The sequence below is a fragment of the Anomalospiza imberbis genome, chromosome 1 (genome assembly GCF_031753505.1).
Source record: "Anomalospiza imberbis isolate Cuckoo-Finch-1a 21T00152 chromosome 1, ASM3175350v1, whole genome shotgun sequence".
Classification (NCBI taxonomy): domain Eukaryota; kingdom Metazoa; phylum Chordata; class Aves; order Passeriformes; family Viduidae; genus Anomalospiza; species Anomalospiza imberbis.
This window is the reverse complement of record NC_089681.1, coordinates 134544885-134616973: the sequence shown is the minus strand read 5'-3', so window position 1 is coordinate 134616973 and position 72089 is coordinate 134544885. Positions and strand designations below refer to the sequence as shown.

General features: G+C 39.8%; 1 long non-coding RNA gene across 2 annotated transcripts; it reads right to left on the bottom strand.

Moving 5' to 3' along the window:
* Positions 1-38184: 38184 nt before the first annotated feature.
* Positions 38185-46437, bottom strand: LOC137484039 (uncharacterized). Of its 2 annotated transcripts, none has more exons than XR_011004746.1 (3): positions 46215-46437; positions 45916-46021; positions 38185-38832 (listed from the first exon to the last, which is right to left on the bottom strand). It is a non-coding gene; the product is annotated as an uncharacterized lncRNA (long non-coding RNA). The 2 variants fall into 2 exon arrangements; XR_011004731.1 differs by lacking the exon at positions 38185-38832 and adding an exon at positions 41888-42676 and having other exon boundaries at positions 46215-46428.
* Between the last annotated feature and the right edge of the window lie 25652 nt (positions 46438-72089).

The following is a 72089-nucleotide window of genomic DNA, read 5'->3' as shown; positions in this document are numbered from 1 at the left end:
AGAAAAAGTGTTTTAAACCATTGTTAACTACCAAATTTAAGTTCTGTTTGACAGTAAGCAACAGAACCTAAACCTGAATTTTTGTAGCAACTGGGGAAATAGTGGTGGTTTTTACATGGAAATTATTAGAAGAGTGGTTTGGAGCTCCTACCAGACATTTAGAACACAGAATACATTATCACCTAGTGATTATGAGAGAAGGATCCTCCTAACACTCAGCCTCACTTCATACAGGTTTTGTTTTGAAGCAAGTTTCTCTGTACTGTACTTTGAAGGACATTGCAATGAACCTGCATGTCATTAATGTCACTAATGTCAAATTTAGCAAACTATTGTGATGTTTCAGATATACAAGTCATTAATCCTTTTATGTGATAGTTTTATAGTAAAATAGCAGCAAGTAGTCACTAATAACTTCTGACATTTGATCGAAGTAAAACAGGTAACCCTCCAAAATACTTTAAAATATGTAAGCATACAGTAAAAGCAAATAATCTCATCAAAAATGAAAACTGATGTAGAGTTCTGACAGCATAAATCTTCAAGTTATAATTGCATAAGAAAAAGATGTGGGGGTCACATTGTATTTCAGGAATCCCCTGGCAACCTTTCAGCAGCTACAACGAAAGGACAAGGCACATTTTATTCTACCTTCTTTAGCAATCTGTGAATACCACTGAAGGCCTCTAATGATTTGTGCAACTGGGAGTTATTCCATCTTGCTAGTTAGCCTGGAAAATGCTTCCAAAGTGGGCCATACCCTTCTGCAGGGCACTGTGCTAAATCAGTCCTCAAAGTCAAGCCCTCAGCAAAACAGATCTACTGTTTCATGGAGGGTAAGGTCAGGAAGGACTATTCAACCACCTAGTCTGAACTCCTGCATTGCATGAAATATTACATTTCTCCCTCAATCCCACTTCAAGCCCTATGGCTCTTTAAGACATGCCAGAGAATGTTTGTCCCACAGGTGGAATGCCTGTGTTACGTGAACAGCACTGATGGTGTGACGTGATGGAGAAGTGACAACCTGTGATCAGTCCCAGCACATGGATGGGTACCAGCATACCTGATTTGGAGAAGAGAATATTCCTTCTAAAGTCCCAGCCTTATGACCACATGGGTAAGAAATGTCACATCTTCACAAAAAACAGTGCTCTGTACAACCTCTGAGCTTTTACTGTCCCACGAAGCATCTCTGCTGCTGAGAACTTCTGTAGCTTCTGAGAACGGCAAGACAACCCAGATAGAAACCCAAATATATTAGGCCAGCAACACATCAGTTGCACTAAATCCTGGCTTAGGCACCTGAATCCAGGTGCACATGGCACTCACAGACACCAAGCTTAGAGCCAAGGGGATGTAAGCACATTTGTGGAAACACAAGCAGTTCTGTTTTCTCTGTAACCCACCAGAAGATGTGCAGAGGCTCAGATTCCAGCCCACAGGGCAACTCACTGCTCCTGAAAGGAGTGCCACAACTCAGCAAGCTTAGCAGTGCTTGCAAGAAAAAGTCCCAAATGGTGAGTTCAGAATTAAGCAGATAAAAATGTCAATAAAAAGGTTTATTCTAAGAGAGTGCATCTCTAATATTTTTGTGCTATTTATGTTGAAACCCAGTGGAAAACTGCAAAAGAAAGTCTGTATTAGGAAAAACTTAACTACATAAATAGTAAAATCACGGCTATCTCTACAAGTACTTTTATGGACTCACCTGAGAATTCATCGCAATTTAAACCAGATTAAATCTATAGAGTTAAACAACTCTAAAGAGTGTGATTCTTCAATAATTATATAACTATTATTTACTGATATTTAATAATCCTGTTAAAAAAAAGTGAAAAAAGAGAAAGAAAAAAAAAAGGTGGGGGAAGGGGGAAGCAAAAGAAGGAAAGAAAGAAAATACTAAGTAAATAAGGAGTGCATGCAGCTTTGCATCATGAAGTTTGAATGGCAATCCATCCACTGCTTTTCTTAATCAGAATAAACTTATTTTTTCCTTCAGACTGTTCTCGCATTACTCTCATGCTTCACGCAGTATTACAGTGACCATTACTGTAACCATCACTTTTGCTAGATGAAAGAGCAATACAGGATTCTACCACTCTAATACAATAGACTAAAAAAAACCAACTGCAGCAAAATGAAACCAACAAAACGACCCCAACACTCTTTCAATTGCTAAGCATTTTTCTTTGTTTCCTGCCTTAGGTGCTGCTCAAATCCCTCTGAACCTCCTGCCATCTCCATTCACCTTCTTTCAATTGACAAGGCAATTTTGCACAATTTGACTATACAGGATCTTCTTGCTTCTGTTTATTCACTCTCCTCATTTTCCAAGGCTCCTGGACAGAAACTAATCATGTCAAAGTATTGTTTTCTCTTAATGCTGTTGCTTCTCTCAGTGTTTGCCTATTTCCCCAGCATAGCAAACATGTAGCATTATGACTACTGAGCACTTTATTATTTGATATATTACAGCAAAGAATAGTACCATGAAACTTTCTTGCCCTCATCTTTGTATTTGGCTCCTGTGCCTGTGTCCATCCCTCATTCTTCTTTCTGAATTGCAGCTAGACAAAGGAAGGAAGGTAACAGCTTTGTATTTCTAAGAGAAATTAATGTACCCAGGAGGCTCCTAGGATCTAAATCGTAAATTTGCTGGGAAAGGACAAGCAGACGGTAGCATGAACTTGCATTTCTTATGTGACTTTAGCTTGGGACAGGCAGGGCAGCCCTTATTGTGCCAGGATGCTTACTTGCTGTAATAGGAGAACTAAGTAAACCTCCTTTCTCCATTCCCACTTCTCTGAACAGTGTTAGAAGTGCTTTGTGGTTCCTGACAATAAAAAGATATTCAGAAACACCAGCTATGTCTGCCCTGCAGCCGAAAGCTGAGTTTTGTTGAAGTCTGATGGGTCACCACAATCACTGCTGGTGGCAGCTGCTGGCTGGTACCACACCAGTGCCTCTGCCATGCAGCAGGGCTGGTGCTCACCAGCAGGTGCCACAGGGGAACCTCCACACCAGGAAAGCCCCAGCACCTCCCTCCATTCCAAACACAGCTGAACAGTGCCCCAGCTCCCCTCTTAAACAGAAGGGCTTCGTTCTCCCAAGTGTTTCCACACAGAGCACACACACAATTCCCTCTGCTGCCCATTTCTGTACATGATACCTTATTGCCCCCATCTCGTGGGCTTGACCTGTTCTAACAGTATTTTAGTGTCAATGGGGTAGGGTAGCAAATGAAAAAACAACAGCCTCTGCCTTTTGAGAAGAAAGACGATATCCCACCCATCACTGTGGGGATGCAAAGGGACAATCTATTGTCAGCTTTTGGAGGATAGGTCCTTTTTGGATAGAAGGAATTTCTGACTCTACAATGTCTTGGAAAGGAAAAATAAATATTTCCTAAAATATTTTTAAAACACTTCAACAATTAAAAAAGTTCTTCATATTGTATTCCGGAACTTTTCTTGTACTTTTAAATCAGTTTTATAAAGAACTGTTTTATACCATAGTTAATCAACAGTATTTCTGAGGTTAACAAAAATTCCCTTTGCTGGCAATGCACAAAAAATTCTAAATGCTTGTTCTCAGAATAAAACTGGTACAAGCTATGTGTGCAACAACTAGACTATAAAAAACCCACCATACACTCTCACCCTGTCATTCCCAACCAAGAGTAGCCAATTTGTGGCAATTAGCACATTGTGCATAGCACAATTCATCTGGCCCTTCCCGGGGCTGCCAGGCAGATTCTGGGTGGTGTTTGCATGAGCGCTTATCAAGAGCGCTGACAAGGGATGCCGGGCGTCAGCAAACACCTCCTAAAACATGCGGGAGTTTGGCTGCTGTTTCTACCTGTCAGCCACTTCTCAGTGAGCCCTTATCAGGGGGAAGAGCACTTAATCACAGCTCTCCAACAGCTAATATTAAAGGAGAAGACAGGATGACTTCTGGCAAATTAAAGTCAGCTGAATTTATCACCCTCTCCCTCATGGCCACACTGTTTCCCAGACCAGTGTGGGACAGTTTTAATCCTTTGCTGTAAGATAACCACAGGGGTTTTTTTCTCCCTTTTCAATTGCCTTTTCCAGGAAAGGCTGGGGCTTAACAAAGAATGAGCCTGCAGAATTTTCGCTCGCTAATGCAGGATCTTGTTCCTCAATCCATAATTTAACTTACACTGAATACTTACTGCAAAGGTATCCCAACACAACATACTAAAGGTATAAAATTTCTAAGCAGCACCACATTCTGAAAAATATTCACCTTATTATTTACTTAGTAGCTAAAACTTGCTCTTGGATGCATCAGAGATGCCTTAACACAGAAATAACTTAAATATAAATGTGTACATATAAATAATGCATAATAAGATCTCAAGAAAATAGAATTTATAGATATAAGATTATAACACAATATCTTATGGAGAAATTAAATGAGAGATGAGGTCCTTCAGGGGCTATAGTCCTCAGACATGATGCCTTAACAGATTTTCAACAGGTTTAAATTTTCTCCTTTTAAGAAAAGAAAAAAAAAAAGTGCACATCTATATGTGACCTAAAACTTATTTTCCTTCAAAAACTTCACAGAAACTAATGACAGCAAAAATACCTAGGAATTTCTACTTCTCCCTTCCTTTACTAGTTCTATCTCAAAACTAAAAGCAATTTTTCCACTAATATTTTCAAGAAATTACTGCATCAACAGCCTGACAAATGCACTCTTGAGAAGTGTGAATGAAAACAGCCAGGGAGCTGGATTCAAACTCTGATAAATCAGTCTGACAAAGAAGATTCTGGGACATGCATAGAATTGCAAAATCAATTTTCCTCTTGAGTCCATTAGCAGACCTGAATAAAATAGTTCTGACAAATACAGCACATTCTGACTGACCACAGAAAATTTCAACACTGCAATGCTATCTGAAGGCACTCCCAGAGCTGTATGGAAAATAAACACCTTACAGCAAGGTTTGCACTGGATTGACAGAAAACCAGAGGTAAACTTTCAAATCACAGCATCCACATGCTCTGCATTCTGTAGCTTCGCTTCTCAGCATAAGCACTGCCACAGCATACCAGAGATGTGGCAGAAGGATCAGGGTGCACATCTGGAAAGTGGGGCTGTGCCAGCTCTACCCATCCTCCCTGGGGCTCTCTGCATCCCACAGCAGCACTGTGGGTTCAGCTGCCCTCATACCCTGCAGTCCCCTCCCACTGCCAGCAGCAATTTGCTGTGATTTGTTAGCAGAGAAGTCAAAGGAGAGAGAGGAAGCTGTTCTATTCTGGCAGAAATCACGCTTTTCTGATTATCTTGTTCTCAGAAACCCAACACATCTGAGGCTAGTGCTGCAGCAGTGATGACTAACCTGGACAGCTGCAACATTTCTGCTTACTCAAAAAGAAACAAGAAATTGACATGAAAAAGAACAAGAAGATCAACATATACAAGCATCCCAAAGAGAAGCAGGATTAATTTTGAATAGTGCTAAATACTTAAACAAAAGCAAATATGAAACAATAAAATATACAATAAGGAAAACCAAGTACATGTTAACATACTCATGCCACACCGTAGCTCAACACTACACCCAAAGCTCTTCAATTTTTATTGATTTTATTTGGTAGCTGTGTCACACAGAAAGCAGTGCACACAAGCTTCAAGTTGGCATTTCACCAAAATAAAAAGAAAACCTTAAGTTTAAACTTTCCCTTTGACACAAAACAAGGTGTATCACTGTAGGACATGCTGCAGCAGGAACTGGTGTGAGTTTCAGCTGGAAAACGAAACCCCTGAAATTCAGGTCTGTGCATGCAGTCCCAATACAGGCAGAAGAGAGTGGACAGCTGGGCCTTACTCCAGCCAGAGGAGGTGACTGTGCTCCAGGTGGTTGCATGTCCTGTACAAAACTCCTGTACAAGACTGTAGCTAACAGGAGCTGGAGAAAAATGGGGCATTGTCTTGTTCTTTTGTTCTTTTAGCTATCAAACTTAAGAGCTATGCAGAACATCACAGAATGGTTTGGACTGGGAGGGACCTTAAAGATTATTTCATTCCAAATCCCCTTCCATGAGCAGGGACATCTTCCACTAGGGCAGGCTACTGGTCCATGGATACAGTTCCTTCATTAGGGGATCCTAAGCACATATCCTGATCCTTGTGGAGTATGCTTTGGAGTACCAAGTGCCCCAGGACAGGGACTTCCCTTTCCCCTTACCTTTCTTTGGGGCTCTGCATCACAATATACACCCCTGCTAAACAAGGTGTGCGACAGGGGTGTCTCCTGTTCCAGGCAGTACTGAGTGGTCACAACAAACAAAACCCAACAGTACCACCTGTCCACAAAACTGTTACTGATGCCAAAGGATGCACCTTCAGTACAGCATTGAGGGAGCCCCTCTACCCACAACTCCACAAACTTTTCCAAGGTGAGATGGCACAGTTCCAATTCTGCTGTAAGGCAGAGATTAGATTTGAAATTTGATTTCTTCCTTCTAATATTTTACTTATCAAGGCAAAGACATTTCAGTCTGTGGGTCACTGAAATGTAATGACATGCATTATAAGGAATTGTTTTTAAATGCTTTAAAAATTGATACAATAGCCACGGAACTGTATCAGCAGTGCAAGAAAAGCCAACACACCAATATTCACATATTTTATTAATATATTTTAATGAGACTAAAAGCTCACATACTTTCAGGTTCCCATAAATATAATGTGGGATACGTATGAGGATGAAGATTGCAGGAACTATGAGTGTTCTCAGGTCCCTGGGTATAATAATACTGATGGCTCTGAAAGAAGCCTTCCTATGTACACAGCACTATTTCAAGGTTTTTCACATCTTCTGATGTAGCTCATTTGGTTAAATAGCCAGAAGATAGAGTTATCACTTGGGCAGTTGTACTGTTTTCCTTGGGATAGTTTGAAAACTATTTGCTGTGCCCATTTTTTTAAACTCACGCTGCATGCAGGCAAAAGACAGAACACTAAAAGGAAGTACTACCACAAGAGATGTGGAGAAGGAGGATGGCTCTCTTCAACCAAACACTATATTCATCAATCATGCAAAAGATTTTTGTTTGACCTTTCTCCTTTTTGCACAGCAAGTGCTGCCTCTCTGGCACAAAACTCATCCCAAGGGACTACACAGAGCTTCCCCAGCTTTCTGCTTCAGTCAGCAGCACAAACCAGCACTGCACTGCATAAAGCAGACTCCTACCCAAAGACTCCACATGATGCTACTGACTTTGCTGTTCATGATCATCTTCCTGCTTTTTGGGACATAAAGAGATAGCAATTGTACAGTTATCAAAATCTTGACTTCAGATTTCTAATCTGTCTTTGGATGGACCAAAGAGTAGGCCTAAAATAGTTAATGATTTGCCTACAATAAATGAGGATGTGTTGAACTACTACTATATTTTTCAACTGAGAAAATTTCCCACTATGTACTGTTGAAAAAAACCACTAGCTGTCAATGAAAAGGCTACAATAACTCCAGAGAGCATTTCTGTTGCCTGAAAGCAGGCTCAAGGTGATTTTGAGTGGACAGTCACTACAAAAATTATTTTAATAGTGTGCTGGGCTACTGAACTCCAAATCATGCAAAAGGCACAGATAGCCCCTAGGAATTTCAATTACCTGTGGCACACATGCAAGCAACACTGCGTTTACTTATGCATTGCAGCCAGTGAATCTGATGAAGCTGATTAAATAACTCCTGGATTCCTAGAGAATGAATCCTGAATGAAGTTATACAGCTACAACTTCACCTAGGTAAAGCACAAAGCAGAGTAATAGATAGAAATAAGCCTCTAGCAAGTTTGAGGATGATTTTTTTGTTGTTGTCATTCAAAGTACCATTAAATGATGGAGAGCTGGCATTATTTATTAATTGGGTTGTTAATTTAAGAATCTTGCTAGAGAGCACCTCTAAGACCAAATGCTTGTACATAAACATAGCTCTGTAAATACAGAGTTTTATTTTGAAGGAGGTTCTTGCAATCCTAATCCATGACTTCCACTTAGAATTAAAAATCTTTTCTATGCAGAAGCCCTTGTTATTAACATGCAGAAAGTGCATTTAAGTTGCTTATAAAATACCTATTAGGAAATGACATCGTTCAGAAAAAGAGCATACAAGCTGTGCTGGAAGGGAAGTTACTGATTTTGCCCATTATTGCGCAAGGCAGAATTAGCAAAAGTATTCATGGCTGGAGCATTCCACCAAGATGAACAGTTCCCAGTGCAGTTTTTCCCCTGTTCTCACAAGGCATATTTCTCACCCTGTCTGCCAGAATTCAGATCTGTTTTAGTTACAAGACCATCTGCTTTTTGAAAGGCTTTTTTTTTTTTTTTGATGACAGATGGACGAGGTTCAAATTCTTGTTGTAAACCAGCAATGAAATTTTACAATTCACTGTCTCTACTGCTTACTGTCTTGCATTAATTACTTGAAAGAAGGAACTCTCATGGCAAGAGATAGTTTTCCAAATGCATACAATTTTAAAACCAAAATAAGCATATAAAATAAATTTCTGATGCTTTAACTACAAATAGTTCAGGTTTGTAACCTAGTTCTGTAATCCTGTATTGGCCCAGGTTTCTCTTTCATGTCCCAGAATAAAGGGATGTGGAAGCAGAGGGAGTACTTTAAGGAGGTATCTACAGTGTTAGATAAAGCATCATATTTTTCCCTCCAGAGTCTCACAATATCATCTGGCTCTTTCAAAGTCTTAGTTCTTCAATTCTGATGTTTGCAGAAGAGACTCATATTTTAAAAGTTCCCAAAAAACCCCAAAACAATAGACTTCTAGCCCTTAATATTAAAGGAATAAAAACATTAGAAGTTGGTAGCCAAATATATGGGTTTTGCTTAAATTTTTTCATGTTTAAAAAACCTCTCCATTTTTGTTTCCCATTTAATACCATTTTGCAGTGACAAGCTTGGAACAACAATCAAACCTCCAGGATACAACTAAAATGTGGTAAAAGGGTACTCACTAATACCACGCTGGCAAGTCTGGCAAGCCTTGATCTGCAAGCCATAAATCCGCTAGCCACCAGCTCCCTGGAACATACCTCAGGAGAAGGGAAATGTCAGGAAGTGCATCAGTCACACGGGATTTGGGTGTCCCGTTGCTGAGCAAAGCTGTATCGGCTCTGTGCCCTGGTACCAAATAATACCATGATGTTGCCCTCAGACTCAGCAATGCTTTACTCACTGCCCCACGGCCAGGGACTGGGATTAACCGCCAGCCCCTGCCAGGCATGCACATAGCCCCAAAGAGGATGCATTCCTGCATTAGGGAGAGTTTCAGGCAGAGCCCCATGTCAGCTACTCTGCTGTGACAGGAGCTGAAATCTGTGTGCGGACAGGGTATGGACCGGAGGGGAGGCAAAGAACAAATAATCGAGCAAAATGCCAAACAAACCTCCAGTTCACCTCCCTAGGTTATGCCACAGACCCATTCCACTTGTGAAAACGGTGAACCATGTGCCACGTTTACATTAATTTCTCAACAGTAAATGAGTGGTGCCCATAGGGCTGCAGGCCCCGGCCTCGCCGCGCTCCAGCCTCGCAAACGCGCTGCCGGGAAGGGTCACGGCCAGATCCCAAACCAGGCACAAACGCTACAGAAAAATCCTGCCCAGATCAACAACATTTGGAATCTCTGTTCTTTATTATTCGTTCACTATGGTTCCTTTGTAGGCTTCAGTCTTGGTTTCAATGAAGCAACTGTTTTGAGAAAAAGAGAAACTCTAAGAGGCAAGGGAAGCATGACAGCAGATATAGAAGTGAAAAAATATCTAACAAGTGTTTTGCTCCAGTTACTTTTTGATTTCACAGAAAAATCAAAAGCAGATGCTTTATTTACTGTTCCCATAGTACTGTTTACTGTGCCTTCATCTATTTCCTGAAGTTATTCCCATTTTTCCCCTCTCATTTACTAATCAAAGAAATGAAAGACTCAAATAGTATAGACATGGAAAAGAAACAGACAGATGAGACATTTTACGTCATGTTAAAAATAATTTTCAAGACAAAGGCCCTACTAACCATGTTCTTCTCTGAAAAGTAAATACTATAATTACTCATCACAACGAGTACAGTCTAGATGCTTTCAAGCTTTCTAGAACTCCCAGGTTTGTGGGTTTGGGGTTTTTTCAGTCTTTTTTTAAATCCCACCCTAAACCCAATAAAGTACATTTTATTTACACAAGTATTTTCCAGCATTGCCATGGTGACTGCTTAACATTCACATCCACTCTGGAGCTATGACCAGACTCCATGCATTCTTTTTAAACCTTGAGTATTTTAACAGAAAAAGAATATACCAGAAGGAATCTCTGTATGGAAGATATCTATCCTGAAATCATATCAGATCCAAAGTAGTCAGGACTATATATTACAGAAGTAGTTAATTTAAAATTAAGATAGCAATAAAAATGGTACACAGGAAAGCATTTGAACATCACTGACAAACCTGACTGCTGTATCATTTTCCCTACATTATGTCCCATCATCAAAATTCCACCCCTGATTTTTTTTTCCAAATGCTGGGATATGCCAAAGGGTAATTTTAAAATGACCCAGAACAAGATGTTACTGATTGATACCTGCTGCATTTTACAGCATTTGCTTGTGCATCACACTGCTCCACAACATGTTACCCTGAACCTGGGTGGCACTGACAGCCCTGCTCCTTGCACCTCACCAGATATTTCCAATAAAAAAGTTGATAAATCATTTCTGCCTCCCTCAATACTCAAAGACCAAATAATCTCTTGATACTTCAGCAATGCCTCAGTTCATGGCAGAAACTGGATGGGAGACTCCCAGTGTTCAGCAGAAGATAAGTGATCCTACTGACCTCTCCTAGGCTGTGGCCAGTAATCAAACAAACATCAGGAGCTTCATGGCATGCCCCTAGACTCTCCTGAAAACTAAAAAAGCTGTGGTAATACTTCAACCCCAGAGTTAGGTGGAAGGTTAGCAGTAGAAAACCAACCAAACAGAAAATCCATAGACAAAGTGGTGTGTTGACACAAAACCATAAGGGAGCTTTGAGGGAGAATGTGTAAAGCCTTTCCAACAATAAGCACTCTGCTGAGGAGCACTGGCTGTGCGGGTTGGGATGCTTCCTGCAAATGGTGATAGATAAGAGAGGGACAAAACACCTTCAGGAGAAAATGCAGTAATTAGGGGTTGGTCCCAGGTTCAAGCTACTGACACAAAATATCAGACCTCATCCTGATTTGGGCAGGACACCCGGTACATCACAACAGACTCACACCAATGTCAGCTCTGCAGGAATAACAAACACCAGCTGATCATTAACTGGTGGAAGTTGAGCAAATAAAACTTCCTCACAGAAGCAATGGGAAACCTCTCTATCCTGACACCCCTGTGTTTGGCCCTCATGTCTTACATTAATGGAAGGCACTTCAGTTTCAGACTAGGATCCAGTGTGTTTCCCTAATCACACTCCTCACTGCCAAAAAGTACATATTCTTCTATAGTGCTCATGCAAAACTACCTACCCTCCTCAAGTTCACGAGGTCAAAAATCCACCCTCCCCATTCAAGAGGAAAGTAAACATCCTTCTTGGAAGGAGTAATCAGATGTTCAGAGTCCAAGACACTTTTACAGTTTATGAGGAACAAAGATGAAGAAATCAAGATACCAGTTCCTCAAGATACCACTTCAGGGGAGGGCTATGTTAAAAGACAACACTTTTCTCCTCCTCAGAAGGTTCTATAAATTCTCTTGAATAGAACAAGGCAAAGAAAGAAAATAAAACCTCCTCAGTTCTTGATGGTGGGAATCAACACCCAGCTGGGTGAGGACTCTGCTTCTCAGGCTACAAGCTGGGGTCTATTTTCATCTTCATGTGCAGGTGCATCTGCCTTGAAAATGGGAAAAGACTCATTGCCTAAGGAGAAGCATGGTGTCCTGGGGCTCACACATTTACTGTGCTAACACTGCCCAAGTCCTGCCCATGGCAAAGACATGCCCGGCCTCTGAGGTCACTATGATGGTAGGTAGTCTCTTTATTGACATTTCAGTAGAAGACACAGCATTTCTACAGCCTGGGGAGAAAAGGGTAGAACTATGATCTCAAAGAGCAGATAAATTTAAGTCTCTAATTAAAATAGACAGCTTTATGATTACACCAAAAATATACTAGGGCAGTGCTGAGGGCTACAGAACTGAGGCTACAGGGAGTGGTAAATTAATCTGCTTCAACATGAAAAAATAAGGAGGAACAGAGGACCTCTTTATCATGGCTCTCTTCAGTGTGTCAGGATCCAGCACCTACTAAAAACTACATCTTGGAGCACAGAAGAAAGTAAAAAGAGTCTTACAGTTCTCCTTTTTCAGGCCATTTGCGTCTCTCAGGATGTTGTACTCCTCAGAAGAATATTTTGCAAAATTTACTACATATATATATATATATATATATATATATATATATATATATATGCAAAAGATTGCAGAGATAAGGAATTGCTCTCAGGGCCAAGTCTCTTGACTTACCAGGTGTGAGAATGAATCCAAACTGATGAAGTAAAGGTGTTCACACATATATGTACTTTGTAAAATATTTTTTTAAAAAACAAGGTAGAGCTTAAAAGATCAGCAAATTGGGCATTTGTTCAGGATGCAGTTTCCCCCTATACAATTCAAGCACCTTAAAAGAACATCTGTGACACAAGTATCCCATCACAGGATGGGCAAAGGTTGCAGTTATCCCAGAAAGAAAGAAAGGAAATTAATAAAAAGGAGGAAAGGGCTGATAAAGAAGTACCATAAACTTAGATGTTTCCTTTGATTTCCAAAGAAAGGTGAAAGCAGAAGAGAAATACAGGAACCATACAAGCCAGAGACACACAAAAGAACAAGGAGAGAAAACAGTCCTGAGAACAACACACTGGCAAAGGCAAAATCTGTAAAGAAAAATAATTCTGACTCATTTAAATGACTGCGAGAAAGTCAAAATTGTTTATAAGATACATCTGTTTTCTTATGCACACAGGCACAGGAAAGACACAGTGCAAATACCTTAGGCACACTATCAAGGAAAGTCAATTTCCAACTTGGGCACTTAAAATACAAACACCAAACATAAATACATATGCAAAGATAAGGACTCAGAAGGAAAATTTGAAGCAAAAGGTACCAGGAGCATACACACACAATCCCCACCACACTCAGAAAAAAAAATAATTTGAAAAGCAGAAGTGAAAAGAAAATCACCCTCTGAACATGCAAGTTTGGTAAGTGATGAGCATGTAATGCAACTAGCCAAATATATGTACTGAATATTCATAGCAGCAGGAAAATAGCAATAAATAGCCATAAAGAATCACAAGATTCCCTTTAACCCCATTATTTTCATAGGGTTGTTCAAGAGCAAGCCAAGGAGTGGTGCTAGGGAGGGACAGGTTGATGACTAGCGGCAGGTTGATGAAGCTCAAGGTGCTCAACAGCTTTCAACTCCAGCTAACCCAGCCACTGGAGCTGCTGCCTTTCAGCTCCTAAAATCACTGTACTGTGCTTCAGCAAAACTCCAGCTCACTGCTGAGAATCCACACCAGTTCAGCCAAGGCTGGGAAACTTCCATGTGCTGCAACTCTGCCCCACTACATAGCCATTCCCATTTTGAGATGAGGTTGCCCAAAACAAACCTTTTTTATCTGGTATAACCAAACTGATCAAAATCAGTTATTTTCAAGAACAAGAATCAACTCACAGTGAATGCCAGTCATAGCTGGCATCTGTGAATCAACTGACTCCCAAAAAATCTACTACTGGAAAGTGCAGCATTAAAAACAGCCATAAAACAAATTTCGACTGAACTACATCCCTCTTCCAAATAAAATTAATGAAGTGAATAATCAACTGTGGAAGGGGTTTTAGAAAAAAAAAACTGAAAATATATTTCCTTAGAGCAAATACAAAAGGTTGTAGTGTCACCAACCAAAGACAGAGGGAAAGACTGAGACACCACCTTCCCAGACCTCACTTCAAAGCCTTGCTATCTCCCAGCTTTGGATGGAAGCAAAATCCCAAAGGAGACATAATTTTCAAGTACTAAACCTACTTTTAAAAAGTGCTTCAGATTCAAAGAAAATGTCTTCCTTCTTTGACTCAGTCTGTCCCTTAGAACTACAAACATAGCAGCAAGGTGAATTTAAACTCAGCCTGTCTCAAGACAGCCAGTAGTAAATGCAAAGCATGGTGAACAGAAACAACTTCAAAGATTTGAGCTAATAGCATCACAAAATCTGATGATAAGGTAACTCTACTGGTCAGATCTCAAGATGAGAGGAGCAGGTTGCTGACAACATCCACCCAGGACGCAAATAAGAGTACAATCCCTCCAGGGAGCACAGATTGCAACCACTAACCTAAAGAGGTTTATTACTTGAACAGGACCTGGTCTGCAGTTCAAGTGATCATTGCCAATGTACTGATACTGCTCTACTGACAATGATTTCACACACAGCTTCACATCAGCTTGGATGACACAACAATTCACATTTCTTCTCAGCAACAGAAATCACCCACCACTGCTGCAAATCCTCCCAGTGCCCCAGCCCTCAAACACCAGAACAGCCCACAAACAGTGCTTTCAAGATCACAAAGTGGTCCAGTTTAACAGAATAACTTATTAGCCCTGACCATGCAGACAGATCTCTCACCATGTAGTTTCCACCCCAGGGTAAGGCAGGACAAAAGGCTCAGACTTCCTCAGAGTTTGTGGGCCTCTAGATAGAAAAGCCTCTTCTTTGCAATCATCTTCTCCCAAACAAGATAATGGGACAAGACAGAAAATAATCAGTTAGCAACATAGCTTTGAAGGATCACTTCCTGGGAATCAGACTATTTTTCAAAATCAGCAGCATCTCTACCCATTAATTCAGACACTAACTACTCATCTACCACTGGATGAGTAAGCTAGCACTTGCTAAAGCAACTACAGTAGTAGATAAAAAATGTAAGTATTTGGCCTTGGGGAATTCAGAGAATCAAAACCCATTCTTGTCAGAACCTAAATGAAATCCAAAAGGCAACAGTCCATCAGTAATTTACAAGTTTCTTAAACCAAAGGTCTGAGGAACTGTCCCAGTGTCAGATTGCATTATCTATATAAAACAGGATAATTTCTTCTTAGCTCTGCTTGACACATTCAGGCTTCATACTGTGCAACACAGTTCTTTGTAGAAAATCCAAGAGATAATACTTCTTCATTTCAAGTACATCTTCTTTCCATATATATAGTTAAAGCAAATGATCAGATATCAATGAGTACTTTAATTGCCCTTCCTCTTGAACAGCTGGATCAATTCCTAGAGCCATTCCCTTAGACCCATAGGACTTGTTCCCAGGGCTATTAGAAGGATCAAGGTCCAGAAGTCCACAGTTCTGTCTAACAGCTGACAACCAGCTATAAAGCCACAAACTTTAACATTAAAATATCTAGATTTATTCCCAAATATAACAATTGTAAGCAGAGTTTTCTGTGTCTCAGCAAGACTCCCTAGCACACATAGTGATCACTGATAAAATCATAAAGAAAGGCCCAAGTCCAATTCAGGCACAGAAAACAGGCAAATGCCTTCCTTAGAGAGTCAAACAGGGGGTTCCAGCCACCCACACACCTTACTTTTGCAAGAGGGAAATGACACAATTGGAGTACGACACAGAGAGCAATTATTCCATAACAGGTAGCCACATCTAACAAATTTTAGCAGTACACAGAAGACGTGATGGGTCTAATAGCGCATGAGGGAAATCAACAGTGTTCATGGCAGAAGAAAAAAATTTTCCAGAAATTAATTTTTTTAAAGAGAGGAGCAAAAGGACATTTCAGATGTACCTCCTCTAACCCACCTTCCTCACCCCAATGCTTATCTTCTGTATATATAGATATATAAAGTCAAAGAAGCTATAATTCACAACTTAGTGAGCATCTCCAACTCCTATTAGTTCTGCCTTTATATGCTCCCTCTCCATCTAACAAATAATCACCTCTCAGCATTTTTCACACCGAGGATGAGGTTTCACTTACCCAGCTCTCTACAGGGGAGTGCCACACTCCAGCGGGGTGGCCGGGTGGCTCTGCCATGAGGCATTCCGGGGCATCACAGCTCAGGAACTTCAGGAAACCTAAAACAGGAGAGGAGTGAGTCAAGACTGAGTGTGCTGAAGCCCCTTTGGAAACCAGCACCGGCGGCCTCCCACAGACAGCCACAGCGGAAAACCCTGCAAAGAAAAATTCATTGAGGCTGACTAACCAAAACATTGTTTGTTAAAATGCAATTAAAGCTGGAAGTATGCACAATTTAAAAGCTATTCACTTCAGAAAAATATTGCAATGATTTCAAAACCAAATATTTTTAACCCAGCAGAAATGCCCTGCAGCAGCTAGGTGACAGCAAGGAAAGACAGTCAGGTCTTTGAGTCCTATTCCCCACACACATGCACCCACTCCCTTGCCATTGTCTCTGATTGGCAATGTGATTTTTCCTAAGATTAGAATGCCAGGTGGGAATTGCAGGAGGAGCTGTCTGTATGTCCACATAATGAATGCATTCCAGAGACGAGGAAGTCGTGATGACTGTGATTGACTTTGGTACAGATCAGCCTGCAAAAGGGTATAAAATGCTGGAGTCTGGACCAACTGGTCCCCTAAAGTTGCAGGTAGATTCCAGGTGGATTGCATCCTCACCCTTTGCCCAGGCAGAGATGCCTGCAGGGTACATCCAGTCTGAAGACAGGGAACACACACTTTTGGACAGGTGAGTACCAGCACTAAGATCTAGTCATGTGCAGAAATAAAATCCAAAAGTAGCCACGGAGGTGCTTTGTAGCCTTGTACTTGTGCATTCTGCAAGCCAAAGACTGCAAACCTGCACATTTCTAATTGAACCTGCTTATGGTACAACTCTTTAGACCTGATTAAATTATACACTGCATTGGCAATATTTAGATACTGTATTAGCAACAGATCTAACCACAACCATCCACATAATCGGTGTCATATTTCTCATACCTGAGTCTTGTCTTTACTAATCTGCCACAAGTTAGCAAACAAATGATCCAACAACTTCTTAAAGCATCAGCTACCTTTTCATCACAAGGCAGAGCTGATATATGCCCAAAGAAATTCTGAGCTCTCAGCATTTCTAAAACTTTATTTTGGCTTTATTTGACCGATACCCATTTCCAAGCTTCATCCATTTGTTGGTTCTAGTCATTTCAAATAAAATATTATATCTAGAAGCAAGAAAATAGAAAAGAGCAACAACATTATTTTCATCACTCAAGAACAATACAAGTTTAAAAATTATCAATACCAATTATGAGATTTAGGTTCAAGGTGACAATATCTTGAAATAATGACCGTTACTAAAAGTATACCAATGTGGATCTACTGAAAGGCTGAAATATAATTATACAATTTTCCCTTTAACTTGCATCTAAGTGGTTCAACAGATATTTCCCAAACTTAAAGACAACATTTCATATTCACAAAGTCTTGTAGGCTGATAAACACAGCCTATGATCTCAAAATTTCAAAACAAAAGTAGTTTAAGAACACTGCTTGACAGTAAAGAATCATTGGTCACACCTGCAAAAGGTTGGCCACATTAGTGAGCTTCCAACTACCCTAAGAGAAAGCAAAAGGCAGAATCCCTTTGTCTCTCCTTGCCCCAGTTTCCCATCAAAAGAGCATAGCACTGCCAAAATGGTCCAGTATTGCCTCCACATCATTTTTCAGAACAAGCCCAGGCAATCTGTTAGCAAGAACCACAGATTCACATCTAGGATTTAAAGGGTCAAAGTACTTGAAAAAGTACAAATAAGTGAGCCAGGAGAATGAAAAGAAAGTAGAGAGAATAGCTGGGTTTATGTCTTCAGAACTGAGAATAGCAACACTGCTTATTTAAACCAGAATGCAGTCTACACAATCACAACTGGCAAAATCAAAATCTTTTGTAGAGGCTATACTTGATTAAATTAGTTTAATTTTCACTATAAAATTAAAAAATAATTACTGGTTAAAAAATAACATAAAATATCCTTTATCTAAGGATTGCTGTAGTTGGAGGAGAACACAGTTCATTCTTCATACAAAAAAAGAAGAGACTAAATTGCTTGAACACAAAAGATAACTCAAATTCATCTATCAAGTTGTACCCAGCAACTCTGTAATAATTGCATACAAAACACAAACATGCTTTGTTGAGAACTCACAATATCTAATCAACTATAATTCCAAATTTTATTTTCCATTTGTAAATTGCCAAGGGAGAAAACTACACAACAGGGATGTAAAATAATATTTTAGCTGGAGATATTTTGCTAACACATAAGCTGCCACCCAGCCCTTCCCTAATGCCTGCAAGGCTCTTCTGCTTCAAAACTTACTTCAATTGTTAGTTTCTCTTTGAAGGTATTTCAACTATAATGCAAGCAATGCTCTAATGAATTCTCAGTGCTGTGCTATCTTTCCCAAACAGTTCTTTTACGTCATCTACAAATTTGGATGCTGAGATGTACTTGCTATACTCATGTGCATCTCTGTTTCTGGGGAATGTCAATATAACAATCAAGTGAGATGTTTGAAAGTTTCTATACTTAAAAATTAAAAAAAAAAAACAACAACAAAAAAAAAAAAAAAAACACCAAAAAAGCCCCAAATATGCACCTTCTATGGGTTGATTGCTTACTCACATTAACCTGTTTTGGCACTTAACCCTTCTGCCCCTACTCCACCTGCCCAGTTGCTGACTGGTCCTGCACAGGTCTGGAGCCAGGGGAGGAGTTTGCAGGGTCCTGCGAGTGGCACAGCCCAGGCAGCACCACACCAATGAACTTTACCCTTCTCCCTTACAAGGTTCATCCTCTGAGTAAGCAGATTTGGTAGCTTGCACTCCTCCCCAAACTTGCCTCTGGCAACAATCATTTTTCGGATTCAGGAGTAGTTGCTGCTATCCTGAGCTCCCCAGACACCAAGAGCTGCCCTAAAGACATGTACTGGATACCTCAGCAGAAAGCAGATGGCAGTTGCCTCATGCTTGGAGCATCCAGAGACCACAGCTCTTAGTGTTAAGGGACACTTCTGACATTGTCCCATGTCATGCCTTCCCTATGATGGCATCTGAATACATTTTGCCACCAGTTAAGGTCCCACTGTGACAAGGACCATTCTGGAAGGGCAGAGGCAGTGGCAGCATAGCTAAGGCCTTTGTCTCCTGCTGCAGCAGTGACAGGCAGGCTTTTCAGTGAAGGAACAGTGTTGTCAGCTGCATCTCTACACTGAACTATCCAAAAGTAATTTAAGTAAGTTAAAAGGAGAATATTATAAGAGGAAAACAAAAGGCTAATGGTCTGCCTTACGAAACAGATTTTTTTTTTCAATAAGCTAAAATATGCTTCTTTGAGGCCAGCAGTCCAGGGAGCAAATACCTCACTCTTACCACCCCAACTGCAAGAGCCATGCCAAGCTCACTAAAAATGTAAAGGCAAAAAAAACCCAGAAATTCCCTCTATTCCAGAGCATTCAAGTAATTTATCAATGAATGAAAGAATTAAGCCAAAATTAGAAGTCTTTTTGACACAGATAATCATCCTGTGTTCTTTAAAGAAAAGCAAACATTTCCAGGTTGTAAAAGAGCAATGACAAAAATGTCTCTTCTTGTGTAACCAGCAGCTGACAATTTTATACAATAAATAATGCTATTTTATAGTAATAAGTACAACATCAGCAACACAGTAAAGTTAACATATTAACACTGACAGAAATTATCTCTGTTCTCTATTAATCTGCATTCTTTACAGATGGTTATTTATAAAAATTAAACATGAAACTGAAAGGTTATCTATAGCCATATTAGCAAACATCTGCTTATGATTCTGATTTCATGCTTGCATGCTATTCTTGGAGAAGCAACCCTTTTTAAGATGTACCAGATGTGACCAAGTGTTCTTAATGGTAAAATATTTGTTTCAGCAAGATAAAAGTTCAGGGCCAGGAAAGAAATCACATATTCTGAAAAGAGCAACTGCCTTATACTGCTGCTGCTGAATTCTCCAGAGGAAAAGGGTTTCTGAAGAGGGAAAAATGCAGTTTATTTAGTGTGTCATTACAGATAATGACTCTTATTTTTAAATATGAAACATTCAAATGTATAAACACGGACTCAGTTTCGACTTTCAAGCAGAGAAGTTATGCATTACAAGAACTGCATCACCTATTCGCTCTCCGGCATGGGACTGATACAGTAACTTTCAATCTTCAGTGGCAGCAGCTAAAGCAGCCTTCCACAAACTGACTTTAGAGATCTTGACTTTCCACAAATGGCCTCACCAAGATTTCTCCTGCTCACAACATGAAAGAAACAGTTAACTGTGGGAAGGGAAGGGAAGGGAAGGTGTTGCAGGCAGCAGATGAGAGCTATAGCAAGCAACATCAGGGAGTTAGACCAAACCAAGGAGAGATGGCTTGTTCAGTTCTTACTGTCTCCTTCTAACCTAGTAACTGCTTAACCTATTTCCTAAAATTAATAATTTTTAAAAATTGTTCTGGACCATCAAATTATTTGTTAATTAAGTTTGATAGATACCCTTTGAATGAATAATACTGTTAAACCATAGGAAGTAGATAGAAAAGAAATGAAATGAACAACACAAAATAGACTACCTGAAGGTTAATTTAATGGCAAATAAAAGAGACTAACAATTAAATTAGGAGTGTGAAAACCTTTTTATACATCTCAGAAAACTGAGCTACTCCGGTCTTTCAAGACTTGTATTTTGCTTTTCACTCTCTTGCCCCACTAGTTCACATGCATCTTCAGACTCAGATTAAACCTCCAAGAAGGGAACACACCATCTTCAAAGAAAACCCTGGAAGATACAAGAGTTTGACCCTGGTGGCCAGGCAGAGAGGCTGGCAGGTCCTGCCCCAGAGCTGCAGGGCCAGGGTGCTCACCAAGCCTCCTCATCTCTCAGCCATGCTCTTCCTGGCACTGAAACAGGTTTTTCATTTGGGCCTGTTGCCCAGATAATATTTGGGACCTGCAGGAGATTCCTCTCCACCATCACACTAGGGTAAAAAAACCCCAAAATTTGTAAAAGAGTGTTTTTCCCTCTTTGCTTCCCCTTCCATGAAGCACAAGAATTCAAACAGGTTGCAAATGACACAAAAATCTGTCACCACACACACAAGAGGCAGGTCGGAGAGCTGCCCTGTGGGAAGGGGCTCTGTTGAAGGGAAAGTTATGCCTCAATGAGTGATATAAAATGTAGCTAATTGAACTGCATAGCTCAGTGTAAACAGGGAAGAGCCTGCTTCCACTTCCCAGCCATGGACCAAGCAGAGATGGTGCCTGCAGACACAGAACAGAACACAGAGCACACCTGAAGCCACCCATGCAGGAAGGCAATGGCTCAGGGACTCTTCCTGGGCAATGCGGTGGAAAAATGCAAAAAAAGGCACAGTCACAATGGGGCAAGGGCAGAGAAATAGAAACACCAGAAATCATGCTAAAGCACAAGCAGATCTGAAATCCTTCCAAGCCTCTTCAGTGATGATGTGTGCTTTTGTAAGCAGAAGTAGCTCTTAACATACTTTCTGCTTGAAATGAATTCCTCCTAATGGAATTAATTTCAATCTAGAACTGAACAGCTTCCATTTTGGATATATGAGAGCATCCAAATGGTGTTTCTCACACACCTCTGCACCTTTGACATAATTTCATATGCACCCCAGACAGATGAGCAAGTCATATACACACACAAGTGGTACATTAGCTACAGTGAATAGGAACATCTGCATTTAGCTGTGGTACCTTGAAATCAGGAATGTAGCCAAGAAAAGAACTATTTTCAGCAATCAGATAAGTCATAAAGCTATTATTAATTCATATGATTTCAGTCTCTGTTATTTCTTAAAATTCTTCAGAATAGAATAATTTAGGTTGGAAAATACCTTTGTAGTCATTGAGTCCAACCATAAACCTAACTCTGCCAAGTCACATTTAACCGTAGAAATTTAACCATAACTGCATGGCAAAAGCCAAAGAGCAAGAAAAACCTACCCTTGCTGAAAGTGAGTAAAAGGGCACCGTACACTATATAAGTCTTGATGGACACACCTTAAAACTTTGTAGAAAGTTGACTACCCCTAGAAGCTGAGTCATAGGAAGAATGCCTAGACTCCTCAGCCAGCCATCAGCAGGGCACAATTGAATTCGTCTTACCTTGTGTTCAATCCGCTGGGAAAGACTTACTAAAACAATGGTTTTATTTAATGTCTTCAAGGATACATCTCAAAATAATGTGATTAATTGACAAATACACAAAGGCTTCTTCCCTCTGTTCCTATTGACATTAACTTATTCAGAATAAGTTTCCCAGCTCTATCTGGACCGCTAATTTTCACACAGCTCTCAAATGAAAGTATGTCAGCAAGACAACTGGTATTCTTCCTAACATTCATCACGTGTTTTCATTTGAGTAGCACCACTAAAGACAGGACAGTGGAAGCAAAGTATAGAGTGCTATACCCTCCCTCTATCTGTCACACTGAATTCAGAGTACCTGTAGATGGTAAAGCAGTAAAAGACTGGAAGCAAGTCTTCCCACCAGTGCTCCTGCTATTACCAGCAGCAGAGCTGCATTGATGCTACAGCAGCAGTGGCAGGTTTTCAAAGAAGCTGCAGCATGTACAAAAATGCCTTACACAGCCAAACAGAAAATCTTCCTTCCAGTTTCCTCTGGCTTCAGACTAAAGAAGCAAACTCTAAATCAAGACAATTCATGAGCATATAGGGAAAGGCAAATGCCTTGTTTCTACCTGTGCTAGAAAAAGTCATGGTTAAAAAGTTCATGTTGGCATAGCTTCACTGAAGAATCAGCAGAGGATCTGAGCACTCTGTAGATGATGCAGCACTGGACAATGTAAGATCCAAATCTTACCTGCAAATGCAGCTACTCCAACTCTGAAATGCACTCTAGTGTGTTAGTGAAGATAGAAGAATTTGCTGAAAGACAGCCGCTTCTATTTTAAAGAATGATGACCAGTGATATATTATTAATCACCAAAGCCATTAAAATTTTATCACAACTGTAATATCATTATTTCTTGTAGTTGAAAATAAAAATGAGAAGTCAAATTTGTTTCTTGCATTTTTTAAAACACAAGTCTTAGTACCAAACCTTCTACTATTAAAGAGCAATTCATAGCTGAACAAAAACCAGTTAATGCAGTGTTCCACTAACCTTCAGAAAAGCTGTTAATATTCGGGATTCTACACAGCAGGGTAGGGTTGAGAAATTAATCCTTTTAAAGTTGAATTTCAACAACAGACAAAGGCATGTGTTAGCTGAATTCTATTTATGGCAATCATCCAAATATCAAATAAAGTTTTCCTGGCTGTGCTTCAATCATCCCCATTTACAGCTAAAGAGTACTTTTATAAATGTAGACAGACAGTATAAAACCTGTGTCTTGTTTGCATCCAGATCCACACATCTCAGAAAGAGAAAACATTACTTAGTAATTGTCACTTCAAGAAACACACCAGGAGTGACTTATTGAATAGTCCATCCTGTACAGTTGTAAACTCCAGACAAAAACCCATGAACTAAGAAAAGACTACTAAAATACTGCAGTGGACAAGGCAGAGCAACTAAGGAATGTCAGAACTGCACATATGTGAATATAATAGGGTACCACTCTGTTAAAGAGTTAAACACTTCAGCAATGTATTTGAAAGGCTTTAGCACATATAAGGAATAGAATTTAAAGATGCATATTTCTCTCATAAACAACACAAAATAGGAAGTGGTGGTGGTGTGGAAATCAATCTGTGCACAACATCTTAAAAATTAAAAGTGTAAAAAAATCTCTGATGTTGCCATGTTTTAATCTTACAGCATGCAGGAAAATGAACTAAGCCTGTGTGTGGAAAGAATCCAAATATGCTATGTAAGAAAATTCAATTAAGAAATTCAAACAGCTTCATTTTGCCATACAACACTGTTGGATACAGTAGTTATAACAGTGGCACTTCTTTATTCATGATTCTATACTAAACTGGATTCTAAGGGTTCTTGGTTTTCTCCCCATCTTCACATTCTGTCACTACAAGGATTTCATTTCTCAAATGCTCAAAGAAACCCAAACACAATATGACCAAGTTATATCAATAACAGCTACTTATCAACTGTTTTAAAACTTTACTATGGTTTCAAAGTCAAAGTTCACCAGAAACAGAGAGGTGATGAGGTGCTCCAGCCAGTCATGCTGGTTCCTTAAGTGCAGTGCTCCACTGAAATTCAGACGCACACAAGTCCACATGACCCTCCATTTGTTTTTGTTATCTCTTATACTTGCACTAGAAAGGCAACAGCAGTAATGTATGAATAGAGGCATTTTTTCCTTTTGAGGCTACACCACTATTTTTGACATGAAGAATTAAAGCATAGAGGTATTCAGACAGATTGTCCCTCCATTGCAGCCATCTCTCAGGTTCAGTATTTTATTATGAATATGGATGTAGAGGCGATGTTTGTAAGATTTGATGTGTCCTAGTAGTTCCTAGCAGGATGTTTAGCATCTTGAGCCCACAAACCATCTTCACGTTTCATCTTTACTCATTTTAGAAAAGCACTGTTATTCGAAGATATTTTCTTTCATCATCCCCAAAGGTAAGAAATATTTATGCTTCATGCAACCATTTCAGTTTCTACTTATAACTCAACTACTGTGTTTGATAATAAACATAATTTTTGAAAAGAAACATGAAGCACTGTTTGTTAAACACTACTTCCTGACACAGTTAAAATAAATCTAGGCTGAAAGACTGACAACTCTAACACCACTGCTAATAAACTGAGTGATCAAGTATATGAAACAGATGTGTTATATGAAAGCAATGGAGCTCAAGACTCTTGTATCACACTGGCTTCTCTCTCTGGTATCACAAGATCCCAGAGTATGAGATAAAACTGTACAAACACTCAGAAGGGAGCTCAAAGCATGGCATATGAGTCCCAGACTTCCTGCTTGGCTTTCTGTCACATTCAGCACCACCAACAACTACTTTGAACATACTCATGATAGATACTGAGGGGAAAAAAATAAAAAGAGGAAAGTGAAAAAGAAGATTATAAAAAACACCCCTTTATAGTAAGAACCTGAATGATATAGCAGAAGCATATCTTATGGACAGCATTTGTTCAAAGTAAACTTTCATCAAGCACAAGGTGATACAATTCCATCTCAGGCTTTGCATCTACAGGCCCTTTGTTCTTCCTAAAAGCAGCACTGCCAATGCACACTAAGCGTCTCTTACAGTGCAGATAAAGATGGGTGCAACTAAGGATGTGCATACTCGGCCACGGGCAAACCTGTGTGATAAACATTGCACCTGAAAGGAATTCCTCAAGGAAATAAAGGTGCAGGTTGTTGTAAAAATGGGTTATGAAACTATTAAGCAAGTTCTGCAAAACACTCACACATAGACAAGACACTCCTCCTTGTCGCAGGAGACAAGGAAGAACCTAAGCTGATGACAAAATATGAATGAAAGATTCTTTTCTCTACTACAGAGCTAAAACACCAACAGAATTGGAGGAAGACAACAATAGAAGTCAGGAGTGTAACTGCTCTGGAACTTTGTGTAAAACTCAAGGCAGGCTGCAACATTTCAAACTGTGCTATTTATTAGCCCTCTTCTCTGATAGCAGAGCAAACTATAGGAAAAGAAATAATAAAGTTCAGGAGAGTACTTCTATTGTGACACCCTCCAATTTCTGACAATTAGCTATGGATTTGTCACTTTCACCTTCTTCCCCCGCTTCACAATGCAATTTGCATGACCCTTTCAGTTAATGGTCACATTAGTAGGTCCTATGCACAAGAGAAGAAAACACTCAGAGTTCACAGAAGCTACTGAATTCTGCAGCCTCCTGTTCTCCAATCATTCTGTAGTGCTACTATCAAAACTTCCTGATTCTTCTACTGGAAGAGCAGCAAGAGGCAGATGTGTGCAGTACATCCCTCATCCAGCACTGCTTGTCCAGCATGGCATCTCCTATGAGCTACAGAAAGCAGGCAAGTATTATTACAGAAAGAAGGTGTTAATTCTGTTCCTGAGAACTGCTAGCATTAGTTCCAAAGTTCAAAACTAAAAGCACCCATAAAGCATCAGTTCCATCAGTCACTGTCTTGCTAGAGTTATCCTTATAGAAACAAAAAAGTTCTTTTGGATAATATATCAATAAATAAGTAAATCACCAAACCACAAATGAAGTATCAACAATTCTCAACAAGCAAATTGCTGTCATTTAATATTTAACCATGCAGGAAAATTGTGGTTTGACTATATGACATCTTTAGGACAAAAAAGCTATTTAGGAGACTACAAACATTTTTCTTGTTGCTTCCACATGACAGAAAATCTCAGTTTTACAGTTATTCAGCTGTGTAAAACAAAATTGGGGGCCAAAATGGTGAATAGAAAGTTCTGCTCATGCTCACTGCAATGCAAAAATGCACTTTATTAGTACACACATATTAGTTTGAAATTCTTCAAAATCAATGCATCAACTAAACCAATTACACATTTAACCAGTTCAGATTTGGTACCTGACATTTAGTGAACTGTTATAGTCACAGTAATTCAGCTGTGCCTGGTTACAATGAATAGCTAACTTTGCTATATTTGAATGTTTCATGTGATATTCAACCACAGAATAACTAGCCTTAAGGTTTTAGGTTTTATGCCTCAGTGGTTTTTTTTTGTCCTACATTACTAATTTGTTTGTACATCTGGGTTGGTTTATTTCAAAAAGGACGGTATGTGTAATGTCTGTATCTTTCTAAAGTAAGGGGACAAAGGTGTGAAGATGGGGTTTGGGCTCAGGTTGCTGTACATCATGCTAGAAGTTACTAGACATATCAAATCTCACAAACATAGCCTTTACATGTAGGTCTGTAATAAAATACTGAATGTGTGAGGTGGCTACAATATAGTGACATTTTGTCTGAATACCTCTGTGCTTGAATTCTATATGTCAAATACCATTGCATAGCCTCAAAAGGAAAAAGTGACTATATTTTTCATCACTACCATTGCATTTCTTCTTGTAGAGCAAGTGTAAGACATGGAAAAAATAACCCCATCAGGAAAAAAATTGTGCAATTCCTAAAAGGCTAAGTAACATTGTTCTGAACATCAGTAAATGGAGGGTCAGGAGGACTACTCTGTGTCTGAATTCAAAGAGTGCTTTGCACCTAAGGAACTAGCTGGAGCGCTGGATTTGCTCTGTGTTTCTGGTGAACTTTGATTTTAAAACAATAGTTATGTTTTAAAGGAGTTGATAAATAACTATTATTGATATTATTTGGTCATACTCTGTTTGTATTTCTTTGAGCACTAGAGAAATGAAATCCCTGTAGTGACAGAATGTGAAGATGGGGAGAAAACCTAGTATCCTTAAAATTCAGCTTAGTACAGAATCACAACTAAAGAAATGCCATTGTTATAGCAACTGTGTCCAGCAGTGCTGCATGGCAAAATGATGTTCTCTTTGAGGGGGTGGGCAACGGAACTTGAGACAGATTTTCACTGACTAGCTTAATCCACCAAAGAAAGAATAAACAAAAATTGTGATTTAAATATTTACATCACTGTACTTCATATTTTTGAATCTTAATAATTTTCAGCTTATTTGGTGCCCTTTGCAGATATTTGTTCAGAATTTTTTAAATGTCAGCCATAAACATAAAAGGAGTAGGAAAAAGTACAACTTTATCTCTCGTAAAAGTTGCCAGCAGCTCTCAAAACCGGCAGCCTGCAGAAGAAAGACACCCTTGTTCTCGCCCTGCACACAACGCCCCACGTAACCTTTAAAACTCCTCTGGACACATAAAATGGCATTGTTGCTCCAGCCCGGCCAACAGAAGGGCTGAGCCGCAGATGTCCCGCCAGGGACAGGAGCAGGCGTGCGCGCTCCGCAGGTGCGGGCAGAGCCGCGGAGCCACCGCGCTCCCTCCTGCGGCCGCGAGAGCTGCGGCAGCGCCCGGCGCTCCCCTCGCGCCTCAGCACACCAGCGCCGAGTTTAGGGGGCAGAGGATGCTGAACGCCACAGATCTCCTTCCATTTAACCGCAGAGTGCCCCGTTTCTCTTATCGGTCCTCCCGCAACAGCGAGGGGGATTTTCTCCTTGATAGGCAAAAAAAAAAAAAAAAAAAAAAAAAAAAAAAAAAAAAAAAAAAATTAAAACCATTAATTGCTGGGCTGGATGCTAGTGAATGGGCTAATTTTTGTGAATGATATAAAGCATTCAGAGGTCTGGTCCTTATTGAGCAACCCAGAGACCAAGCTCTGTGCCCGAGGACATAAAGAGAACCCCATAAAAGAATTCTTTAAAGACTAGCATTATGAAATAACAGAAATAACAGACGTAAAGTAATAGGATATTAATAGCTACCCATGGACACACTTGGTTTACAAAGAAAATTTGTAACATTTAACATAAACAAGACAACACCTTGAAAACATTAAAAGGTTAACCTACCAGTAAATCTGCATCTATGAGTAGCCAAGGAAGGCAGAGCAGCCTCACTGCATCAATTGGAAACTTTTAGATGTTAGTGCAATTACAGTAATAACATCAGAAACTAATAAATGGTCATGGGTCGTTAGACATCAAAACAGTAACTCTAGTCAAACAATTCCAGTGCATGCTGGTGCTCTGTTAACGTTAAAGCAACCATCAAAAGGAAGAATCTCTCACAGACTCACCCACCTCCAAGCTTTTGCCCTCAGGTTTTCCCTGAGTGAGCTCCATCCATTAGGGCCTAAAGAGGAGCTCAGACAGGAGGCTAGAGTGCAGCTCCTGCCTTTTCAACAGCTGTATCATTTAGCTGCTTTGAGGATAGTTAATGATGCTTATTAGCTCTCTGACAGACGATGTATCTATCATTAATACCTTTAGTGAATACACCAGCAGCTACACACTTCACTGTAACACAGATAAAGCCTGAGAAACTGCATCTGCAGTGAGCTCTAGCTCAGTGGCACAGCACACATAGGTCCATTTTTCTCAGCATTGCCATCTCTTGAAAAGAAAGGAAATAGCTTTATGCTTTCTTGCCCCAAGGATGTTGGGTTGTTCATCCAGCTGCAGAGTTTTAATAGGAGACACATAAACAGACCTCAGCAAGTTACAATGCTAGGGTACAGAAGTGGGTTTAAACTTACTTAGGCTGAGGATTTGCTGAATGTTTTTCTCATTTTCCTGCCAAGTGATGCTGAAAGTGCTAACTAGGGGCTGAAGTAATTTGAATTCCTCAAATTACCACTCACAGAATTACCTAGTACACCTTAGAAAAGCCTGCTATGGAAGAACTACTAATTTGAAGGTACAAGGTACCTTGAAACACTGCTGAAAGTGCTTGAAACTAACCTTTTCTATTAACCAAAGAGCCCCAAAGTATTCATAATCAGGCCTTATGTTTCAGAGGAGCAGAGATAAGTCAATTAAACAACTTTTCTAGCTGCACAACACACAGACAAAGCTTTGGGAGCTAGGTCCTGGTCACATAATCCTTTGCAAATTATAGACTTTGGACTTCTTGCACACCCAATACTTGGCACTGCCTCATATACCTAAGCTCCATGGAGAGAGGATATCAAATATAACACATGCAATATTCCCTCCTGCCCCAAGAAGTTCATTTTAGCTTGGATTCCAAGGCACCCAACTTCTCTGTGTGCAAAACAGCACAAGCACCTAGGTGAAACACTTAAATCAGGAAACTGATCCTCTTCTTCTAAAAATCAAACCACAAAACCACCTGATAGGCAGCACAAAGAACAGAGTCAAAATCTAACACAGATGCACACACTAAGCCTACAGGCTGGAGAAACCTGTAATCCCTAAATGCATTTTCACTGTGAGGAGGGTCAAGCAGTAGCACAGGCTGTCCTGAGAGATTTGAAAATGGATGGAGCCTGCACAGACATGACTGAATCAAGCCCTAGGCAACCTGTTCTGACACCACAGCTGACCCTGCTGTTTGCTGGAGGTCACTCTAGAGACTTCATCAAGTCCCTTCCAGCCTGATTTATCCCATGAGTTTTTTTCCGTACATGCCACAACATGTCATGCCATTGGACTTTGGTGTTATTCTAGCCTCTGGAAGGTACTATTATGGAGTCACATACAGATTAGTTAAAACTGATTCCATGAATAAGCCATTTTCAAAGTTCCAATCTGGCACAAATTTTCTTATTATTGGGAAGAGGCAACACAAATAATTTTGAAAATACTATTAACTAGATACTGCACTTCTTCAACACAATTTCTGAAGCAAGATGTTTGAAATGCAATTTATGTATAAAATGTGCTATGTTCTTCCAAATTTTACCTCACCCCAAGATAAAATAATGAACTCTTCCTACTGGAAACCAACCAGACAGTAGACCATAACTCTTTTCAAAAACAGAAAAAGATTTTTGTTTGGAAAGAGTCACTAAACTATGAACTAGATATTATGATTTTGTGATTAACATTACCTTTGCTAAATAAAAAAAAATAAAAATACTGCATTCTTTTTAAAGCCCTAATTAGGGAAACAATGTTGCCTTTTTATGGCTATTTATTAACACTATCTGAATTTCAATAATGAATTGTAATTCAGCACCATATCATCTATTTATATCCACCCTTCTGAGCCAACTGCAGCTTACTGCATGGTTTTGAAGATTTTGGCCAGAATTTCAGCATAGTTGGCAAATGCAAGCTGGCAAGCTCTTAGGCAATTAAAGTCCTTATAATTATTATACCATCACATACAAGAATGATAGAAATGGGACTGGATGAAATACAGAAATCTTGTAGTCATGCTTATAGCACATGAATCCTTCAATATTTCTTCGATGATTTTACAGTAGCATACTACAACTATCCCATTGGTCTTTAAACTGAAAATGTTTAAGTATTAGCTCCATGTTTCAATTATGTTAAAAGAGGATTATCCATACTAAAAAGTGGTTTATTCAAACAAATGTTACAATGGAAAGCATTTGCTCACTAATGTTCAGCCAAAGTACTAATTACATACTCCATGACTGAGTAACAAATACGTATAATCCGTCCTTATGGATTTCAACATGAAGACAAATAACTTCAAGAAACTTCTTCCAGAAAACCTTTCCAAATAATCTCTGTACAAAGTCACAGCAAAAAAGGATAGAATAAATTTCCTAATCACAGAATTTACACTCTTGCCAGACAGAATGCTGTTTCCAAGGTAGGACTTGTCATTACTAAAGCAATATTCAGTCCCAACTATCTTGACAGTCCATGTTCTCTTTTACAGGATCCCAAGAGAACCTTCTTGCTTTTCTCCATTGGCTTCCTATTAGCCAAAAACACAATGCTGGCATGCTTGTAGAGAGCCTTCTATTACTTTATTTCATGTAATATGACAAGAAAAAAAATTGGTTTAAGCAGAATATAGTGAGTTCATTAAGATGAAAGAAAAGTATTGCTATGTTTTACTGATAAAATCCTTCCTAGGTCAAAAAGCTATAATTAATTAGTTTCTAAAATGAAAAATTAGTAAATGCTTAACTATAGCAGTCTTGCATACCCTGCTGTACATTATACCTGAATAATGCAGCAAACATGAATTTATGCAATGTAGTTTCAATGTATTCTAAGGAAAGTACAGAATAGGGTAATAACATTAGCCACACAGTGAACATCACAAACTGTAAATTAATTTATAAATATGTATTTTGTTTCCCAGAAAATTTTCCCTAAGACTGGGACTTCAGCTAGGAAAAGGTCTGTTTGACCTGCATATCCAGACTCAGGGACAGAAGAAGTGCAGCACCCACCAGCATCAGCTGCACCAGGAAAGGAGGAGGACGATGTGGGGATGTTTGTGGTCCAGAACTCATAAATCTGACATGATTAAGTTGCATTCTTCCAGAGTTAAGGGGTCCTTTAGTCAGTAATGCAAGCAGGGCTTCCTTCTCCATCCTTGTAAAGGAAATTAGGATTTCAAGGTTTCTTGCTTATACTCTTTTGGGATAGAGATCACAGAAAAACTGAATTAAAGGAAAGCACCAGGTAGGCCAGCTGAAGAATAAAATGCCAGCTTTTGTGAGTTTGAGCAGCATAAAGCTGTATAAAGCATCTTAATAAGCAAATCCCCGAAGCTTTTGGTTGTGGTGGGTTAAACATGATTTAAATTGCATCTTTCATCAAATACTCATGGCCAATCACAAAGATCTTAAACATTCCTCTAAAACTCCATTGCAAAGGAATCCACTTTTTGTTTTTTTAGCAACACTAGCTGAGCACAGGGTACCGAGAGAGGCTCTGGAATCTCCATCCTTGGAAATGCTCAAAAGTCACCTGGACAACCAGCTGTAGGTGGGCCTGATTGAACAGGGAGGTCAGACATGATGACCTTCAGAGATCCCTGCCAACCTTAGCCATCCTGTGCCTCTCAACCAAACTCCTACCAAATTCTACAAAAGCACTGTTTCACATCTCACTGCGCCCAAAGAAGGGATGCAGAAAAGTAACATGCATCTCATAAAATCTGAAAACTGATTTTAGTCTGTATGGCATGGGAAGAAAACAAAACAAAACACAAACAAACAAAAACTCTCTCACACACACAGAGCTTATATTTTAGGCAATTTGGAACCTAAAGTAAAATGTTGTGTAATGCTACAGGAGGAAGAGATACAGGAAAAGAACCTAAAGCTATCCTGTTTTAAAGAAACACATAGTCCACAAGATTTTACAGACTTGCCATTAAATTGCACAAATCCAAACAATGTATCAAGTGTTTTGGAGGTACTCCAGCCTCTCAGGGTTTCCTGAGAGATCTTCAGTGGGGAACTACAGAAGAGTATGTTTCCCTTCTCCCATTCAAAGAAATTGGAACAAAAAGGATAACAACCAACCATTTTAATATCACCTTAATTTATAAAAACAAAAATAGGAGAAAAAAGCCCAAAACAAAACAAAACCCAAATCACCACCAATATTTACTATTAAGGAATGATCTTGAAATAACCACTGCACTGTCCCAATTCCTTATGTCCTTGACCCAAAACCAGTTCTTCCCCTAGCATTACCCACTACCCTGGGACAGACAATGATGTTATCCCATGTTAACAGTATACTTTAATGTTAACAACAAATATCTCAGCATTTTCTTTTTGTGTATATATGTTTGGAGTTATTTCATTTCATGCTGGCTTGGAAAACTACCATTCCATTATTTAATGAATTCTGAGGTATTCAGGAATATAGCCAATTTCAGCTTATATTGGATAAAAAATGGAAGAAACACTATTATTCAACAGTGCTGGGGAGAAAAAAAAAGAAGATAAACAGTCTTGCATATATATAAACTATGTATACAAGTTCTGAGGCATCTTTAGTGAATCCAAATCTACGAATACAATCTAGAAGGACTTACAGATAAATATAATGTCAAGTGTTATGTGCAAGTCTTCACTGAATCAAGACCAAGGACCACACCTTCTCCAGTCAGAGGGATTGAGATGTTTGGTATCACAGAGGACTGTCCCTTTGCACCACAGAACAACACATTTGAGGAAAAGCAATTTATTTTTTGCAGAATTAAAGAATCACTGATGCCTAGCTGGAACGCACTGCTTTGGAAGAGGCCCAAAAGCTCAAGTAATTGCAATGGACTGGAAAGGCCTTCACCCCCAGGTCAGCAATTTACATTCCAGCTGGGCTATTTATGAGACAAAGCAGTTACCACCAACCACCCTTTGAATGCTCAAGTTGCCAATTTCGGTACCATTGCCGAGGTGCCAACACACACAGATACGGTGACAAACCAGTCACACGCACTATGTCAGGAGAAGAGCCCAGGACTGAGGTGGTGCACAAATCATTTTGTTGGTTACCACAAGCCAGAAAAGTTGGTCTGCAATAAAATTCCTATCTATGGGCTTGAGATTCTGCCCACCTCAACAATGTCAAATACAAATTGGCATAAGGAATGGTATGTAAAAATAATGTCGTTCTCCTGAGATTTAAACACATTACAGTTTGATATAAGTGATGAGTCAAATAGAAAAGAAAGTCCATATTTTTTCTCTTTCCCTGCCAGCTAACATTAGTTCCACCCCACTTTCCCAGTTATTTCTTTAGTTTCCCTCCCTCTCAACTTGCTTTGCACTCTTTGCTTCTTCCTCCAAAGCATGGCCCTTTTTTCTTCATCCCGTATTTACCACCCACAGTCTACTTCCTCCTCATTACTTTCTTCACTTATTCTAACTTAATTTCCAATAGACTGCAAACTCCAACTGACTAATCAACATAACTATTGTAAAAATGGGCAAGGTTTATCTCTAAGACTTCTGTAGCTTTAATGCAAACTTTAAACACCTAGCTTCTCAGTACATGCATAAGTTTTTCTGCATATCTGTAAAAAATTCAAGTGTGATAGGGATGCAATAGAACATCAAAAGAAAAAAAAAAAAAGTGAAAAATCTACCATGGCTGAGAGTTAGAACAGGAACTAGAAATAAACATCCTCATTTTCAACTCTGAGTGAAAGACAAGCTTCAAAATCATTAACTGTCTCCTTTTGCTTACAGCAGGAGGTCACAGCAAATGTCAAACACAAGAGAGCTGTTCAATTAAGGGCAACCTTACAAAATCCAAACTGTTACCAACAGCAGCCTGGACGTCATCTTTGCCCCAACAAAACCACTGTCCGGACAGCCCCTATTACACAAGGCTTCACACTAAAGAGCTGCCAAGCTTTAACCTTCAATGAGGAGAAATCAATTTAGTCACTCAAGAAAATAAACTGCCCTACCAGAGCACTGGCTTCCTTCGGTTATGTAAAGGAAAAAAAAAAAAAAAAAGAAAAAGAAAAAAGAAAAAAAGGAAAGCTAACTTTTCCCAGCTCTTTCTATAGCCTAAACCAAAACCTGCACACATAGAGTACCAGTAGAGCAATTGATCACAAAGCTATGTAAAGCACTAAACATAGGTAGACAGCAAATTAGCTAATCAGAACATCTATCTGTTAAGGAAAAAAAAAAGACACAAAACAAAAACAAATATACAAAGAACCCTGAGAAAACCGATAATGAATACAAATGCAATGCTTTTGGTGGCATGGGGTGGGGGGGGAAGTAACTAAATACAGGAGTTTTATTTAATGACTATTGCTGCACATTGAATGCTTTAGAAAACATAGCTAATCTGAGTTACAACAAATTGTCAAAACAGTTTTAGAATTTTTTTTCTACCATATCAATACTAAACTTCGTCCTCTTATTGTGCAATGATCTGAAGATAAAGGCTTTCTAAACCCAAGCCTGAACTATGGCATTATATAAAGTCTTTGGGCCTATGCACATCAGTCAGAGCTCCAGGTATACACAGTATGAAATCAGAGGACGTTCTGGCTGCAGAAAGAGTTGTGCATTATCAATGCTGCACCCTGACCACTGTACATACAACATGACCAACTGGGTGCACAGAAATTCCTGCATGCATTAGTTTGGGTGTTATCAAAAGAATTTGAGATTAGGTTTAGCTTGGGGAACACAGAGTTAAGTGAAAATAGTTGGTATAGTTAGTCAGAGATCTAGCCTGGCCACTGTACAAAAATGTCATTCTTAGAGAGCCAGAGGATACAGATTTCTATGCATACTTATCGCACTTCACACAGTTCACAAGGTCAGAAAGAAAAAATAAATAATATGGGTTTGATATCCATCCCTAACATGCAGAAAGTCAGTTTACCAGAAGTCTAAAAGATTACATCTTAATGCTTGATATTATGTAATACTTTGCCTAACAGTCTGTGTTTTCCCAGTAAGCAAAAGCTACTGTCCAGACAGCCTTCCTGAGCTACCAGAGATGTGCAAACGAGCAGCTGGTGATTTCCATGGGCAGTATGCAATGCTCATCTGCAGAACTCCAAACAAGGATTTTGAAGGTATTAGGACAGAGAAAGAACAGGAAATAAAAGCACATTAAGAATGAGTGATTTTAAACAGCAGCACAGATATGCAACACTAAACATGACATTTAAATATTCTGAAAAGCTGACATCACCACACTGCCCAGTACTGCATGCAGGGGCTGAACTTTGCCAAACACGGACAAGCCAAATCCTGCTGTTCTTAAAGCTAACAATACTTTTGCTTGAACTCCAGAAGCAGCAGAAAAAGTTGACTCTCGGCTGAGAATAGATCATACCTCAGGGCATAGACATGGGCAAAGACATGCAAAACACCCCACTATAAACATCTGCCACCCTCACACGGTCCCTGCGATCAGAGCAGCAGGTCTAGGGCTGCGGACCCCGCACTTGGAGTGCTTAGAGAGCTGCGCTTTCGTCCTCAGGGGATCAAAGGAAAAGCTTCCGACTCAAACTGCACATTCCTAAAGGATTTAGGTTGGGGTTCTTTTCCTCCAAAAAGCACAGTCATTTTGTTGTGGAAAGCTTCTGACAGTCAAAGCATGCAATACACACACACACACCACGCACACCCCACACCCCCCCTCATGTTTTTCGGGGGAAAAGCAGTTTCTGTGGTACTCCATGCCTACCAATAAGTAACTTCTAAGTTTGACACAATCCTAAGTTTACTCACAAGCAGAAGAGTCGCGGGCACAGGGACAGCCAGACCGGCCGGAGGATGCGGTGCTCCCGAGCCGGCGCTCGGCTGCTCCCGCGGCGGCTGCCGGTGCCTCCCCCGCGCCGGGAGCCGCCCGGGCAGCGCTCGCCGCCCGCCCTTCGCCTCCCCGAGCTGCTGACGGCACCGGGAGGCGGCGGCGGGGACAGCGCCGACCCCCGCCCCGCTCAGCCCCACCTGCCCGCAGGACGATCGCCCCAAGGTCACCCCCTGCCCCGGGAAAGGGAACTTGGGCAGCACTCACTTCGGCGGAGCCGGGATGCCGCCGCCGCGGAGAGCCGGGGGCGGTGCGGAGCCTCGGCCGGCTGCGGCGCGCAGGACGGGCTGCGCGCTCCCTCCTTCTCCTCCGTCGCCGCCTCCTCCTCCTCCTCTCTCTCCCCGACGACTTTCACTTCACCTGCAGGCAGCCCGGCTGCGGCAGGGCGGGCGGCTCCGCAGCTTTCCGCGGGACCGCAGTCACTGCGGCAGCGCCCTCCCGCACCACGGGGGGAGCCGGGCCGGGCCGGGCCGGGCCGCACCGCGCGTCCCTCCGCGGGCCGGGGCGAGTCCTGCCCTGACGGTGCCCGCAGCCCCTGGGGGAGAAGACACGAACTGCGCAGCTCCGAGGGCCGTCCCAAGCCCATCCGCGAGTGCGGAAGCAACGAGACCCTACCACAGGCGACCCCCGCCCCGGGATGCTTTCCCCGAGGCGGCTGCTTGCCTGCAGCTGTAGGGTAGGGATTGCCCCCGTGCTGTCAATCACCTCCTCGGTGAGGGGCTATAAATATTTATGAGGCATCCTAATAGCCGCATCTAGCTAAGCGGAGCGTTTTAGTCGTGCCGCTCCTGTGCTTCGAACCTCCCAAACCAGTCCTACCCGGGCAGAATTGGAACTCGCTCACGCACTGGCCCGGCTGGCTCCACACCGGGAAGGGCTCTCCGGCCACAGCCAGGTGGAGGGATATGCCAGAGGGGCATCAGCCCGTGCCCCAGCCCCTGAAACCTTCCTCTCTCCGTTTTAAGGAGAGCGCTGGCTTGAGTGGTTTCCATCAGAACAGGGAGGCGAGAGTCTTCTTCCATGGGAACATCGTATTAGCAGTTCTGTTCGGACAGACCGGGCTTTCACACTCTAGCTGGGCTGTGAAAAATATCTTAAGCAAGGATATAAATGCACGAGGAGCCCAGAAATAAGAATCTATGCAGTTATCTATGTAATCCGATGGAAAATGAGGATGAGAAATTATGGAAACTTTCAACAATTTCATGCATGTTTAAAAAATATCAAACAAAATAAACAGGGTCTCAAGACAGAAAGAAATTTATATGAAAGAAAAATACTAAATTAATCTCTTTTTCCTTGTTGTGATACCCCCCCCCCAAAAAAAAAAAAAGAAAAAAAAAAAAAAAAGAAAGAAATTACTCTTGATGCTGCTAGTAATGCAATTTAATTTTGGTTTCTGCTTTTCTGCACCTCTTGTTCCCAACTAGCTGACACTTCTGCCTGGAAGGTAGACAGCCTGAACTTGGCCTTTCTATCAAAAGTCATGAAGCTTTGTCTGCATAACGTGCTGGGCAAAAACCAGCAGCTATGAAGTTGAATAATCCACTTAAACAACAGATAGAGCAGCAACAAAACTTCAATAGTGTATATCCTTCCAAACTTCATGTTTACTCATATAAATAAGATGGTTTCTCCATCTCTCTGTGATTTTAAAGTATGAGATGCTTTAGACAGGTCTTATTACCAGGATTTTGGTTTTGCCAAGTATGATACTCTGCATGTATGTCTGTGGTAAGAGGCAGTATTTGTAATACAGCAATGCAAAAAAGCTGCAGCTGAGCTCAAACTCGACTGGGCTCTTCACTGACCAAACAGGGAGAGAGAATGCCTGTCTTGGAAACTTCCAGTCCAGACTAAGCAGATAAGACAGGCCAGTGATGGCAGGGGAAACAGAAGCATGGGAAGGTGAAATAACTTGCCCAAGACCATGCAGGAGGTGTTTCTGGTCCAGCAGACCATACAACAGTTCCAGTGATGCCAAGCCTTGTTTTAAATGATGCAATGATGGACTGAGCACAGTGCTGAAAAATCACATTTACAAACTGTGTTTTCAGTAAGACTGGTGTTATGGTGCATTAATTTATTGAGGTTTTCTTCTTCTTCTCACCAGCTCTAAGCACTAGTAGCAAAAGGTCTTCAATACAATTTCATGCTGGTGTCCTGAAACCAGACTATTTCAGTTGAGTTCTCCTCTTTCTTGCTAAATATACCCATTTCTTGCTGAATTGCAAAATTAATGAATTCAGATTGGGTTTTCTAAGAGTTAGTGTAAATTATTATCACTCCACTGAAGATAATTATGAATAGAATAATTTTTGAATGACATTTGATTTTTCACACCAGGAATAAAAGTAAGTACCTTTATGCACTATATGCCCTTATATAAAATACAATAGTGGTGGCTTAGTGCTTTATCATAATATTAAATACATTTTTCCAGGTTTGAATTATTCACTTAGAGTACTGCTAAGGACTTGTTTATTATCATTCCTTATAATGCCTCTTGGGCCATAAATTCATACATTAGAGATGGTGATTAATCCTAACTGGGTAACTGTAAAGGAGACTTCTGAAATGCATGAAATCATAATAGTAACAGTATCATTATAATAAACTCAAAAGAGAAAATAATGCCTTTGCACTTAGCAATGCTTCAGATTATTTCATTCCAAAATGTCTGAAATTATCTACCTCAGCATTTTCAAAGGAAGCTATTCAGTCCAGCTGAGACCAAATCTGTATAATTTCTCTCCAGAAACATAAGAAGGAAGATGTGAGGGACTGGAAGATGCTGCCTCGCAAGCACCCATCTAAACACTGTCATGTGCTGCACAAAGAGGTCCTGCTGCAGATTTCTGCTCTCACCAACACCAGCAGAGAAGGGCTCCTGCAGCCTCACAGGAGACTCCTCAAGCCTTGCCAAATGGCATGACTGAACATCCCACAGTGACTTGTACGTGAAAAATTACTTCCTCTTGTAGGAAAATCCTAGTGATGTTCTTCAGATTTAGTACAGGACCAAGACCCCTGTCTGTTGGCCTAACAAGCAGGTTAGAGCCCAAAGCCTTTTAAACGTGTATTAATTATTGTAGCAAATAATTTATACCATTGGAGGCTGCCCTGAAGAAATCCTTGTCTGGGATTGATTCAAACCCATTAATAATAAACTTAAGATAACCTTAAGAAAGCATATGCCAGTCTATTTTTGTGAATTAATTTTTTTAAATTCTTTTGAATTAAAATCTTACATTAAAATACTGCATACTGCAGACAAGTACTTCTTTTTTTGTGTATGCCTATTGAAGTAAACAAGTTTTTCCTGCAGACAGAATAAAGGCCTTAGAAATGCAAAAAATTACCATCTTCTCCATTCAGTGGGATTTTTCAAAAGGAATCCAATTTCAATATTGTCCTTATGTAAAGTTATTTATTTGATATCTGTTAGCTGTTCTATACAGCTCCTGTAATGCACAAACAGGAAGAAACCCAAATGCAGACATTCATGAGTGGAATGCAGTAAGCAAAATGTTGAGTCAGAGGGAAATATTCTATTATAGGATGAAGATTTTACTTTGGTATTCACGATAGAGTTCTTGTGCAGGTGTGTTGTAATTCCCCAACCCTTTTACAAGAAAGTTCTAATTGTTGATTGCACCATGAGAAATGAAGGGAATTTTTGTAGATGTGATATCCATAAAACTTCTGCATTCACTGATTTTACTGCTCTATTGTTTTCCTGAGACAATCATGAGGTTGCTTTAAGTTACCATTACACCTAAAACTTATTGGCCTAAGTACAACCTGCCTAAATAATCCCTTTTGTTTTCCAAGAGTCAAGTAGGGATGAGGACTATTAAAACAAAACAAAATGAAACAAACAACACCAATACCACCCCATAAAAAACAAAAAAGGAACACTACTGAACAAACCAATCCAAACTTCCCCAAAGTTTTATCACCTTTTGAAAGGGCAGAAAAGTCTGACACTGTATTTTCATTCCTACTTTCACTTGCATTTCACCATCTGCTTTTCTACAAAGGAATGTCTAACTTTTCTGAATGGGGGCTAAATACATTCTCTTGATCTCTGGGTCTGTGCAGTGACTTTCACACTGGGCAACGAAGTATTTCTAGAACCTGGATTGATTAAATATAGGATTGCACTGCTGCAGAATCACTGAGGGAAGGCGCAGTTTCCAGAAGTCACTGTTCACAGCAGCAGAGACACTGCAACAGAACCAAACCTCTGGGGAGGCTCTGAGCTTGCAGTTTGGCTTCTGAGCCAAATTCATCTCCTTTGCAGCACAACCTGGCAACCACCTCAATGGGAAATTCATTTAGCCTTTTACATTTTCTGTGGCTAGAGCATGCACTTGTTTTCATTGCTTTCTTATGGAGTGATCTTTATTAATATTTCCTAAGTTTAATTCAGCTCTTTAAGCAGGGAGCTCTGCAGAAAAAAAAAATGTCCTTCAGAACTTTCTGCATTTGAAAAAAAAAAAGAATACTGCAAGACACAATCTCATCATGGCAATATTCTCCTCTATTTTGGAGCACACAATACTCCTTTGAACTTCAACCAAGAGGGGAAAAAGAGGATTTTAGAAAAATAAGGAAAATGCACAAAAAACATTTATGTTTATCAAAGATCATCACGGGGTTTTGCAACAGTATGTAGCAGAGCACTCAGCCAATTTCAACAGTGTTCTAAAGCAAGAGAGAGGTATCAAAAATAATTAAATTCCTATGAAAAACAACTGCTTCAGGGTCCACACCCAGGACAAGACAAGCAGGATCCAGCTATGTCCTCTCCAGTGCAGCAGCTTTTGCCATGATGGCTTTTCCCTGAGTTATGAGTTGTTCTGGAACGCTGGCATTTTCCTGGAACCGCTGGGAAACACAAGGTCGAGTCTGTGGCAGATGGCCAGATTTGTCCTACACGTAAGCTGCGTGGACACAGGGAGAGTCCAGGCTTTGGGGGGTGGGGGGAAGGTCCAAGGAGCATCTGCAGCTCTAGCATCATTACCATCAGTATCTCTGATGTGGGTGTTTGCCACCCTCCTGGTTCTCCCTTCTGGACCTAATTCCAAACATGAATTTTCCTCTGCTTCTATTAGAAAAAGCCCCCAACTCAATATTTAATTTCAAAGTCAAGTGGCCTTCTCAGATTCCTCAAAGAACTGGAACTTATTTTTGCCTTTCCTCACCCCCTTGTTTTAGGCGAAAGAGGACTGATTGACTCCTCAATTTGGCACTGAAGTAGAAATGGGCAATATTCTGCCCCTCCCAGCAATTCAGTTTCACTCACTTTGCTGTTTAATTTAATTGCATATTTTCTATGCATTGCTAAAGAACACTGGGTTTCTGATGCTACATGACCTTCGAATCATCTAGTTTTGAATAAAATATATTGAAGAAAATATTAGAAAAAGCCCACAGATAAATGAAATTTTAGGTTTGAATTCTCTGCTAGACTACGTCCACCAAAATTACATTAAAATGCTGGAAGTTATGACATTTCAAGAAAATTGAAGTGAACAATGACATTAGTGTTATCAGGAAGGCAACGCAAATATTGTCAGTTCTCTTCCCAGCTAAGTCAGGTGTTCCCCTCCTTGCTTCAGTAGAAGAGGTTCATTTGTAGATGAGAGAAGAGTAATAAGAGGAATATATTGGAAAATAAACATTTTTTTTTCTGGTAGGATATTGAAGTCTGCTGGTTGTCGGTCTCCCTGGGGAAAGTCAGAAGATGGGGACAAATGCTGTATCCTTGCCTTCACTAGCAGCTGTTGGCATAAAGATGTCTAGATGCTGCTGAAGCATTGCCAGTCATGGTTTTGCAGCAGGAATTGACCAGGACCTGCTCTGCACTGTAAGAAAGATGCCAGAGTGAAAGGACTGTGTGTGTGTACACGTTTGGTTTACATGCCTGCTATTTATATGTCTGTTGTCAAGGAAGGGTGGGCACATAAACTCTCAATATAAAACCAAGTTATGGAAAACAATACAAAATAAGGCAGCTCACTCTCTCTTCACCTGTACAATAAGGACTAAGAAAAGTTCTTAAAACACCAACATGAATCTATATTTACACTCTCAGATTTCCTCCTGGAAAACCATATCTTTTAGACATTATGGGGTTTTAACTATGTGTGGCTTTTGGTAGGCAGTTAAAATCCCTTTTAACTATTCTATTTGTAATGGTTTGCTTTTAGAGGTGCTGGAAAAAAAAATCTGTTGATAGTTCTCAGCACAATCTGAAGCCTATTAGAGCTTAATAATGCTGTAATAATGCCCCTACAGAGATCTCACAGATAATGATGCCTCTGTTAGAAAAACTTCTGACTGGGGATAAAACAATCTTCTTGCAAGGAGAAGCTAAGACAACCTGAAATCCCCAGTTTTGAAAAGACATAACTGGGAGGATAAAACCAAGGTATTAAAATCAGAGATGATATAGAGATGAAATATAAGAAATAATTATTTGCTCTCCCTCATAAGCAAGATCTATAATCTACCAGTTGAAATTATCCAACTTTAAAGTAAAGAAATAAGTCTAAGTAAGACAATATCTGACTCAGCCTGAAATGCAAATGTTTTCAAAAATCATTTAGGTTTTTCACAACCAGCATCCAAGGAGAGCTATTGAATATAGTGAGCTGTGTGCAGCATTTGCATAGAAGTCCCTGAACTGACATAAACGTGCTGCTTACACTTATTTTTGCTTATAATTACTTTCCCATAGTGATCTGCCACTGGTGACCATTAGAGAAAGTGTACTGAGTCAGGTGGGCCTTTACTCTCATCCAATTTCATTACTCTTACCTCATGATTAAGCAGTTCCCATCAAAAGAGAAGCACTTGTGATAAAATGCTAAAACTAATAGTGTCTTTTTTGACTTATGGAAGCCTATGACAAATACCTCAAGCATAAAATAATGTGTTTATACATTTATTTCTAGATTTATAGATTATTCTGTTTTATGTTTGAGTAACTGGGATAGTGCTCTGAGTTTGAAGAAGGAACACCATCATGAAAACAGGAAATCATTTGGAAAACAGGAAAACATTTGGAGCTCCAGCTCCCAAAAAAAGAAGCTATTGTAAAAGTGGCTAATGGTACAAGATTCATTTTATATACTCAATGATTAACTACTGATCAACATCTCAGAATAATTTATAAGTACTGACAATACCTATTTGCCTTATAGGGATTGTTATTTCCAAAAGGCTAACAAGAACGCAATGTATGTCATGACTGCATATGTGATTACTATAGAAAATAATGTACTAAAACTGTGTTTCTACATAATTCATACACTAAGCCAAGATGACATGCTGTATTTTGAATGGCGACAGTGGATATGATTCAAAGCTAAAAATTGTACATTCAACCTCCATAACAAGTAGTAAGACGTTGAAGGTTCTTTAGCATTTGTGCCTGGAGCTAAAGGAGAAACACTACATAGACAGGGTTTGCACTTTAATATCTATACTGTATTATATTGGGCTGCAGTTTATACTGGTTCCCAGAGTTTTTGGTCCACAGAAATCATTAAATGCTAGATTCAGTGATGCCTGAAGAATTGCACAGGTGTGTTTGCCCAACACACACCATCCTGCCCAACAGCACACCATTTGAAATCAGAAGGCAGCCACCAATTCAGCTATAAGCTTGCAATAAAAGCTGTATTTTCTATCATTCTAAAATTCACTACATGATAACAATTTTGTCAGGACTCAGATAAAACAATTTTTCCGCTGAAAGGCACAGCATCACCGTGTGGCCAAGGGAATGGGAAGAAGCCTTTCTCCACTACCAGAAAGTCCAGCAGTTGCCTGTGCCCAGCTACCTTGAAATGGCTCCCATATCAACTGTCAAACCAAATTATTTTGCCAGGACTAGAAAGGCTTTTGTCTTTTGGATAGGCTGCCTTCACACACATGGTTTTGTGGATATGCTGTGTACATGTCATGCTCTTATGGAACCATACAGATGACTGAGTTTCTCAAGGCAAACTCTGATGACACAGAAGCTGCTCTTTTTTTTTGTCTCTTAAGCCTCACCCTATTTATTTGGCCATACAAAAGTTGCTATGGATAAAAAAAAAATACTACTGTGACCTAGATAGACATCCTTTAAGCACCAGTGGTCTCAGCTGAAAATCACAATGAGGTACTGAGTGCTGGTACTATTGAAATGTTGTTCAGTCTTCCCAGAGGCATCTAATGCAGATTCTGGTTTTGGCCACACCTCATAATTCTATTTATTTATTTATTCTTTTTTTTTTTTTTTCCCCAGGCCAGTAGGCTAAGATGGAAGAGCTAAGAGGAAGAAAAAGCCATTTGAAAAGAGTAGCTTTTGGTAAACAGGAAAGTGCTGTTACTCAGTGGTTTTAAGATGACTGACTTGTAATTTTAATATTCCATTAGCAAGAAGTTTTCGGAGGCCCAATTTTCCTCTTAGTTTGGTAGCATTTTTAGAACATACCAGAATTGTATGAAAGAATGCTGCACAGAAGGAAATAAGAACAGCAAATGGAAAGTATTGAATTAATATTTTATTGCAGGCAAATGAGACTTTTTTAAAATTATACTATCCAGACAAGCACCCTTCTGAGTCTGAAAATGTGATGTTCCTTTGCATATATCTTTTGTAGGGGTTGACTTTAGCTGTATAGTCTTTACTATTAGATGCCAAAAAGAAACCAAAATAATCTGAGGTCAAATGAATAATCAGGGAAGAAAGGATACGTGAAAACATTTTCTAAATTATCTGCCTTACTTTGAGGTTACAGACAGCCTGTACTATTTTGATTATGCTCAAGGACTTGGAAAGCATGAAGCAAAGAGCATGGTGAACCACAGAAAATGAAGGGGAAAGGCACAGCAAGTGTTCCTGTCCTCGAGGAGCAGGATGAAATTCACTGTTTTGTGCATCAATCATTCTTTGCTGCAGGGCCTTCTGAGGGGAACTACACAGCTTAATACAAAGGAGAGAGACGTAACTGTTTGTCTGCTTGGTTATGTTCTGTTGGCTTAGGGAGTGTTTCACAAAGGGTAACATTCACTGCACTGCCCCACTGCTTTGACAGCAAACTCACCTTGTCTGAGGTAGCACTCTGCTGTTCAAAATTCTCTCCAAATACAGACTGATATTCATTGCTGTACCACACATTGCAAATTCTGTCAAACATTCTTGTGGAACTACTACAAATTGTAGAAGTATTAGATTTCTTCTGAATTTATCAGGTTCTTCTGAACCTGATAAATTTTTTTATATTCTATCACAGATCTATCTATCAAAGATCTGTGACATATTCTGAAGAGAAATGCCAGTAAGGCAAGCCCTTGTTCCAAGCATAGAGTCCCTCCACACTCAGGTCTGGAAGTCATCACTCACATCATGACTGAGCAGGACTTTCTCAGCACAAACCTTTACACATACAGACAGCTTTTGTTCAAGGTATGAGGCTGGTGGGAGGGAGGGAGGCAATGGTTATATCCATGTGATAACAGCTATCAAAATGATCTGTGCCTAATAGATAACACTGGTGTCAAAGCTTCAATACCAAATTGCAGCAGGTGAGAGGACAGCTTCAGTTTTTCATTACTGTCACCACACATTCTGATAGAAACTAAAGCCCTGGCCATCCTTGTGCCACTGGGGGCAGAGGGGCAGGAAGGTCATTCCTTATGCTGAGGGACACACAGCTGAGTGAAATCCAGCCTGTATAGGACAGAAACAGCACAAGCAAGAGGAAAATGACCCTGTAGCTTACAAGCACTCAAACAGGGAGAGTTCCCAAGACCTGAGCCTTCCCCGCTGAACATTCTATTTCAGCCAGGCTTACCTGGGTCTGCCATGCAATTCCCTCACAGCTGCAAGGACTGCAAATTGCCTGCAGGAAGTCCTGTAACTGCATATTCAATATTCAAAGGGTCTCACTTCCTTTCTCTGTTTAACAGGAGCAAAACAACAGTAAGAACCCAAAAATTTGTACATTTTTACTGCACTTAGCTCTGAAAATCAAGAACAGAAAAGCACAGAAAAGAACTAATTATTTACTCATACAGAATATTTTGGGAAATTATACATATATGAATGCTTTGCTTTCACTTTAACTCAAATAGACAAGCTGCTATATTTTGTGGATTTCTTGTTCCTTTTGTTCACTTGTTCGCTCTCTTTACTTTGCAGTTTATTTAACATCTGTTAATATACCATAGGTTTAGCTTTTTTCTCTTCTATGGCTTCATATACGAAAACAACCAGGAAAAATAAACACTGTCTTACTCTAAACTTCATGTCTTTTCAGCTTTCTTTGTTAAGCATGCATCTAGTTTCTCCATTTATTGTAGAATAGGTTCATGCATATTTTAAAACATGGAATTTAAAACTTTTCAGAAATTATTTAGACAAAATTCATTTTAAGAGAATATGCAGCAATATTTGGAGATGCTAGAAATGGAAGTTGAGAATATCACATTAAAAATAAAGATTATTTATTCCAACCCAAAGTTAATTAAAAATGCTGAAATATATTTTTTTTATCCTAATACATCAACAAAACAGCTAATTATTGCTGTTTATCCAGGTGTCTGAATGTTGATTGTTCAGTTAGGGTAGGGAGGCCAGTCATCATTTGACTCCAGATCTTCCAGGATTGTGTAAGTACCTGAAACCCCATTTGTTGTTTGGCTGCCTCTGGTTTAAAGTCCCAACATTTTTTCCATTATACCAGGCAATGTTATGCATGTTGGTATTTTTCCTATGATGGGAAATGTCCCTTTCATGATAAATGTGCAGTTTATTTCACAGGTTTTGCAAAGCAACTCTCAGGCAGTAAAGCTTCAGTAACCCTCCTGACTTGGAAAGTATCTGAGCCAATTATGTAAAAGCTGAATGTCTTTGCCAACTCCGTTACCCATCCAGTTCTTTCTGTAAACAGATTATCCAATTTTATACAGTTTCTGCACTGGCCACTTTTGGATTTGAGTTCACAGAATGAAATTCAGGAATTTTTCTTCTCTTTCCAGCCACATAAAAATGTTAATATCTTGAGAATGTATCACACAAACAATAAAAACAATTTTATGAGGATGGTGCTAGGATGAATAGCACCCCTGAGATGTGTTGATGTTTATTAATAATAGGCTCATTTTAAGCACTGAATATATTTTTGTGTGACATAAAGTGTCCTAGCAGAAGGCTGCTGCCATGCAGAGCAGCCCACGCCTGGCAGCCTGTTGTCAGAGCAGGTGAAAAAATGGATCAGGCTGGTTAGATAAGGCTGCTCTCCAGACCCATCAGGAGACACACATATTCAGTGCTTCCAATTTATTTGCAGATTCTGTTAGCTTAGTCCATTAATTCCAATGTGGATTAACAATTTGACTGAATGTGTAGATAAAGCAGCTTCATTTTTTGAAGTGCCCAGCACCCAAAACATTACTTGAAATCAATGGGTTATGGGAGTGCACTTAGTACCTCCAAAAATTAAGTTCAAAATTAACTGTAGATGTAAACCAGTGGCAAATAATTAGTTTGAGCATCCTTCTAACAAAGTCAATGACTATAGTTTTATTGATGTTATTTGGTATAAATCAAGCTCCCTATCAGGAGTATAGCCAGTATTTTAAAAAATGAACTTTCCATCTCTTTTAAAGATACTCTGTAATACATTCCTGTACCTTTCCATGTAGTGCATCTATCATAAGGAGAGGTTTCAAAATTTTCTACATTAAGGCTAATGCGTACACCAAGCTGTTTCTGTTTACTTCTCCAAAGAGATAGCAAAGCTTCTTTTAATAAAAAAACTACTGCATATTATTAGTGCCCAGTGGTGTTGTTTTGAGACCTATTCTCCTTACAAAAAATAGGAGGGGTACATTTAAAAGGTCTTCAAGAAGGATCAAAAATTTTGGTGAGAGATGTGAGACATTGGCACCATCTTATACTAAATCCACCACAAGACACGCATGTATTTCAGTAGCTGCTTAGCCCTTATTTACCTGCCTGCACCAGCCCCAGCAGGAAAAGGTGATAGATATTTTAAAGGAGCTTAAAGGAGTTTTCTTGCATTCCTCCTAAGCTCCATTCTTCAGAAGCAAAGCATGAAAATTAACCCTTGCATATGGAAAGGGCATATTTCTAGTAGTGTCATAGAACTTCATATTTACAGAATCAATCCACAGGTTGGAAAAGACCTCTGAAATCATCAGGTCCAACCTCTGACCAAACATCACCATGTCAGCTGGGCCATGCCATGTCCACTCTTTCCTTAAACACCTCCAGGGACATTGACTCTGCCATTGCCCTGGTCATACCATTCCAACATTTAATCATCCTTTCTGTGAAGAAATTCCTCCTAATGTCCAACCTGTCATGTGACATTTATGTGAAAAAAGTATGTTAAAATCCAGTTGTGATAATGCATAATGCAAATGTCTGTAATTTCTGTCTCATATATTCAATAATTCAAGGAATACAAGGTTTAGCACATTTGTTTGGGGCTTAAAATAATCACAACAAATCTTTATCTAATTCCTTCTTCCAGAGAATATGGCTGTCCTTTACATCTGAGCAAAGCAGGGCAGACACTATGATTGTTCAAGAGGAATTTGGAGTGTCAGGTTTAGGACTAAACAGCCCCATTCTTAGAGGATCTCTTAAGTCTCTGTTAGACTTGGTTATCCAACAGTATTTAAAAAAAAAAAAAAAAAAAAAAAACAGTGGGAAATTACTAGTGAATGATTGTGCTCCTGCATTTTGTCATGTCCCGAGCAAAAACTTATTTTTCCTGGTCCTTGAAGTGCTCATTGCAGCAATGTGCACTTATTTATGGCTTGGGACTGGTCTGAACAAGGAGGAAAAGGGTAGCAATCCTGTTTAGCTCAAGGTGATGCCTTGTTAAGTGCTGAGAAAACGTTACACGTTCACAGCTTCTCTGTTGGGTGTTTTCCGCAGGAAGCTCACTCGTGGCTATTTAGGCATGGTGTGAAGTTGCATAGTATGTCATCTATTTGTATGACCCTGTACATCATTTCTGCAGCCCACATGCTGCCTGGGGTAGACATGCAAAAAGTCTCCTCCTCCCCACAGAGTACCACAGAAACCACTGAGAATAAGTAAAACATAGCATCTTTTTGCCTCTTATCAGGGCCCTGTGAGATTCTTCTCCTGCCTTTTGCCCCTCTTCCTCCCTCAAAATGAGCTAACATCTCCAATCTCCCTCCAAAAAATCCAATTCCATGCCCAAAAGCCTCCAAAAGCAAAGACACCCAACCCTCCAAAAATGTCCCAAACTATCAGGAAGGCATCTCTTAGCAGGAGTAGAACAGTTGATTGAATAAGTCACCCTCCTTCTCATTTGCAGTTTTCTTTTTTGCCCTTTATTTCCCAATTTTCCTCCATCTTAGGTTATCTTTAGTTTAATTAAAGTTAATTCAAAAATTTAAATTAGTCCAATTATATTTTTGCCTCATTTCAAAGGATAGCTTTAATTCCAGTAGCGAGAAAAATCAGAAAATGAGGCATGTGTGACTGCTCTTTTTCCCAGAGAAAGCAAATACATCTTCTTGTTATGGATCCATGTATAAGACACATTCACATTAACTTTTCTCCTTAGACTATAAGAATATTTTATACAAGGTAATTGAGACATCTTTATGTAACACAAGAGCCTGGCTAAGGTTAACATTCAAGCAGTGATGAAAGAACATATACTCTTCTGAATTTTGATTTGCAGAGATACCTACTCTGTAAATATTCAGACTCTTCAAGTTGGAAGAATGTTATTTACCTGTATTTAAGGATTGTATCTTTCACTTGTCTTCTGTTTGGGGAAAGGGGAAAAGTCACTGCTAACTTCCTGGTTTCAAGAGAGACGAATCAGACATTGTCCTAGCACATTCCCATGTGGCAACCAAAAAAGCACAGGCACAGAGAAGAAACACATATCGCCTTTCTTCTGTCAGCAGCTGAAAGCTTCATTTCTGAATAACATGGGGGGAAAATCTCTGTCTTGAGTAATACTCAGCTATGTCTTTGTTGTGTTGATTAGTCATACAAAACACACACAGCACAAAAGCTTTGGTGCACTGGGAAAACTGAATTTCTGTGAAAAGAAAGCTCAGGTTATAGTTCACAATGTACAACAGTTTCATGGGAGAATGAACAGTGCAGATATCTGAGAAACAACTGGAGTGTAAGGTACGTTTTAGAAATATCTATCCTGACATTGCTGGAGTAAGATGATCAGCAGCCCTGTTTCTGGCTGATTCTTTGCAGGATTTCAATGAGAATAACCATGCAAGTCCCTGTCTTTTTGGTTCTAAAGGCAGCTTATCTATTTACTGCAGCTGAAAGCTCTGATTTAGAGGTGTCTTGCCTTTCTGCCTTCCAGGTTTTGTTGTGGTATCTCAGTGCTCATTCTCACACAGACTTGCTTTGCCATTTGGTGGCCTAATACCCAGCATTTCAATAAAAACAATCCTCTACCCCAACATTATACCATAGAAAATATCTCAATATTAAAGAGCTTGAGCTCCAATTGCTGTATTTATCAGCATATTTTCTGGTTCATTATATAAAATCAGACCTTTGAAAGAGCTCCCTATCTACAGCATCTTTCTTCCCCATTCAAATCCCTCCCCCTCCATACACTCTTATGTGTTTCACATAAGCCATGAAATAATTAACAACAGTTACAACTTGCTGAATAACTTTGTGCTTCTTTATGTAAAGCTAGCTGACTCATTTTTATGTGACTGATTTACCTGAAAATTAAAGAGGAAGAATATTACATGTTAAAAACACTCTTCAAACAAGATCAAATAATACAGCTCTACTTTCAGTGGCCATCCTTTGTAGACTCTCTGCAGAGAAACTTGTTGGTTACATAATCTGTCAACAAGACGTTTGTTTTTTTCCATAAATTTAATTAGGTTTTGATAGATTCATCAGTTTTCATCTAAATTATTTTTGGTGAATTCTAATTGGCTCCTGCTGTGGCTTGGCAGCCACATAACTGATCATATGCCTATTTAATCCACTCATGGGATATTTAACAAATTGTTAGCTGTTTCACTGTGCACTGAAGTGTAGCTCTACCAATTCTTTTTTCCTGTCACGCTACTGGGGCTATTATGACAGTCCATTATGTGATTTATTTTGTGAAATAAATGTGAAGTGTTGCAAAAACAACAATACATCATCATCTTTACCCAAAATAAAATAAGGTCAATAGATATATCTCTCTGCTTGTACAGGCAAAACACTAATACCTTTTTTTTCCAATCTGTGGACAGTAGTTCACTTTTTGTGACATAAATGCTATAAGTAAGACATATTGCAGTGAAATAGTTATGTGATAATTCATTTTATCCTTCTAAAATAAGTACTTAATTGGTTAAGAGGAAAAGGAATAGGCCTATTTATCAGATGTTTAGGCTTGTCTGCCTGGGGAAATAGCCTGGAATAGTTATTGCATACTAACTCTTCAGGAGGACATTCTTAATCCATAGTGAAATTGTGTCTGTGTGTTTAGCTTAACCCATGCTGGGAATGAGTATAGACTGATTGTTACACTTTGAATTCACCCTCTGCATTTATTCTGCAACAACTCCCCTACACAGACAAATTTTTAATGAAAATAATGTAAGGAGTTCAGAAAAATAGCTGTAAAACTTAAAGTTCATCTTTTATGCCATAAAATTCCCACTTTCGTGCCCAGGATGCAGCTTGCTAGGCAGGACTAGAGATTACTTGGAATGTGGAAAGATGTTTCAAATAGAAGTGCCTGAGGTACAGGTCCATATGCTCCCTCTTTTCCCCCAACTGCCCAAATCATTTATCTTAGGTGGTGTTGATTCTTCTCTTTTCTAGTTGTTAGGGGTGTTGGGGGGAGGGGTTGTTGTTTGGTTTTTTTTTGGATTTGTTGTTTTGATATTTTCTATGGAATTTAGAGAAGAGGACACACGATGCTCTGGAATTTATGGTACTTGCTTCTGTTTTTCCTAGTAGAAGGTGAGCTGCTTGTGTTCTTGGTCTGCAGAATAGTCCTGCAATACTTCAGCTCTCAAATGGAGATGTGACATTCACTCTTCCTTCTGCTAGCACAGAGAGACCTAATCAGTAAAACAATGGTTGCTGGTCAGACCTGTCAGTGTGCAACTTTGGTTCTCACTCTCTAAAATAAATCAGGGTAATGATGCCTGTAAAATGGTGTGAAATTTTGAAAGACAAACATGATAGATTAAATTATACTAAATCGCCTTCTCAGTAGATATATCAAGTTTTCTCAAAATGTGGTAATTTCTGTGTGACACAATTCACATAATATCAGACTTGAGAAATCCATAACTCAGATGTCAGAAAACCAGACAGAGCTGTCAATATGCTAGACCAACAAACAATGTAAAGTATTGTTAAATAATTGTTTCCTATAATTCACATGCCATCAGAGACATACAGCAGCTTCTGTATACCCATGTTTTCTTAACAGATTCTAGTAGGTGAATACACAACAAGTACAGTAAAGCACTGTCAAACCAAACCATTAGGGATGACAGACCCCAACGGATTAAGTCATGATAGTAAGGTCAGTGGGATGTGAAACTTGGCTAATGATGTCATGCCCTTGTCAGCTTGCATTGCCTAAACACGTTAAGGTTTACCAGCAAGCCCTATGGCTTAGTGAGCACTGCTAAAGGGAATTTCAACCTGAAATAGGTCAACGTGAGCAGAATGTAAATACTTGTGCTGCAAAGACTCTCACTGAAAGCCTGGCACTGCTAAAGCCAACAGGAGCTTGGCCAGTGACCTCCGTGAGGCCAGGATTTTGCCCTTTGGCTTCTGTGGATATGACATTCAATTAAATCCCTTTGCTTCTGTTCTGTAGATTGGGTTTCATCATATGTCATAAGACATTTGTAGATTGCAAGCTGTGTAGCAGGGAACAGCATCTCATTAAAGATTTGTACAGATACAAGATTAATGGGACCCCAGTCCTTTCAGGCCACCTCACACATGCTGAAGAACAAAGCAATAAAAGAAAGCCCATCTGCAGTGCAAGAACGATCCTGCTGTAGGAATTAGTTAACTTTTATAATCTGAAAAAGAGTGGCCAGGATGCTCAGTGCAGCTGAGCAGAGCAGTGTGGTTAAGTGTAGAGGGAGCCACAACCAGCTTCCCCCTGTCAGAAAACATTATGGTGAGCAGGGCTCAGAGGGAGGAGGTCTCTGAGCCGAGACCTAGCCACTCTGACAGCTGGTGCTCCAGGAGCCAGCCAAGTATTTCCAAAGGGGAGAGGGGCACTCACTAAAAGAGGGGCGGAACAACAAGGCAGGGTGAAAGTAGGCTGCGTCTCTTGGAGAGACAGAGATCAGTGGTGCATCTTATGCTTCAGATAAGCAACCAACCTTGAAACTCTTGTCTGTCTCACAGAGGTGGTGATTGTGTTTTATAGCGGTTTGGTTTGGTTTTGAATCAATACTCAATAAATAAGTACTAAAGCTAGCTCCTTCCGACAGAAATTTTGTTTGTTGTGAGGTTTTTGTTTTTTTTTAATTCTAGCCATAGGCATTGCTAGGTTTACCAATTGAGCAAAGCAAAAATATGCCTCTATAGCCAGAGCCACAAAAGCCAAGAAGCAAACATGCTCCCCCTTAAGAGGCCATCAGCAGAGATTCTCAGACCAGACAGCACCACATCTGAAATGTTGTTCAGGAAGAATCTCCCCCTGCAATTTCATAGAGCACAGGTCTGCCCAGCTCTGCTTAGCACATCTACAGGCAGTAGAAGGGAAAAGGTAAAGGCAGTACATTTAGTCCTTCATTGTGTTCTGTTGTCACACCTTTCAGAGCAGACATCTAAACTTCTCTAAATTATTTTTATAAACATTTTGACTCCAGAACCTCGCAGTTCAGCAGCATCCAAATGGCCATTGACTATGAAGGAGTTACAAATCTCATACTGACACTCAGATCCAAGCTTAGAATCCAATACACTTTGGGTTTGGTTTTTTTTTAATTGCAAATACACTATGGTTTAATTTCCAATAAGGTTAACTATTCAAATCATACTACATTATTGCTTTAAAAAAAAAAAATCTATTTTTTTCTCCTTATGAGGTAAATAAAACAAGACAGGAGGAGATGGAATTGACTAATTCTAGAAATGTGGGGCCAAAGTCGTAGATACATTTAGGCAACTAAAACTAAAGAAAATTTTAGAAGTGCCCAACAGGGTAGATGCCTTGCTTCTGCTAATGTCAAAGATTATTTTACTGTCAAACTGCCAAAAGAATGGCAATCTGAAAGATGAGAAATAGAGTATTATTAGTGTCAGTGTCAGAAAATGTTAATAAGTGATATTATCACAAATTAAAACAGACACAGGCAAGTAGCTAAGTAGAAGCAGGTTTCAGAGAAGGAAAAAACTTATACTTAACAAAAATTTATGTCATTAAACAGTCTAGGTGTGGACAACATCTCTAATAATATTAACTTGAGAAAGAGAATTTCATGGAATACAGTGACCTCAAAATATAGAGTAGGGAACTTGCTAAGAGTAATAATCTTCTAGTGAGAAGGCAGATGCTGTCAATCCAGAAAAATCATGAGTAATAAAAGGAGCACGACAGGACTAAAAAACGACAGTTTTGTTTGCTATTGCCTCAGCTTTTCAGGCTGCCCATGAACAGGCCCATGAGACAGACCTGGGGCAGGGACACTGTGAAGTTCCTGGGACTGAAATGTGAAGTTCCTTCTCTGAAACATGAAGAACCATATTTTGCTACTGACTTAACCCTCCTCCCAGTTTCTGTGCAGGTATAGATAAACCTCCAAAGCCAGGAGTAACAGAGTAGATAACGTGTTTCAACAAGACCAAGTTCAGAAAAATTTGAATGACTGTGAGTATCCAAAAGCAAATAGGAAATTTGGGGAATTTACTTACCTTGTGAGTATCCAAAAGCAAATAGGAAATTCGGGGAATTTACTTACCTTGTGAATAACCAGAAAGGAGCAGAAATAAAGGCATGAACAGGGAAGATTTCTGGGAATATGTGCAACTCAGGTAGGACAGACAGGAACATCGACGCTTTCTCTCAACAAGTACAAAGATGAAACTACACAACAAGAGAGGATTGTTGCCATCAGCAGGCAGAATAGAAGCATGCCCCACCACAACACACCCCTAGCACAGAACAAGAGCCAGGAGATTATTTTAATTCACAACAGCCTCTATACCAGAAGCTGAGTAGAGTAGTGAAGTTACCAACATGGAAATGCTTAAACAAACAAAGGACTTGACTATTGTTAGTCAAGGAATAGTCAAGTCCCCAGACTGGGGTCTAGGCAAGTACCAAACCAGAAGTACATGAAGTTAAACAGCAAATATCAGCCAGAAGCCAGCGTGGGGGCACAAAGAAGAACTGTCTGTGGAAGAACAATGAAGCAACCAACTGGCATAAGCAATAAAGTGAGCTACAAGTCAGATATTAGCAGGTGGGAGGAAAAGCATCCAAGTCGTTTCATCTAGCTAAAGAAAGAGAAGACTAAAATATTACTTCTGTGCATTTTACAGAAGCAACTTGGCACACTCATAAAGAAAAAGGCATCTAGTTATTTACCATGCAAAAATGTGTCAGAGGAAATGCAAAAATGATTTTACAGAAAAAAAAATCAGAATATGCTGTATAACTTTTTATAGATATGTATGTAGGACCAAAAGAGTAAGAAATTTGGTGTAGAAATGTGTTCAGCTGAACACCCATATATTTTCAGGATTATGAAAATCAATAAGAATTTTCCTTTTTTTACTGAAGTACAAATACAAAAAAAAAAAAAATCAAAATGAATGCCTTCGGCAAAGTTCCCTTGTTCCTCATTTCAGGCCAGTAAAATGAGTCTGAAGAACAGTTTTCAGAGGGCATAAAAACCTCATAATTAATCATTTCTTCAAACACATCAGGAGCAGGAAGCTATAGAGTTTGTAGGCCCATTAATTGATCAAAGTACAAAAGGAACATTCAGAGAAGATAAAGAAGAGGAGGAAAATTTAATGATTTTTTACAGCCTTGAAGGAGTTTGGGGAAGTATCTGGGCTGGAACCTTTCTTCATGCATCAGAGAGGATATGTCAAAAGAACTACTTCAGAGTGAGCTCATTTGAAGAATTTATAGAAGAAATTGTCAAAATTAAGGTAAAAAATCATCAGGTCCAGATGATTTAAAGGCTGACCTACTAAAGGAAGCTGAAAGGCATTAGAGCTGTCATTGCACTGCAGGAATGGAGGATGGCAAAGGCAATAACAAATTTTCATTAGTTGCAAGGTGTATCTATAGAGCTGTGGCACCTCCTAGTTTGACAGCTGTAGCAGGAGCATGGGCAGGACCTAAGAGGATATTGGGAAAGTGCAGTGCCCCAGGGAAGGAGCTTTCAAAGAGGGGAGTCATGTCTTGCAAACCAGACAGAATTCTCTGAAGGCACTCAGTAATAGACCCAGTTAAGAACATGGGCACAAAGAAGCAGAGGAATGGCTGAGCTGGGTTTTCTAGGAATCCTGTCTCCTAAAGTGAATGCCTAGGAAAGAGAAGACAACGAGGACAGATGCACAGGATGTTCCTGATGAATACTCCTAGGGTTTCCAACCATTTTAACTTCCACAAGTGCTTTAGGCAGCCTTTGTTTCTATACATTTAGTAACCTTCAATGGATTTGTGATCTGTGAACTAGACCAGTCTGTCCCTTGAATCCATAAATAACAAATACTATCCACAGTAATTGTGGCAACAAACTTTGAAAGTCAACTATAAATTGCATGAAGAACCATTTTGCTTTTTTTTAAATTTTATTTTCTAAATATGCCTTCTAGAAATGTCCTTCAATGTCCCCTACTTTAGGTACAAGAAGAGATAGTGAGCAAGTAATTTCCACCCTATCCTGTACATACTGAATGTGATTCAATCTCTGGAATTCCTGAAAAGTATTTGACAATGTCCTTCACCAAAAACTCTTCCTACCACAGTATAGGAAAGGAACTCCTTTGAGGGACAGGTAAAGAGTTAAGGTTTAGAAAAGGAGGAATAGGAATAAACAACCAATTTTCTCCATGCAGAGAAGGTATCAGTAGAGTCTTACTGGGGTATGTGATAAGTCTGCCCTGATCAACACTTCTAAATTACCTGGCAAATGAGGTGAACAGTAAGATGGCTATGTTTTCTGTCGATAAGAATTTAGCTCGTGAAAAAAAAAGAAAAAAGAGAGAGAGAACTGCAGGAAACAAACTGACTGGATGATTAAGTCGCAGATGAAATTCAAAATAGATAAATTTAAAGTAGCATGTACAAGAAAAACAATCCTAACTTTATGTACACAGTGACAGTCTTTAAATTAGTATTCAGAAATAAGATCTTGGAAATACAATAGACAGGCTAGGAAAGTGTCAGAGCTCAATGCTCAGGAGTAATTTAAAAAAGCCAACAAACTGGATGTGAGAAATTATTAAGAAAGGACTAGAGAAGGGAGAGAAAGAACACCATCCCACGCTGCATAGGTATGGGGCTACCACACCCTGAATACTGTGGGCAGTTCTGATCCACCCATCCCCATAGTGTATAGCAGGTCTGAGAAGGGCTCAGAAGTGGAGTATTAGGATGACAAATGTACCAAGTGGTTTCTGCATCTAAAGTGATTAAATAGATCAGGATTTTTCAGTCTGAAAAGTGGTGACTGAACAAGACTGTAAAAAAGGTCTATGAAATCACAAATGTATAGAAAACATAAACAAGGACCTTCTGTTCATTGTCTTTTCTAGTCCAAAACTCAGAAAGACAAAAGATGGCTAATTCAAAACAAAGAAAAGAAATAAAGCACATAGTCAGTTGCAAAAAGTCTTTCCATAGGCTTCCACCAGTTTCCCAGGCTTCAAAGAGTGATGAGTCAAAACAGGATAAGTAAAAAACTCAATACATGTCTATTAACTATGGAGACAAAATGTGTAGCCCAGGAGCCATGGTTCATCAGAAGCTGAGATATTATGCTGGAGAAGGGTTTATGGCTTCTCTGGCTTGGAACTCCTCTCAATACAGCAACAGATGGCTGCTATCAGAGAGAAGATAATGGATAAAACTACTATTTTGGCTGTACAGGTTTAGACTTTCTCATGCTCAGTCAATACACTCCAGCTTTTAAGATTCACAGTAAAATACTTCTATTTTTAGTCTAGTACAGTAAACTTATTTGGTATGGGCCACACTGACAGACAGTGAGCATAGAATCACACTGGACTATGACAATGATGGGGTTTTTAGTGGCTCTTTATAGTTTCACACTTGAAAGCTTAAAGATCCCTTGTGAAAGAAATAAGTGAACAAATTGACACAGGAGAACTGCTTCAACAGGAGGTCTAACTGTAGCATGTCTTCAAGTCTTCATGGTTGCTGGAGATGGCCAGTTATGTTGACCCTAGCATACTGATTTTGGTGCAGATGGAATTCATCTCTTTCATTGGAGACATAGTTCAGTGTGGATATGGTGGTGGTGCTGGGTTAACGGTGGGACTTACTTGATGGTCCTAAAGGTCTTTTCCAACCTTAACTATTCTGTGATTCTACAATACTCCTCAATGTTAAGTACATCAGATATCAAGAGGGTAGCTTAAGTTTTGAGTTTTCACTTTGTGGTAGCCACAGACTGCCAGTTCCAGAGCTCAGAGTTCAAACCTTGCTCTGCTTCTACTGAATTCAGTAATTGAATACTGGCTGGCACTATTTCATGGCATTGATGCCAGCAAGTCCTGGTTCTTTTCTGGAGTCACAGCTGGGAGGAACAGCCAAGGGGTTTGTAAATACGCACATCAATGGCAGAGGCAGAGAACCTGAGAACAGGTCAGGGATTTTGTAGGATTTTCAGAGTAACAGGCATGACCGAGACACACATGGGAATACCACTCCTTAATGTCTTCCCCACCAAAGAAATTAAGAGCTACAAAATGTGCCTGGCTTTGCTTTGCTGCACAGTGTGTGATGGAGCAGGCACTGCTCTTCATGCCAGTGGCAAAGTGGGGACTGGCTGGGAAGTGTTCAGTGCCACAAGATCAGGACCCCGGTGCACACAAGGGTCTGGCACACACACATGTGTGCACACACATCTCCAGCAAGGAGGGAACAGCAACCAGGCTGCTCCCTCTCCAGGGCAGAGGGCACTTCCCCACCACCCAACCTCCAAGGGGAAACGCCTCAGGCTGGGCAGTACTTATTTACCGGGTATTTACTGTACCTGCTTACAGAATATCTAGTGTACTTTCTTAGCCTTAATCACACAGGGGAGAGGAAAAGCCCATTAAATTGTGATCAACCAGATTGCAGACAGAATTTAAAGCATAGTCCTACTTCAGGCAGTATGTGCAAAGTCATCCTACCTCGTATCTTCAGGAAGGTTTGATAATCCAGGACCATCCTCCTCACAAAGAGAGCATTGTTTCAAGTTTTCAGGGTTACAGTGCCCCAGCAGCTCCAATTACCTCCAGCTACAGTTAGTGTTAAGCACTCTGAAAATCAGAGCTTTAAGGGCTTGATTTTCATTGCTTTTACCTGAGATGCAGCTGAAAATGCTCAGCCCATTTATCCCATCACTGGGAAAAGACACTGAAGTGGTTTGGAAATGGAAGGAAACTTTGCTAGAGTTTCTTGCTAGTATCTTAGTAAACTTAGCAAACTGGAATTTAAGAACGCAAACAACTCATGGCTCAGAACTGGCAGCATACAAAGTCTCAAAGGAAAATGAAATAACACAAGAAATCTCCATGTGTTCTTTGCCAGATAATTGAAAAACATCCTGCAAATTGTTCTGACATGTTTTTGAACTTGCCTTTTATTCTGTGAATTGATGTTAAACTGTGACCCTTTGCTGGGCCGTTTGCAAATAGAAAGATTGTCACATTAAATCATTCTAAAATACAACCACATTTACATTCCAATTTTAGTCTGCATTTCCCTAGTGATGCAGACAAAATAAGCGTTTTCTTTAATTGAAGTGACTCTCCAGAATGCTAATAAACACTTGATTGAGTTTGGACAGTTTCATAATTCTGATGTTCTTATTTTGCTGACAAAAATTTAAAAACCAAGGATACAGCTGACCTCCAATGTCCTCCTGTTCCATAGAAGGAAGTACACAGGAAATTGTTTTGGGGTTTGTTTTGCCTTTTTTTTTTTTTTTTAATTACAAAGGTTGTTTCACTTGTCTGGATATTGACAGAGGGTGATAGGACAAAACAGGAATGAGCAAAGTTATCATGTCTTTGTGTTTATATTTGCCTACTGGTAGGATTTTTTTTTTTTTTTTTTTTTTGAGAGCACAGGCTGTGTTGAACTTAAAAGGGAGAAATGTAGTGTGGTCATTTCTGTAGTGGCATAAAGCTGGCCTTCCTTATCACTCTCTACAGCTATCTGAAAGGTGGCTGAAGCCACAGGGGGTCAGCCTCTTCTCCCAGGCGACCAGTGACAGGACAAGAGGACACAACCTCAAGCTGCACCAGGAAGTTTAGGCTAGATGTTAGAAAAAAATTCTTCACAGAAGGAGTGGTTCAGCAATGGAATGGGCTGCCAGGGAGGTGGTTGATTCATTGTCCCTGGAGGTGTTTAAAAAAAGACTTAATGAGGCACTCAGTGCCATGGTTTAGCTGACAAGGTAACGTTAGGTCACAGGTTGGACCTGATGATCTTAAAAGTCTTTTCCAACCCAGTTTATTCTGATTCCTTTCTTTACAAGGCAGACTTCATAATAAACAGAAGTAGAAAAAAAGAAGGTTTTGGCATGGTGTTTTGTCTTTACCACTTGACAGATTTTGTTTTTAGCAGAAACAGTGATTAGACCAAATGCTCCCACTTGCATTATATGCAGTAATGTACACTCCTGCAGAGCAAGGTACAGCTAAGAACAGGGGCTTGTGCTCTGGCTTTGCACAGCTGCAAGTGATATCCCACCCTGGGCAGCAGATGAGAACTCATGCAGTGTGTTTGCCCTCCATATGGTACAGCCAGCTCAATCCAATCTACTCCTCCTGCCAGAGCACTCATTTCTCCACCATGACACAGCCAGATTAGCTCCTCTCTCCTCTCTCCAAAACCCAAGGTGTCCAAAACCAAAGATGTAATACTACACAATCGACACAAGTCACTGTTTAACAAACATTAAGAGTGATAAAGTGCAAATAACATGCAAGTCATTCTCCTGAATTTGTCGAGACAAGAGTCATGTCCAGGGTGGATGGTGTCCAGAGACAAAATGGAGAAAGGTCAGGCACCAGGGAGAGGGAAACAAGTTGTTGACACCACAATTGTCTTGAGCAATGGGGACTGGTGAGCGTCATGCCAGGAGGCCTTTCATACACTGGAAAACTCCTAGAGCCCTGGACTGATCTTTCTTTCAGTCTTTGAGCAAAACAGCCATGTTATCATCCTCTTTAGGGAGAGCATGATCCTTCAGCTTTGATTGAGAAATTTCAAAACAGAGCATTGTTATGAACAATATTTTTCTTTGTTTTAGCATTTCCAATCAATGTGTTGGAGTTAAACAGTGTTAAAAATGAAACAACAGACAAAACCAAAATGTTTTTAGTCAGTATTTCAACTATCTCAAATGTTAATTGGAAAGGAACATAGAATCATAGAATCACAGAACCATAGAATCATAGAATATGCTGATTTGGAAGGGACCCATCAGGATCATCGAGTCCAACTCCTGGCCTTGTGCAGAACAATCCCAAGAATCATACCACGTGCCTGAGAGTGTCCAAACCTTTTCTGAACTCCATCAGGCTTGGTGCTGTGACCACTTCCCTGGGGAGCCTGTATCAGCGCTCAACCACCCTCTGGGAGAAAAACATTTTCTTATATCCAACCTAAACTTCCCCTGACTCAGCTTCAGGCCATTTCCTTGAGTTTTGTCATTGGTCACAAGTGTGAAGAGATCAGTGCCTGCCCCTCCTCTTCTCCTTGTGAGGATGTTGAAGACCACAACAAGGTCTCCCCTCAGTCTCCTCTTCTCCAGGCTGAAAAACCAATTCACTTCAGCCTCTTTACATATAGCTTCCACTCCAGATCCTTCACTATGCTCATGGTCCTCTTTTGGATGCTCTTCAATAGCTTAATGTATTTCTTATATTTTGGCACCCAAAACTGCTCTCAGCACTCGAGGTGAGGCTGCCCCAGTGCAGAGCAGAGCAGAGCAGGACAATCCCCTCCCTTGCCCTGCTGGCCATGCTGTGCCTGATGCCCCCCAGGACAAGGTTGGCCCTCCTGGCTGCCAGGGCACTGCTGGCTCATGTTCAACTTGCCATGGACTAGGACCCCCAGGTCCCTTTCCACAGTGTTGCTCTCCATGCCCAGAAATGGACATTGACTAGGAAAATCAGTTGTGAGGACAGCAAAAGCATATCTGAATAAACAAGAGCTGACATAGAATCTTCACTCTGTTGCCTAACCAAAGTGTTACAGATTCAGAAAGTTGAGATCTTTCTCTTTGTCATGTCCTTGTATTTCCCTGTTTAATTCAGAAGAAGTCATAAAAAAAAACCAGACAGATGTTATTTCACTTCCCCAGAATTAAAGGACAAGTGAATCTTTGTGAAAAACCTGCCTCTTGAGCTGCCAGCTACTGATGTGACAGACAAACTCCCCTGAGATTTAAATACATATCCACAAAATTTTGCTAACTATCCAAATACAGCATTTGAATGACTGCTGATATTGTACAGAGGTTTTCAGCTATAAGAATAGTCTCAGTTAAAAAGGGGGAAAATATAACAAAAAAAGTAAATAAAAAACAAAACAAAAGCAAAATCAAAAATAAAACAATAAATATTAAAAAAACCACTACACTTTTCTATTATTAACATTTTCTTCAGGCTATACAGTATAACATGGAAAATACAAAATGCTTTGCCTCTTCGTTTAATATGTCATCATGCATTAAAACGATGAGAGCACTTAGCATTTTACCAACAGAGAAGTGTGCTGGAACAAAGTATTCCTGTTGCAAACCATTCTCAGGGCAGAAGAGGAAGGGCTCGCTGGCATCAGCAGGCTCAGCTGTTAGCTCTGCGCAGACCTTAACAAACGTGTATAGCCTGCTATAGGGAATTAAATGTTGAAAGGCTTATTTTGGAGAGCAAAGCCTGCTAATTCTCTGCCTTGAAAATATGCTTGTAACAATGGCAGGGCTTTTTTTAGTTCTAGCTTCATGTTAGCACAAAGTGCAAGGTTATATCACACTTCAATTGATTAAGTGCTGATCGCCCCAGTAGAGAGATTTGATTATATTGCAACTATGAGCCTGGAGAGAGTAATTAGTAGTTTCATCCTCATTCTGCACCCTCAGTTCCACATTTAGATTATTAACAGAGCCTTTCAGGCTTCTTAATTTATTTTTATAAGGTATCACAGATCCACAGCTGTTTGGCAGCAGATACAGAAGGTGCACTTGTGAAATGTATTGGGCTCTTAATTATTAAGGCATTTCTTGTTTTGGTGACCTCCATCCTTGCTCAATTTTTCTGTAGTCACAGTCAGCAAATAGCTGTAGAAGAAATGAAGCAAAGACAGCTAAACTATTTAGGCAGCAGCATTAATGCTGACTTTGATGGCTTTCTTCACCTGTTCACTTTCTTCTATTTAAAATTGTCATGTGGCTGGCAAAGCACTCAGGAAAGTTTACATTTGTCCAGTCATGATTTTCAGGACACAGATTTTTGTCCTTGAGTTCTATTCTTTTGTCTGGCAGGGACACAGGCACAAAACCAGGTTGTGAATCGTACACTAACCTGAAGTTTATGAGAGATAAGAATAGCCTCTAACGTGCAGACTATCTCTATAAAATATTTCAGTGCCTAGTACCTGGTAATGCACAGTATAGATGCAATTTTAAATGGTCATAGAAAGAAAAAAACTATTTAAATGCTTTCATAAGTAGCATGCTTGTAAGTAGCCCCCAAAAGGATCTAAGATTTGGTAGGAAGAACTACTGGCCAAAATGTAATATACATAATTAGTAAGTAATTTATCAACCTCAGTAGATTTACTTAAATGCCACAGGTGGACTGGCAAAATAAAATATAATTTTTGGGATACTACAGGATTGCATTTGTTTCTGTCAGTATTTTCTTCCAACTAGTTTGGGGCTTTGAGTGCAGAACATTGGGTCATTTCCATATTTCCCAGGCAACAACTCCTACCTGACTGGCAACAGTGATCCATCTTGACTGAGCTGTAGCCTCAAGAGAAATGTCTTCTGGATTTTGAACATCTACATTGATAGCAAAATCTCTCTTGAATGATTGCTTAAAATCTAGAAATACATATTCATTTCAGAAATATCTTTCCTGAAGGTGATTTGTCTTTATTGAAAACACCAGCTGGAAATCACAAAACAGGTTTGAATATTACTTAACACATTCTCATTGTAAAAAGCCATGTCAGCAATGTGCCACAGTCCTAATTACTGCAAAGAAATTAGCAAAGAATTATATGCAAATAAATGAAGATAATCAACGTTATTAGCACATTTTGCTAGTCAATCATTTCAATTGCTTTAGGCTGTGTGTGACAGTATTGATATGGGAGAACCAGCTAAAAAAAAGCCAGGATAACTTTATCATGTGAGTACCCATCATTTGCATAAACATTTCAAATGTAGTGCTGAGTCATGTGGTGTCAAACTGGGCTGGCTCTGGTAATCCATATTGTGATGGATTCACAATCCTACATTGTGAGCATGGTTTGGTATGAAAAGTGGGGTTGGCAGCTCAAGATATTCTATTTTTTATAGTGCATGTCTATACAGTTAAGATATTTCTATGCTGGGTTTTTGCTTCAAGCAGTATTTGTTACTGGGACTGTCTGGTTTGAGTGTTGCTGCCTGAATGTGTCTATCATTTCAAGATGCAAGACTTGGAGAAATCTGTTCTTTTAATTAGCATTAAAATTTCTGATGGCAGAAGAGACAAATTTTGTGCTGCTATGTTTTGACACAATGGCTGGTTCCTGCTTCTGAACTGCATTTTTTTCTGTCCTGCGATAAATTTCACCAGTTCCAGCTGTTTTTTGTTGTTTTGATTTTTTTTTTTGTTTTTTTTTTTTTTTTTTAATTTCTGGGAAGAAGAATGCAGTTTACTCTTGTTGGGTGGAGACTTCTATTCTCCCAGCACAGTTTCCAAGAATTCACTTTTCCCTGATCTTGCTCAAACTGCTCCAATGACCAGGAGGGCACTGTCCCCTCAGCATGACTCACAGCCTCCAGGACACCCAGCCAAGAGAGATTTGTCTTTCATGGGTGTTCTGGGCTTGGTGCTGAAGTGGAGATTACTCAAAGGCCCCAGGAAGGAGAAAGAGAGGAACCAGTTTCCTGGGAAAGCTGAGGCTTGATGCTGGAGGAGAAAAGGATACTGGCTGCCCAAATGGAATGGGTCTGAGCCAGAGGGAAAAGCAGCCTGCACCTAGGATGTGACCAGCTGGTGAAAGAGGAGTAACTGGGAGTCCAGGAAAGCAGGAGCCAAGTAGAGAGATAGAGCTTGTGTGGTGGGAGATGCAGCTCCCTCCTCAGAGAGGCCCTGGGGCTGTGGGGAAGGTGGGAGCAGCAGCAGCAGCAGAAGGTAAACTGAGGCAGGCACACAGGAGCAGTGCCAGGCAGGCAGGCTGAGGGCGGGAGCAGAGGTATTAATCTGGATATTAATCCTGCTGACACTTGCTTTTTGTTCACCACAAGTACTTGCTCAGTTAATTGCTCTCCAGAGATTCACTCTCCCCATCCGCAGGACCGGGCTTTGGGGACTGTGGTTCAAGGGAATGATTGCAGGATTTAAACACACATACTTAGAAAGAAAATACAAGTATAAGACTTTGACTGTGGTACAATTCTCATACACACACATACTCAGCTATTATTTTAGGACTGTGTCTCTCATTGTGCCAATGCTAGCAAATTGAACAGTTCAAAGAAGCATTCCCGGGCACTGGAGCTGTCAAGAGCTGCCTCCAGCACCAGGCTGGCCTGTGCCACCTACTGCTCTCTCAAACCATTCCTAGACACATATTGGGAGCTACCACAGCCTGGGTTCCTTCCCATCAGTTGTGACACCCAAGGCCTGAGGGAATTCAGTAGAGGTGGGTCAGCTGCCCTCTGGGTCCAGGTACCTGGGCACACTCGGTTGAAAAGCTCAGACACAGCTTTTATATAACCCTGTATTCAACTTCTGATTCATTGCTCCTTATGCTTGGTGGGGATTTTATTTTTATCATGTGTTTTTAATGTATGTTATGTCTTAGAAGAGAAAAAATTCCAATGGCCATTTTTTCACAGATTTGCCTAGATCAAATTAAGCTCCTAGAAGCTGGCTCAGATTGAGCATCCACAGAAATTTCTTACAGGTATTAGAATGCAAGAACTTAGTTTGTACTGCTGTATCACACAGCTCCAGAATGGTGTCACTCTTACAGCAGTAAGGATTATTTCTTTTAAGGCCTTCTATTATCTCTAATATTTGCTCAAATCATTGTCACAATTGCAAAGAATGGTGATGTTCACTTTTATCTTTGTAGAATGGATCCTCCTACCCATGACTCAGGTCTATACTTGGAAGACTTCTTTGGTCTTTTCTCAGTTCATTAATTCATTCATTCATTCATTTATTCATTCAGGCACCTGCTCATGAACTCATCCCTTGTAATGTTCCTTCATTTTTTTTCAATTGGTCACAAGTTCAGGTATTGAAATGCTGAATTACTGAATATTACTTCTCACCTGTGAAATGAGAAATACTTGGTTTTTACAGTTTATGGATTATAAATGACAGAGGAGTCACTGTTTACATAGCCTGCACAATCACCACATATATACACATGTAGTGTTTGTAATGTTACAGATATGGAACAGCAAAATTCTTCATTACATTAAAGCAGGTATATCCTGTGCCATTTTTTATTTATTTTACCTCATTATTCCAGTAATGAAATTTTTAGTTGTTACTGGATAAAAAATGTTAGGTGTGTCAACATTTTCTCTATCATTCTGTGATATTTTGTCTTTTCATTCATCAGATTTTAAGAAAAATATTTTCCTTTATATATCTTTTGTCTATTCAAATAAGCTGATTTTGTTCATATTTTTCTAGCAGAAAACACAAGCATATGACTAAATACAATAAGAATCAGGATACCTTGTACTTCTTTTTATGTGGGAAATGACATAAAATTTGGAAAAAGAAAAAAAATATACTTCGTGCTACAAAAGATATGACCACAATCATATGCTGGGTCTTAATTTTCCTACTTCTTCTCTTTCTAGATGCAATTAATAGTTTATATACAATAAATTAATTTACATAACAGATTCACTGGGCACATTTAAATTCTAAATAATTGCCTTGAACAACTGGTAAAATGCTATAGTAAAAAAAAGTAAAGGAACTACTCAGAGCATCTTCAAGTCCTTGAAAAAGAGAATTATTTACAGCAATTGACAGATTAAGGCAATTACAGTACCAGTATACCACTCTCATATATGTCAAAGGAATGTGTATTTTTAAACCAAGCTAAATGCCTGTATAGGCTATTAGGATCATTTTATGATGCTGTAGTAGCTAAGACCACATCTCACAACAGCTTTAATTTATATGTATAATAATGTTCTGCTTTGTTTAATATATATTTTTGATAAATTGGTGTGGCCTTTCTATTTTCTAATGTAGATTGGTGGCAATGTGTTTGCTTTAGGAGAGAGGCTCTGCCCCATAATGTTGTTTGTGCAGACTGTGCAACGTTACCCTCTAAGTGTTTACGACATGGGGCACTAAAACTCAGATTTATGCCACATCTTTAGAGGTGGTAGTCAACTGCAGTTGCTATTACAACAATTCAATTTTTGTATAATACACAGTAAACCTCCACTGAGAATGGTTTTATACTCTTTTAATGCACTCCATATGCTGAAAGAAATAGTTTGAGATTAAGGGAGGCTTATGGTAGAGGCTGGATAAACTTCTTGTTTTCATTCAGAAGCCCCAGAGGCCGGTAACAGCCCAGTGCCAGCATCACACCCCAGCTCGGGGGCGGGCTGGCTGCCACCTCTCTTCACCATCACATGTACCCCTGCACAGGGGTTGTGCAGGCCCAAAGAGATTTAAAGTCGCCATCCAGCCTTCTCTGGACCACTGTTTCTCATATCTTTGCCTCACCCACCCAGCCTCCCATTCATCTCATACATTTCTTGTGTTTTCTCCCCATGCCCTAGTTCTGTACTATCCAATATAAGAAACGGCAGTGAAGAAACTTCTCCTCTAATACTTCTGCTCTTTCTCTTATACTGGCATATTTTATGTATACGCACAATTATGGACCTATGTGACCTTTCTTACCCATAGTCCTCCAATTTTTGTCTCATTTTATGTAACTTAATAATGTGTTTGACAGTAAAGGAACACAAAACATCCTTTTATATTGAAAGTGAAATTTTGAAGGGAGATAAGCCAAAAAAAAAAAAAAAAATCAGTGTTCTAGATGGACTCAGTGTCTCAATTACTGACTTCAGAAACTCAAAAGGTAGTCAACATATCCCTGTACAGAGAAAGGCAAATGTGCCCCTATGCTGGGCAGATACGCAGAAAACTACGTATCAAACTTAAAAAGCAGTTTCTCATGCAGGTGACCATGTGAAATTTACAAGCAGGGACAGTAGCAGATTGGTTTGTGAGGCAGGCTTTGTTCCCAGAAGAAGGGAATTGCCTGTGCTCATGGAGCAGGTTGGATAAAAGTAACTTCAGGTAGGACAGCTCACAAGAAACAGAGCAATATAAAGTCCCCCAGAGCTGGAGGGAACAGTATCGCCTCTAACGGTGCAGCATAAATCCAGCTTTTAGATCCTAATCCACCAAGTAATTGGTGACTAATTCTGTAGAGGTTGCATCAACAGATAAAGCCACAAATCTACAGTAGAAAACAGGAAAGCTCCAAAAAGTTATCTGATTTTATATATTGGGCAAATTGATACACCAACAGTCATGGAAAATCCTGAAGTAGCATTGTTCAAGGACCAAGAAAAGCCTGTCTATAGCATCCCAGAAATATCAGAGCTAAGAAAGCGAAGATTTGGAGAACCCAAAATTAAAATTGCAATAGTCATGTGGTGATTTGGATATGGTTAAAGATTTCAAAAGAGCAACAGCTGACACAGATCTGGGTAGAGCAACTCACAGCCCATCAGGCAGAATTCACTGAAGGGCAGACAATGTCAAAGCCAACTCAAGATATCTGCCTGGAGAATGAAGCAGAAGGCTGATTTAAGGGAAATAAGTACATCCCAGAGTAGAAAACAGTCAAACAAACAAAACGCGTGTAAGGGTGGAGGAAGTTCTTTCTGAAAGTAAGTAAGATTGTGGTGTAGTCTGGAAAGTGAGATAGTGAACAGCAGAGAGAGGGCTTGGTTGAAGAGAGACACAATTGTGCTGTTCAAAAAACAGTTGGAGCAGTACATTTGGAGACCACTCTGAACAGCATTAAATTGAATGGCATTCCCCAGAGAACATGAACCTTAGTGAAAAAGCCTATATGTAACTCACTTAGAAAAACAGTGTGCAAATAAATAAATGTTCCCAGAAGAACTACATTACCACCGGAATTAACTTATGTGAAATTTGTCAAGTTAAATGCTTCAGTGATACTGGTTTCACCATATGTTTGTAATTTTTTTCTAGCAGAGCAGCTGGTATTTTTCTAGGATGTTCAGGTCATGTCCCTATTGTCTAACCATGACTAGCAACATTAAAACATTTCCCCACAAAATAAAGTCTGAAAGCTCTTTCTTAACTAGCTGCACATTATTTTGTTTCTTTCTCTTTGTTCTTCAGATGCAGTTCAGAAAAGTGTAGACTCTTTTTGAGGAAATCAATCCCTCGTCAAACAGTTGCAATTCCACTTTTTTTAAGCTTAATCACTTTGTTGAGAATGTGACTGGGAATTGAAGACATCATTACCAATGTTTTGCAGGGAAATTAAAGTGGGTGAGAAGAAAAGGGTTCAGTGGGTATTGCTGCTGTAACAGTGCTGGGAAGGCCAGGCAGCCTCTTTGCAGCTACGTGGGCTTTTGGCTGCTGCAGTTAATAAACAGGGACCTGACAGATTGGCATGACAGCTCCTTCCCTCTTGTCAAGAAACTGCTATACACTATCATCAGTGACTGGGAAGAAAATGTAAAGTTTATCCTGAAGCTAAGAGAAATCATTGTGGTAGTAAAGAATGGGGATATGTCAGTAATGCAGAGTGAGAGAGGTGGATCAATTTATAAAGCAGGAGGTACCAGGCAACACACATTCTGAAAATGGCCAAAGCAAAATTATACACCTAAAAATAAGAATAGTGGTTTGTATTATGCATTAATATTCTCAGGAAAATAATTGCTCAGCAGGCAATGTTGTGTATAACTGATTGAACATGAGCTCTGAGCAATGTACTGTCATCCAAAGTTATTTTTGGATTGATAAACACATATATACCTGTGAGTCTGTAGAAGTCTTCAGTGGGAATAACTTTAAATTTTATTCCTTGTCTAGACACATTTGAAGGGGTTTTGCAGCCCTCTCCATGACCAAATGGAAGTTTCTTGGTGGCTACAGTCCAGCAATTATGTTGCATCTGAAAGTTTTGAGCATACCTGCATGCTGCATGACAAATTTTGTGGGCCCCCAAGGTGGAAATTACCTTTATGTGCGCTGCATATGCATATGGTCTGAAGGACTGATGAAAATGCAAAGATGACAAAGCCAGGGATAGTGCCCTGCAGTTGCCAGCACAAGTCCAGAAACTGTTCCCTGCTTCAGACTGTCACAGCAACAACAACTCTGCCACAAGACAGGTTTGTGGTGGAATAGCACAGCTAAAGAACAAGCAGATCTCTGTGGACCAGCAGATATGTCAATTCAGATATGTCAATTCAACGGCTTTATCTCAAACAGTCTGTCCTTTGCTACACTGTTTCTGTTAGCACACTTTTCTTGAGCAGGCAGACCCTGTCTAGTACTTTCTCTTCTGATATTACAGCTATTGCTTCTTTCTAACCTTATTTTTTTAAGCATCTCAGCCACTTAATGGGAGCCCAAAACATGCCCTGAAGTGAGGTGCTACCGAAACTGTGGATACAGCTCTCCCTGTGTCCATGGAGATGCAGGTAAAACAGCCTGGAAAGTTTTCCAGGAGCTGCTGGCAGTGACAGTGTGTGTCCT